Source organism: Thalassophryne amazonica, chromosome 16, assembly GCF_902500255.1.
Source record: "Thalassophryne amazonica chromosome 16, fThaAma1.1, whole genome shotgun sequence".
NCBI lineage: Eukaryota > Metazoa > Chordata > Actinopteri > Batrachoidiformes > Batrachoididae > Thalassophryne > Thalassophryne amazonica.
This window is the reverse complement of record NC_047118.1, coordinates 17,410,028-17,470,975: the sequence shown is the minus strand read 5'-3', so window position 1 is coordinate 17,470,975 and position 60,948 is coordinate 17,410,028. Positions and strand designations below refer to the sequence as shown.

Sequence of the window (60,948 nt, the reverse complement as noted above, 5' to 3'; positions counted from 1 at the left end):
GCTGCGCATGCAGATTCATCAGAGTCTACGCTGTCTGTAAGAGCAGCGCTGCGCTGTCACACAACACGGAGCAGTGCACCCTTGTATTGTGGTTTGTCAGCCCTCTACCTCAGGAAATTTTGTTTTAAGTTGTGTTGAGTTTTTTTTTTTTAAACAAAAATGTTGATTGTGATAATAGTTATTTTGTTGTCACAATGTTTGGTGAAATTCTATCCTAGGTCTTTTTGGATCCTTAGGATCTATGAAGCTTAAATATGAAAAAGTATCGTATCGGTATCGATATCGGTGATGCTGGGCCTGTATTTACTTGGTATCGAATCAATACCAAAATTCCCGGTATCGCCCACCTCTAACACACACTCTAAGCAACAGCTGTTTTTGTGCTCTTAGAAAAGAGGAGTGGTACAGCAATTGAATATGTCCTGAGTATAGACTGTTGACAAACCATGCTTCTTTAGGTGTTTTCCCCGTCGTGTTTCTGATATTTTGCAGATTAGTCATGAATTAATCGGAATTTTGACGTGGAGGCAAATCTCATACAGAGGGGCGTTTGATGACTCCGCCTGGATGTGCCGCTGGCCCTTTAAGGCGGGCGGGGAGGCGGAGCGGAGCATCTTGTCTGCGGTGTTTTTGTGTGTGTCAGTGTGCGCGCGCGCTGCTGCCTGGGCCGAGGCGGCTGACATTTCCACGGGGAAGGTAGGAACGGATAATATTCCCAATATATCTGCTTTCTTTTTAAACTGCTCTTTATACTTTTTTCCTTCAAAGTGTTTTTAAAACGCTGAAGGCGAGGCGCCGCCTTGTGACAGCGACTTCTTTTGTGTTCGTTTCCTCCGCTTGTCTTTAGCCCAAATAACGGCTCCTTAAATTTATCGCTCAGTTTGACTCCAGCTGCGATAATATTCATATTCTTGTTAATTATGTTTTCCAGTGTTGTGTGAGCACGTCTGTAGCTTTGTTATAGTGTTTTTACTCAGGCTCAGGCTGTCTTTTTTTATTTATTAATTTATTTATTTGTTCAGAGCATCACTGGCTGTTTGGGGTTTATTTGCGCTCCACGTTAAAAAAAAAAATCTCAATAAATATTCTAATATTCCAATAAAATGAGCCTACGGCACTGATGACCCACTTTACGCTGAACTTGTGGTATTTTCGTGTCTCTCTCTGTTATAATGCTGTTAAAATGACTGTGGTGTTCTTACAATCTTGTAAATTTCAGTTCTGTGTTTTTATCGCTGAGGTTTTTTATCGCTCGGCGATTTTTGTTGCGACTTTAACTTCCAGCAGGCGTTTGCTGGAAGTTTGTGGTTTTTACCACAACATTTCTTTAACAGCAATAATTTATCCGATTTTTTTCCCCCTTCATTATGAAATTGCATAATTGAAACTCCCGGTGCATATTGTGATTTTATTAAAAATATAAAACCCTGAGTGAATGCTCCAGCTCAGGGGAGAGGGTTGGGACCCTGCGTTCTGCAAGTTTTCATTACTTCCAGATGTTCATTTTTGTTGAGGCGCTTTTTGCCCTCCGATTTGCTCTTCTCGCTTCAACTAGCTGGTCAGTGGTCAGTTATATCTCCACCAGACTGATCGGCTTCGACTGACGTGCCTGAAGGAAGTAAACTTGTTTAAAGTCACATTATAAACTAACATTTATCTCAGTTCAGTTTAAATAATGTGCTTATTTAAAAACTACATTAATGAGATGAATGACAGTTTTTAGAGTTGGCCCTAAATGTCTTTATGACACCATAAGGCAGGAGATCAAAGCCAGGAATATGTATAGCTCTCTGTGATGTCATAACGCTGGTTATTGAAATAGGGCAGACCGGGGTAATTCCATAACCAGATTTATTTTCTCCTGGTTATGGGTCTTTAGGATTGGTGGGGAGAAAGTTATATTTCAGATATATTTTATAACAAGGCTTCTGATTGGCTGTTGACCTTTGAACCTGTCTGGCCAAAAATATGGCAGTTGAGCAGACAACAAAAACAATCCATATTTTTAGGGTCCAAAACTACACCATCCAAGCTTTCATTTTGGTAAGTATGTTTTATAAACTCTCAAATAATTGTATAGAATTATATGTTTTCAAAATAAAGGATCTAATAATCCCTCCTGTGGGTTCACCACCTGCAGAGGGGGCCATGGGGGTCGGGTGCAGAGAGGATTGGGTGGTGGTCGAGGGCGGGTGGCCCTGCGGCCTGGTCCATGCTCACAGCCCCTGGCTGTTGGGGTGTGGAATGTCACCTCGCTAGGGGGGGAAGGAGCCTGAGCTTGTGCGGGAGGTTGAGAGATACCGACTAGATAGTCAGGCTCACCTCCACGCACAGCTTGGGCTCTGGTACCCAACTCCTGGAGAGGGGCTGGGGGCTTCATTTTTCTGGCGTCGCCCACGGGGAGAGGCGGAGAGCTGGGGTCGCATTGCTTATTGCTCCCCAACTCAGTCGCCAAGTGTTGGAGTTCACTCTGGTGAACGAGAGGGTTGCGTCCCTACGCCTTCGGGTCAGGGACAGGTCTCTCACCGTTGTCTCGGCCTACGGGCCGAGCAGCAGTGCAGAGTACCCGACCTTCCTGGAGTCCCTGGGAGGGGTACTAGATAGCACTCCGACTGGAGACTCCATTGTTCTCCTGGGGGATTTCAACGCCCATGTGGGCGGCGACAGTGAGACCTGGAGGGGGGTGATCGGGAAACACGGCCTCCCCGATCTGAACCCGAGTGGTGTTCAGTTGTGGCCCACTGGACCAGCTCTACACGCTCCATCAGGTGCTCGAGGGTTCATGGGAGTTCACCCAACCAGTCCACATGTGTTTTGTGGATCTGGAGAAGGTGTTCGACCATGTCCCTCGGGGCACCCTGTGGGGAGTGCTCCGGGAGTACGGGGTCCGGGGTCCTTTGCTAAGGGCTATCCGGTCCCTGTACGACCGCAGCAGGAGCTTGGTTCGCATTGCCAGTAGTAAGTCAAACCTGTTTCCAGTGCACGTTGGCCTCCGCCAGGGCTGCCCTTTGTCACCGGTTCTGTTCATTATTTTTATGGACAGAATTTCTAGGCGCAGCCAGGGTGTAGAGGGGGTCTGGTTTGGGAACCACAGAATCTCGTCTCTGCTGTTCGCGGACGATGTGGTTCTGTTGGCTTCATCAAATCAGGACCTTCAGCGTGCACTGGGGCGGTTTGCAGCTGAGTGTGAAGCGTCCGGGATGAAAATCAGCACCTCCAAATCTGAGGCCATGGTTCTCGACTGGAAAAAAGGTGCTTTGCCCTCTTCGGGTCGGTGGAGTGTCCTTGCCTCAAGTGGAGGAGTTTAAGTATCTCGGGGTCTTGTTCACGAGTGAGGGATGGATGGAGCGTGAGATCGATAGACGGATCGCTGCAGCATCTGCAGTGATGCGGTCGCTGTATCGGACCGTCGTGGTGAAGAGAGAGCTGAGTAGGGGGACAAAGCTCTCGATTTACCGATCGATCTACGTTCCGATCCTCACCTATGGTCATGAGATTTGGCTCATGACCGAAATAACGAGATCGCGAGTACAAGCGGCCGAGATGACTTTCCTCCGCAGGGTGGCTGGGCGCTCCCTTAGAGATAGGGTGAGGAGCTCAGTCACTCGGGAGGAGCTCGGAGTCGAGCCGCTGCTCCTCCATATCGAAAGGAGTCAGTTGAGGTGGCTCGGCATCTTTTCCGGATGCCCCCTGGATGCCTCGCTGGAGAGGTGTTCCGGGCACGTCCCACTGGGAGGAGGCACCGGGGAAGACCCAGGACACGCTGGAGGGACTACATCTCTCGGCTGGCTTGGGAACACCTTGGGGTTCCCCCGGAGGAGCTGAGGGAGGTGTGTGTGGATCGGGAGGTCTGGGCGGCTTTGCTTGAGCTGCTGCCCCCGCGACCCGACTCCGGATAAAGCGGAAGAAAATGGATGGATGGATGGATGGATCTAATAATGTAAAAAATAGATGTATCTTGACCTGCAGACTCAGTTGTAAAATGATTTGACATATTCTCAACACTTACCCCTGGGTGTGGAATTACCCCAGAGGTAAACAATGGGTTGTTAGGAAATACTTAATTTTTTAGGAATACATTAATTGATATGGGATTACTCACACATATATTTAATGATTAAAAAAATGTTAATTTTGTCTTTTTAAATTACTATTTTTTTCTATCTTTCCAGCAAAAATGGCACATTTTGATATTCTATTGGAATGTGAAACTAAAATGGGTTTAGCAAGTTGTTGTTTCCTTAAAGTTTAAATTTCAAGATTGACTAAAAGATATAGGACTGAATTTCTGACATTGTTGAATGTTTTATTGTTAACGTTAATGGGATATGGAATTGCCCCCTTCCAAATTTTATTGAGATTTTTTTAAATTTTAATTAATAAATATTATGTGCATGTGCAAAGGTGTAGTTCATTTATGTTTTTGTTTAGTAGGTATTGATTGTTAGAATGAGTTTGAATTGATTCTGCTTCTACATGTTTAAAATATTCAAATTTATTAAAGTAGGGTATGGAATTACCCCGGTCTGCCCTACCTGGAAAGAGAGATCAGAATTTAAATAACCATTTAATGAACTTTTCCCAGATCCAAGGACAATCTAGTCACAGAATTATATTGAAATGGATACTTGTTTATTTATTTATAATCATCATCATCATAAAAATAACGTTCAGACTGGAAAATAGCATAACAAAATAATTACAAAAATGTCTTTTTAAATAGCAAAGGACAGGTATTCAGCCTTGTTTTTCTTCATTATTTTTTTCATGTGTTATGTCATGTTGGTTCTTGATTAATGATCAACTTTATGCCATATTTAGGCCGATGAAGTTCATTCAATTAACTTTAAGGGCCTTTATAAAGAAAACTGATCCTTCTAGCAAAGTGTAGTTGAAATTTCACACACTTTTAACATTCCTTCCCTTTGCCACTTCACCATGAAGCTGTGTAACTTGTGATGCAACAGACAAAAGTTGCTTTGTATGCACAGTTTCTTCAGTCACAGCCACATAACATCAGAGTTGTCATGTGTCTTGGTGGCTTCCCTCTATTTTGGACACTCAAGTTTTTGAGAACAGATTTACCATACACTACCATGCTGTTTCTATTTCTTAATGACTGATGTAAATGAAGTCAAACACACATTCAGTGACTCTATCCTCCAACTTGTTTAAAGAAATGTCCAAGAAAAGTCCAAGATATACAGTGAGTTGGAAATGTTCATATATCAATCATGCCTAGAAATCCTGTAAATAAATAAGTAACCCTGGCTGTAAAGTCATAATTTGTATTAATAGTCCTCATATGTAGTTTGTGTTATTTTTTGTTGTTGTTAATCCCCTCGAGTTAAAGCTGAAAGTCTTAACTACAAGCACATCTTGAATGTTTCATTTAAACTCCACTGTGATGATGTAAGGAGTCAAAATGTATAAAACTGGTTGTTATCCCAATATTAATGGACCTGACTGTATATTCCGTTTACAGTGATGCAAAAGCAAGAAAGAGGAAATTCTCATATTTGATGCACTGCAACTAGGAAATGCTTGACTTTTTTTAATATATTTAATTCTTTCTGATACATTTTTGATTAACTAATCAGTTAATCAAATGATCATGTCACCTGTTGACATGATAGTGAATCACGTTGTCCATCCACCTGTCTGTCCACAAGTCTTGTAAGTGCAGCTCCTCCTAAACCGGTTGATTGATTTCAATAAAGCTTAACACAGTGGCTTCATACCATATGAAGATGTGCATGAAGGAAAATAATTCCACTCCAACATCTTCACAGGGACTCTTGTTGATGTTTTCTTTAAATACATGTACTTGTCAGTTGCATGTGTAAACAGATCAGTTTGTTTTCTTTAGGTTGGTTGCTTTGTTAATTTGGATATTTCATAACAAAAGATTTACTACTACTAATTATGTAGCGACTAACTATGGCAGAGCAGGGGGTATCTTTTTATGAACTTGTTCACAGATCTCTAATTTGTTTTTCCTGCAAGACACGAAGAAACGCTTTTCATCTGTGAGAACTGAAGTGTCTGACTTCAAATGTGTGCATGAGACGAAGAGACCAAAGCGACGTTCAATTTCCAATCTTAAAATAAGAGGCAAGCAAATATTTACACTGCAGAATAATGAAACAAAGTTTATTATGAAGTTTTTGTTCCATGAGTGTCTCGATCGATTACCACCCTAGAATTAATTTTCTGTTTGTCTTAAAGTTTTTTTTTTTTTGTCCAGTTGCAAACATGTCTTGTGATGTGGGAGGCATACTGTCGAAATCAAGAACCCATCGTATTTTAATGAAAGGCGTGCGGTACTTGGCAGGAGGGTGTGGGGCTGCAGTCATACGCTACATCATACAATACACTCACTGTACTGTTGTGTAATGGATTGCTGCTGTATTAAATAACCAGGAAATACACAAAGACTGAAGCAGCTGCATATACAGCCCTCACATGAATTTTTTATACATGTTTAAACATCTCAAACTGTTAATGCCATAGATTCCTAAATGTGTAAAGTTTAGACTACAGAGTAAACTGCATCTTAAAAACGTATTTTTGTCGTTGTTGTTCGGATTTGCTGCTTCATTGCAGTTGAAGGAACAACATCAGTAAAAAGAAATTAAAACAGTTACTTTTATGTACTGTCTCACTGAATGGAATTAAAGTGAAAATTAGCTCTCCTTTGTCTGCCTTGTGGATTCCATGGAATCCTATCTAGAACCCCTGGGAGTCCCCCAGACTGCAGTTGAGGAATCTGCGTTCAGGTTTGTCAGTGGCTGGAGTTTCCCTCAGCAAATCTCTTCTATCCAGCTGGTATGTGATTGTCTCATTACAGCATTTGGACCCAGGGGTACTGCGGTGGAATGCACAGTTATAACCCCCATTTGGGGCCATACACTGGGCATTTAAATGATTTGGCACGGCTAATGAAATTACACCCATAACCTGCATGAGACTGTCTGTCACTACCTTCCACTAATGATCATGTGTTTTTTGTTTTGGTCAGTTTTACTGCATGATGTAATATCTAAGATCTATTAAAACACTCCACAGCATCAATCCAGACACCCCCCCCCCCCCCCCCAAATAAATAAATAAATAAATGAAATTAAAAATAATGGGATCTGTAACATTGCATACTGGATGTTTCAGTATGCAGTCAAGCTTTCTGCAATTTACATAATTTAGGTCAAACATTTAAGCACCAATCATTCAATGTCATTCTTGTTTTCTGTGCTCGTGAACAGCCTATAATAACTATCATAGGATGAAACGTAATTTTTTTTCAAACTTTTTTTTTTACAATTTTTTTTTAACTGTTTAATGGTAATTAAAGGATCGGTATGGTATTGGCCTTGCTTGTGTATAGCACCTTGAGATCACTTGTGTTTGCTCTGTACAAATGCATTGAATTGAGAATGTTCTTGTATTTGAGATTTGTTCATGATGTAGGGATAAATATCTAGTCTGCCATCGCTGTGCAGCCTGCGTTAATACTTCTGTTTGCTGATATTGGTTGTGCTACCCGTTGCAGTGATGTTTTTAGTGAGCATATGGCTTAATCTGGCTTTTGAGATACAATGGATTGTAATTCATTATTGGTTCCAATAATCTGACTTGATCTCCTTTAAGACATTAATTATGCAGAAAACCAGGATGCACTGCTCTCTTCAGCAAAGCCCATAAACATGTTAAGAACACTTGCTGTTGTGGATGTTTATCTGTTCACAGGGCCTTTTGAGCAACAACTCTTGTTAAATCCTGAAGTAATTGATCTGCTCCATCAGGAGGAACCACTTAACGACATCGCCACTGCTGGTACGATTACTTCCTGTACTGTGCTTGGTGCAACAACACATGATGACCTGAGCTTTTAACCTCGGCGGGGCTCTGACCGCTGCTCCACCACACGTCTACGTCTGGTCTTTGTCTGCATCCTTTCCAGACTAGAAAGCCTCTGCTTCAGCAAATCAGTGCAGCCTCTACTTCTTTCTGGTCGACATCATTTCTAATCCCCACCTCTTAAACTGCACAGGAATTTGCTCTGAAATTTTTTTTTTTTTTTTCCAGCGCCGTTTGTTGCTGCTCAGCACCACCCTAGCTTAGTTTCCTGTTGGAGGTCAGCACAATGACCAATTGCAGACTGACGGGTGTTCACTCTACTCCTGTTCCAGGAGTAATGTGAGCCTCCTGACCCCTCCCTTGGCCGTAGTCTATCCAGCCCCAGACGGCTCCAACCCATCACCGTCTGTTCCTCCATACCACCAGTCCTTAATGTAAAAAACAGGGATTTTCCTAAAGACCAGTGACTCGTGGAAGAAACATCCCACTGGATTATGATTTCAGTGTCCGCAGCTTCAATTAAGTTTGGGGGGGGAACGTGCCCACCAACATCAGTGCAAACAATGTTGGCACTGTTGTTGTTGCTGGACTTTTTGACCTTTCCTAGCAGCTAAAAATCTTGTCTAACAACAAGTGTTGAATTAATGGTTAGTATACAAATAAGGAATGTTTGAGTACAATGGTAATAATATTTCATGAGGTGAAAGAATGTTCCGTTGAACAAGGTGCAGCTGAGTTGAATGGAACATTTCATCTTTCACCAAATGAAATATACTTTCCATTGCCCATATGAAAAAAAACAAAACATTATTTGTTTTATATAACGCCTAAAATGGATCCTTGTCTTGTGATATTCATTTATAAACAAAAAAAACAGACTTACATTTTGGTGTGCGTCACTGGTCCTTTGACATAAAAGGTTCCAGACAGTCTAACACGAATGTTAAATGGCAGTTCAATCCAAAATTGTTCTCAGTCAACTTGCAAAAACAGTCACATTGTTCAAAAACAATCCCGATGATATAGTCCGTACCTGATGCCATGCAAAGACAAACCCTATCATGTTTTTAAGCTAAGCACTGTCGCTGCTAGTGTGTGCACGTTGTGGTTGTGGCGTGCAATAGCACAAATCATATAGCGCCAAAATTGCACGGTAAATGGAATACAATGGCAAATGGTACAAAGTATCCATATCACGTGACATCCAACCCACCAATCAAATGACAAGGATCTGTTTAGGTGTTATATGTCTATCTCAGCAGTCATAGGGCATGAGTGGGGTACACTCTAGACAGGGCGGCAGTCTACTGCAGGGCCACATGTAGACAAACACATTCACACTGGCACACACACACCAGTCGGATTAGAGTTCCCAGTTCACTTAACCTGTATGTCTGTGTGGAAGTGGGAGGAAGTAGGAGCACCCGGAGAGAAACCACACAAACATGAGAACATGCAAACATCACACAGAAAAGACCAGGTGGGAAGTGATCCCACGGCCTTCTTGCTGTGAGGCAACAGTGCTAACCACTAAGCCAGGGGTGGCCAAGTTCGGTCCTCGAGAGCCTCCTTCCTGACACTCTTAGTTGTCTCCCTGCTCCAACACACCTGAATCCAATGAAAGACTCGTTAGCAGACTTTTAATGAGCCTTTCATTGGATTCAGGTGTGTTGGAGCAGGGAGACAACTAAGAGTGTCAGGAGAGTGGCTCTCGAAGACCGAACTTGGCCACCCCTGCACTAAGCCACCATGCCGCCCAGATGGCGTATAGAAGGATTTTTCAGTGGCCTTTAACAGGCAGATTTATTTATCTTAAATAAGTGAAATTTCAGCCAGCGGATAGAAATCACATGTGTAACACGCGAGAACACAACTATGCCAAGGCCACACAAAAATAGTGGCTTTTTGCACACAGTTTACATGACTTAATTTAGCCAGGTATCAGAATTTAGCTAATGCCAGCTAGCCAGGCTCCAGTCCATATCTTGATTTGATTTAGTTGTCATTCAAGATAGAAACTATACAATATCACTTACTAAAACAAACTATTGATATGTTAAATAAATGCAGATGATAAAACAAGAAAGTTAAGACTGATTTTAGATTGATTATAATGTGGTTTAAAAAAATAAACCTTATATAAATGTACAGTCCCTCCCTCCTCACTCAAAGCAACTCTAGTACAGTGATGAAATATGTCTGAAATGTAGAAACACTGTACAAACATCTCTCTGAAGTAGATTCTCACTTGAGTAAAGGCTTCTGGTTATTTTGAAAAACTCAACATCAAGCTAGTTACCAGGTTTTCGTGCGTGCACAGACCTAATGTTGATCTCGTCTTTTTCGTTGAACTGAATTTAGTGAAGGCTACTGTTAAGTCGGTTAACATTTTGTTGAATAAAGTTTAACAGTCAAAAACATTTGTTTACACACTAATCCAATAAGCAAAACTGACACATCACGTGTGGCTGTGATAGGAGAAATTGTGCACAGCCATAAAAGCCTATAACTTCTTCTGGGTTGTCTTGGTGACTTTCCTCACTCTTCTCCTTCTTGCACAGTCAGTTTTTCAGAACTGTCTACTCTGCATAGATTTACCATAGAGTGCCATACTGTTTGTATTTCTTCATAACTGATGTAAGTAAAGTCCAAGACATATTCAGTGACTTGGAAATGTTCATGTATCCATCCCCTGACTTGTCTGGGAAAAAAAAAAAACTGGCAATAAAACTGATTATTTACAGGTATTATACCAAAGGGGCCCATTACTTATGCAACTCATCATCTTGGCTTTTCTATTTTTAATTTATTTATGCCAGAGATTTACTTTCAGGTTGAGTTTAAGGAAGATAATTTTAGAAATTTTTATATTGAGAAGTCTGGTTTACTTTTTGTATTTGAAATTTGTATTTGACAGTAATTCCTTCAAAATGTATTGAAGCTTGTCCAGAGATTTTCTTTTTGTAGCAAGCAACCACTCATCCTAATAGATTTTGCAATGTGTACTGTTTAGATGTTTGCTTGTGTTTGCATATCACTTGTTGGTCAATTCTTTATTAATCTGATAACTAAATATCTATGGTAGAGTTGGGTGGAGACATTATAACCAGACCAATGCAACACCAGCACTTTTTCAGCCTACAGAAATCCATAATTCACTGGTGTGCTGGGTTGTTCGAGAAATCCAGTCGTGACGGGATGAAAGTTACAGGACTGCAATAGTCAAAAATCATTCATGTCCATGTCTTAGTATTCCCACTGGCCCAATTTCCAAGAAGTACAGTTTTTATTTATTTTTATTGATTTAATATTTTTAAATGTTTTTATTTATTTATTTTTAGTAATTTCCGAAGCTACAAGCAAAATCTAATATATTTTACAATACAGGCATAAGAAAGTTTTAGGATTTTTATTTATTTATTTGAGTGAACATGTGATTTGCCACCTGCTCACAAGGTTCAATGACAAAAAGCAATGACTGTTCACACACACCTCTTACTGGCCTTTTTTTTGTGTGTGTGTGTGTCTGAGGAAAGACTTTAGCTGGGACCATTTACATCACCAGCAATTTCACCATCACTGGCCATTACATGGATCCTAAAGTGCTGACTGGCTTCTTTTTGTCATGACAAATCTTTTGAGTGGGTATATTGTACCAAGTATAATTTGTGTAAAGAAGTTTGGAAATGAGCTGAGTGCTATTTGTGCTGAAAGAGGATTACAGTGTTGCATCTTAACAATCTACTCTCTTTGATAAGAAGAGTCGTGTCCACAATTGCATTCATATCAATGCTTTATATATTACTGTGCAACACATCCAAGTGCACAAAATAAACAATGGAGTGCATGTGATGAAAGCAGAGATCATGTGTAACTGTTGTGCATTGCACAATTTTAATGGTGAAAAAACATGATAGTGAAACTTTTGAAAAAGATGTGTAAGCGTCATCACCTATGACATAAACACAAAAGGCAAGAGTGATCAAACATAACATTCACCATTCTGTCATATTATACAGGCAAGTACACAAGTAGTTAGACAGAGATACAATTTTTGTATTTTCTACTCAAACAATATTAAACTATTATTTTAATTAAACAGTAAAGATGCGCTTGCAGTTTAGGCTCTCAGCTTTAATTCAAGTGGTTTAACAAAAATATCACAGTGACCATTTTGGAATAAGTCCCAGTTTTATACACAGTCCCTCCATCATTTTCAGTGTCCTTAAGAAATTGGACAAAATATCATTATTGTTTTAATACAAATCATCACCTTTATGGCCACTTTTCTTTAAACAAGTCATGAGATGGATCCATGAACATTTCCAAGTCACTGAATACGTATGCCTTGGACATTGTTTACATCAGTCATTACATAGTACATACAGAATGGTACTGTATCATAAATCTGTCTAGGGTAGGCAATTCTCAAAAAAATGTTCAAGGAGGCTAGTGATGGAAGTCACCCGAATAACTCTGACTGTGTTGTAGGCCCTTACGGGAGGGACTGTGTAAAAAAAAAATACTGCTAATTCCTAAACTGTTGATGTGATATTTTTGTTAAACCCCTTGCTGTGATTGAAGTTTGTGTCATTGAAGTCTACGCTTCAATCACAGCTTGTTTGGTTCATTTCAACTCCGTTGTGGTGGTGTACAGAAATTAAAATCATAAAAAAACCTGAACTGTCCAAATCCTTATGCATCTGGATACATACACTTTGCTGGCTGGTAAATCTTGAAAAAAAGAGATGGTTACATATTACACTTAAAAGGAAGTGGAACTAAATGCATATAATTTTTTGTGCATAAGCACTGTTAATGTTGGCTAACTAACATAGACAGAAATAGATGTTGGTCAGATGTTTTTTTTTTCAGGCAGACAAGATTTTTTGTGCAACAGTCCTCCCAAAAACAGTATTACTATAATTTTAAGGTGGTGTGTATGCTGTTCATATTTCATTACTTGATTGCTTTTTGTGACATTACCTCATCTTGTTTTTCCTGTTCTACTCTTTCTTCCTTGGACACGTGAGACTATTGCAGTTTGTGTTTTTGGCATGTTTAATGGAATAACTTATGCTCTTCTTTCGTTTACTGGTTCTTCCCTTATACGGTTTTTAAAATATTTCTTGTTTAGAAAATGCTTGCTCTCACTGAGCATTTTGCAAAAATGATTCTTGGAGTTTTTGCAGGTTTTGAGGAAAGGTTGTTTAAAACGGAGCGTTTAAACTTTGTGATGATGTCAGCAGCGGGAGTCACACTGAGTCATACTGGCGGAGTCCTAATATGAGAACAGTCATGGCCTCCTCATTTGAGAAGTTTCCATCTGAAACTGTCAGCAGCAGATCTTTTTTGTTTCTTTTTTTGCTTCCCCCTCTTCTATAAGTTGTTTTCACTTCTTTTCCCTTATTCCTACTCTTTCTCTCCTACCCTTCCTTAGGTCAGTGTACCACTCCTAATTTGCTCCGGCTTTGCTCTTTTACTTTTGGACTCTTTCTCTCTCTCCTTGTTGCTCCTTGTTTTGGGCTGGGAGGAAGTAGCTCTTTCTGGATCCACAGGGAATAGAAAGACGGAGCTCCCTTTCCTGTAACCCTTCCTTTGTCAGACATCTGACTCTTGCATCTTATCAACTCAGTTCTTCCATGTCAATTAGATGAGTGGGATTAGAGTTGTGCGTCCACTTTCAAAGGAATGCAAAGCGCTTTTTTTTTTTTTCTTTGCCAAAGACATATCAGGTAATAGATTAGGATTCGTCATCACAGAATGAGGTTGACAGACAAATTAAAAACTGCTTTTTGTTGGCACTTTCTCCTGGATTAATCATCTGGTGCAGCTGTATTTGTTTATCTGTGGAGGTTGTAAAACCCCAACCATAATGTGTTGGGGGATTTGTGCTGTGTGAGAGTGTATCACACTTCCTGCTAAGTCACCTCATCTAATGTGCAGCATATTTCTTTTGACTTCTTGCAGGGTTAGAACCAAACCTGCCACACAGTCCACTTTTCAGGCTTCCTTTGAGGGCGTGTTTTGACACTAATATTTCAACTTCTTGTGATCAGTTAGTTACAATGGACAACGGGGTGACCAAAACACTTCTAAATCAAGACAACGCTAGCAAATGCAGAAAACATTTACAGAAAAATACACTTGCATCTACTCAAGAACAGGTAGTTGCATCAAAAATGGCTTTCAAATTGAAATGCTTGCAATAGAGAAGACAAACATAGGGAACATGCAACAATTTCATTTAATGTCTGCTGCAAATTCAGAGAACACACATTCACAGAAATGCTTTGCAAAGCGTCACAACATAATGGAGGTATGTGTAACACAAACAGAAGTTTCTCCCCAGAGGAGATGTGTGTGTGTGTGTGTGTATATATAACCAGGTGGAGATAAAGACAAGAGCACGGTCCATCAGGTAACGTCCTTCACTGTTGGGAGTACTTCATTGTGTTGTGAAGCCTTGCAAAGTGTGGCTTTGTTTGGGTGTGTTCTGTGAATTTTTTTTTTGTTCTCTGTGTTTGCAAGCATTTTATTTTTCAAATTGCAAGGTAGTTGTTTGATACAACGCCCTTTTGTTGAATTGATGCAGATGGTTTTTGCAACTGTGTTTTCTATTTTCTCTGGTGTTGGCTTAATTTGGGAGTGTTATAGCCTCTATCAGCCACCGTAGTGGAGTGTTCATGTTGAGTAGGCATATCGGGCATTTCTGCAGGTAGATGTTGATCTTTGCGGAAATTCTTTTTGCCTATTTTCAGTTTCTGCCAGTGTGTGGATCCATACCATCACTTGATCTGTATGACTTATTCACACAAATACACACAGTCAGTCTCTCTCTCTCTCTTTTTGCCCCTCCTCACTTTATATTAGAACCAGCTGTGGAACTCGTGGCGAAATGAAAGGCTCTTTTGTGATCTGGCTTGTCATTTCAGTGTAAAAGGTCTCTCCCACCCCACAGTCCTCTGCAGTTTTGGTATGACAACAGTATGAAACAATGGACTGTACACCATCAAGTCTTATGATGCTATGTAAAGGCCAGCTATCAGCAATGTTTCTGCACTGGGAGGCCTTCAGAGAAAATGTCAACCACACTTACATTGCGGCCTTACGGCATGCTTGACAGCTCCAGCCACAGTTTGAGAGTCAGCAGACACACTCGTGTAGCTTATCGCGTGGACATGTATGTCCATATGTCTGCAGCTCAAGCTGGGAAAATGTTATAAAGCTTGTGAAATCAGCCTTAAGGTGATCTGTGCAGATGATGGCTGCTCCCACGGAACTTAGAGGGCGTGTGTGTGCGTGTCATGCCACTGGATTTCGGAGTGAGAGCCACAGGGATGAGGAAACAGAAAATATTACCCAATAAAATGGCATGGAGGTTCCAAACCTTGAGTTGATTAGCCGTACAGTGTGTTGTAGAAGTGGAAAGAGAGGAATAAGGGTGAAAATAGTTTCCGAGGAGCTGCAGTGTGGTGTTATTTTGCAACCAATAATCTTCTTTTGTAACCTGTTGCAGATTTGTGTTTATGCCCTTATCAGCAAGGTATTAAATCTTTAAAATAACATAACATTATTGCCGATACTTAACAACTATTTACTGTCTAATTTCTAATTACCCAGGGTTGTTTGCAAACAGGGTACTCAAAACCTTTAGTTTGGATCAATTTTTATGAAACTTGGTGTAGAGGTTGAGCATGATCCAAGAAAGAATCTATTGATCTGGATCTAGAGTAGCATCCAGGAACATCCCCCAGCCCCATTTTTATTTTATTTTTTTCAGATTTTGCCATTATTGAAAGATGAGGCTCTTATTAAGCAAAATAATGCATGTCTTGGAAGTCAGTTGTTTAAATCACATGTTAAATTTAATGTCTATACACCTTTAGTTTGTCTGAATCACAAAAAGTGTGAAACCATTGATCACCACTTTTAAGTGGTTATGGGTGGTTTCCTGATTTGGAGGTTGGAGCACTAGAATATGGCTTTAGGTAATGTTTAGACTGGATTTTTAATTTTGTGCTGCCAAGCACCATTTTTTGGTTGACAAATGGTCAGATGGATCACCACAAAGGGGCACTATACATACTCAAATAACATTATCTCGCTCCCAGAGGCAATGTATTGTTTCTTATTTAAAAGAAAGCAATTACAGTCTTATATGGATTTTCTGTGTGCTAAAATTCTCAATGTTTGATGTAACTTGGAGGTTGTTCATCTGTTATTATTTTTGGTGCAATTCAGCCCATCACCTAATGGTGGTAGTAAATTCAGTCAGCTTGTTTTGGCAGGTAGAAGACACAACAGTGTTGAGAGTTGGCTGCACATTAGCATTAAAAATAAAAATCAGTCATTTTTATTACCCATAATTCTCATCTCGGCATCAACTGCAGGTAACTGTTAAAAAAGCATGCCTTTGGCACAGGTATCCAATCTACAGAATGCTCCTCTAGTATCTATATGAATTAAAAGTATCTTGGTGAAAAAGTAAAAATAGTAGCTAAAAACAGTGACTGCCAAAGTTCAAACTCTTGCGTTCTTGTTTTCTATACACAGGTGCTGCCTGTAAGAGAAAAGGAAAGGAGACAGCAAAGAGACTGGGGAGGTGAGATCCCGTCCCGGCGAGCCCAGTCTCCTTTTTTTTTTTTTTTTTTTTTTTTTTTTTGTCCTCCCGTCACAAAATTATTCAGATTATCGTGACAGGGTTTTTTTTTAACTCACTATTACTAACCCTACTCCTACCCCCAACTCTAACGTTAACTATAACCTAACCCTACTCCTTCCCCTAACCCTAACCACCCCGACCCCCGCTGCACTTTTAGTTATGTGCACCCTTCATAGAATGAATTACAATAACTCTGTTCTCCAATGATGAGAAGTTTGCACTTTTTGTGACAATATGGTGAACCAGTAGATTAATGTACATTTTGTGCTGCTGAATCACGACATGCCGTGAGACTGGGTTGGTCCCGGCAGCACAGTGCAGTTGGTATGAAGCAGAAAATGAAATCCCTCATTTTCTAATTCGCAAACCATTCCCAAACCACGTGCAGATTGGCAGTCAGTAAGGCAGTGGAAAACTCCATGAAGATCATGTATGGAAGGAGCAGAAAGCGGCATTTCTAACGCAGCAACACTGCGCTCTAATCCTTTGTAATTGCAATGTAATTATGGCAGAAACGAATTGGATAAACTTTGAGGTGACCTCCAGATGATGTTTACTGTGTTAACATGTTCTTCAGGGTGGTCTGATTCCTCAGATACGCCTGAGACACAAGAGCACCTATACGTACCGTAAATCAAAACCTTTTTTTTTTTACTCTCCAAATGCATGAGTTTGGTAATAAATAAGTGACCCCAAAGTTGCAGGGTTTTGTTTAGTTTTTTCTTGCACTTGTTGCTGGGTATCAGTTCATCTCCAGAATAACGCTGTTGTTCTTGACATCCTGTAGGGAAAAAAGATGTGCAATTCATTGGGAATGACCTGCATTTTACCCCTAGAGTTTTGTTTTAATCTGTGTGACAGGGAATGAGGAGTGTACACCAGACAGTGTTAACTTTGCTTGTATGGTATGCAGCTGAATGGGTGGGGGGGGGGTGAAGCATTTGTCCTGGTGGAGCCTTGCCAGGGAAAGTCATCTGAAGAAATACAGGCTTTTAGTGGGGAAGGGCAGCACACTGGTTTCTTTTAGGATAACATCTCAACCAACCGAAGAGCCAAGAAAAGGAGGAACGTCACCCCAATCGTGCACACATTTACATCTGAAACACTCATCGAGGTGCCGTTGGTGAAACAGATGTGAAGGGGTGGTGACGTGGGCGTTTTGAGGGAGATGATGTGGGAGGAAGACTTATGAAACAATAGCGCTGAGACAACACTTAATGTTTGTCTGCAAGATGTTCTGCAAAGGGAATAGAAATCTTAACGTCAGCTACTGTGTCTGCTGGGCTGGGATGTTTGCATGTTAAACTGTACACTCTAATTATATCTCATCAAGTGTCCCCTGTCAGCGCTGTCCTCCACCCTGCGCGCTCACAGCCGCTCCCTTTCTCTCCGGCCTGCCACTTTCTCACACATTTTGTCATGGCCACAACACAAAGTGCATGACCAATCTGGCATTTTCGTTCCATGCCAAAGATAAACACAACAGTTTCTGCGAAGGTACAATCAAGCCCATAAATATTTGGAGATTATCTCTCTGGCACAGCACATTAGACTTGAAAGCAAATAATGTGTGGGCTGAAAGCACAAAATGTCATTGTTTATTTGAAGGTATTTATCGATTGCAGCGCAAGGATGCCGGGGCCCCATTTGGAATGTGAAAATTGTCTGGGGCCCAACTAAACCTTTAAGTACAATGTTGATCAATGAATGAGACTAAGATGAAGTATTTCCATATGTAGGTTTTATTAAACTAGGTCACATAAATGAAGACAAACACAGAATTTGCTTTGTATTATTACATCTGCCAAGGATGTAATAAAATCATCAGCGTTAATTTGTCTGTTTTAGCAGGATTACGTCAAAACTACAGCACGGATTTTGACAAAATTTTCACCATGGATAGATATTAGGCCATGGAAGACTCCATTTCATTTTTGAGGTGATCCGGATTCTGGATCAAGATTCACTTTATATAGGCTTTGAAGGATTACATCAACACTACGGATTCCACTGCGCATGCGTTATTTCAGAGCTCAGCCGTTCGTCTGAGACAGAGTCTCTTCACCCAAAGCGATCAAATGGATTAATGGGATTATTAACCATCAGATGACAAGATGAAACCTCTTAAATCATTCTAAAGTCGGTTTTAAGCAGAAACGAGGCAGTACTCAGTGACACTTCGAAATGACCGATGCACAGTGAACGCATCGTGTACCTGCGGTGCTCTGATCGATTCCTCAATCCTTTATGATGAAATAATACTGAATTTATGTGGAAATAATTGTTGTACAAAAGCTTCATATATCTGTCACTCAGATAGATAAAGACTGGAGTGCAGAAACAAGGTGGTAATCTGTGAACCGCGGCTAATGACGCATGCACAGTGAAGGCAGGGCGGACCGATTTCTAGGGGGGACCATTCGGTCAGCGACACAGGATTGGTGGATGTCAGAAATGTTGTATTGTGCTTGTTGTTGTTGTTATTATTCTAGTAGTAGTAGTATTGTTGTTGTTTTGATTTTGGGTCATTATAAACTTGAGATGAAAAACAAAGGTTTATTTTTAGTGGCCTCTCATAGCCCACCTGTATTGCCTTTGTGACCCACCAGGGAGACACCACTCATACTTCGGGAATCACATATTTATATTTAAATCCGGTTACCAGTGTGAGAATTAAAAAGTTTTATTAAGTGCCATCCTACTTTTTAAAAAAGGACCATAACAAATAGAGGAAGCACGGTGGTGTTGTGGTTAGCACTGTTGCCACATAGCAAGAAGGTCCTGGGATCACATCCCATCTGGTCCTTTCTCTGTGGAGTCTGCATGTTCTTCCTGTGTTCATGTGGGTTCTCCCTAGGTCCGCCGGCATCCTCCTACTTCCAAGGACATGCATGTTATGTGAACTGGTGACTCTAAATTAACCATAGGTGCGCATATGAATGTGCTTGTCTGTCTGTATGTGTCCATGCGATAGACTGGCCTCCTGTTCAGGGTGTACACCACCTCTTGACTGCTGTGATAGGCTCCAAATAATAATAATAATCTCTTGTTTTTACCACATTTTGGAAGAAATTCTTCATGCATCACATGGTCAGTTGGTTCACCTCACTTCTGTAATTTGATTTGTCGTTTTTCATCAGACCCACGACTGTCATGTCATCAGCAAATGTTATGGTGGTTGGTGCTGTATGTTGATGCACTGTCATGGATCAGCAAGGTGAACAGCAGGGGACTGAGCATGTGTCCTTGGGGGATCCCTGTGCTCATTGTGATGGTGCTCCAATGCCTTGTGGCTGATTCTTAACTGAGTGTAGCTTCTCAGAGAGAAAGTCCAACAGCCACTTACAGAGTGAGGTATTATTTTATTCTTGAGAAAACTGAAATATCAAACGTAAGTATTGAAATGTATTTTTACTGTGAGGACCAGCAGCACTCTCTAGTTTTCTTGTGTTCCACAAATCCCTGTGTTTCTCATCCATTTGACTGAGTCGCATAGTTTGCGTCTGAGTCTTCATATATTCCCCAGCTGTGTACACAACAGTCAGACTTGAAATTAAGTGACTATGCTGGACAGAATAAAACTGAGCATTTTAGGTGCTCTTCTGATCACTCACTGTGTGAAATGCAGGATTTCTGACTGTGTGTGGGGTGATGTTGGTTTGAGAGGGTGATGAAGGCATGCAGATAAGATAAATCATGTGGGACATTAAGCTGACTGCAGGACTTCAAAAATACCAGCTCAGTTAGTCAGTGTTTCCAAGTGCCCTACTTTTCACAAACAAGCAATCACGGAGTTCGGTCACAAAATGGCAAAAGAGAACAACTGAGTGGGCCTTAAAAGAGAGAGAGAGAGAGCGAGACTGTTTGCTTGCTGGAGTGCAAACCTGCCTTGAACTGAGCCCAATTGATTATGTCATTAAAAAAAAGTCCAGATCTTGGCTCTTTCAAATCTCAAGTAATGATGTTCAAATAGCTGATGCTGGGGAGGGTTTAAACATTACATCCCAAGTTCCCACAAACGGATGACCTAGAAAGTTAATCTTTTGCAAGCAAACACATTGTGGGTTGTGCATTTTTGAACAGAGGCCATCTTTTATGTATAAAAAGTCAAATGTGTCTCCTGCTGTGGAAAAAAAACCATATTGAAGTGTTGCGATTCATTGTGTTGTCTGTGTTAAACTAATGAGCAGTGACTGTGGGAGGAATGAGAAGCAGCTGATTCCTCCTGCTTGTCACCTGACCCAAAGACTGGGAGGAAAACACCAGAGAGCACAGAGTGAGGACAAAGAGTGTGGAACTCCAGTCGAGAAGATGTAGAGAAAGTGAGGGAGGGAAAGTGGGGAGAGCGTGCGTAAGCCTTAAATTCAGACTTGATGTTAGTGTGCGCATATGAGTCCTAATAAGGTTGTAACTGGCAACACGAAACGTCTGTCCTGAAATTGGTTGCCAGGAAACTTTCTCCAGTAACTCCACTGAATGCTAAGAACAGAAACAAACACATCACTAACTATGACCTAGTATGCTCAGAAAAATGGATTGACAACATAAAAGAGCAGTGAAAGAGGGGAAATTGAGGAAAAAAGGGATTATGAAGCTATTTTCTGACCAGACAAAAATAACAGTGCAGACACACAAAAAACATTCAACAGGGCTGAAATAAAGTATGTTCCATATTAAGTGCAATATGTTTTTTGTTTTTTAAAATGACTTTTTTTAAAAAGAGGTTTACGCCACTCAAGAAGGCCATAGAAGGGATTCATGCATTAAATCCCTGTTTCCTTTTACACTTGTCTATTCTCAGTTAGAAATCCATATTTTTGCTTTTCTCCTCAGCTGAGACTTGGTGGTGACTTTGAATAGCAGCCACAGGCTCATCATGGCTCAGGTGCTGCACATGGACCCTGGCTTCCCAGGTGGGGCCTGTATTTATTTATTCTGTTATTTTATATTAAAAAAGTTGTATTTTAAGAAGAATATGCTAAAAAAAAAATCCCCTTTGTTTGTCTTGTTTTTATTTTAAAAGTTGTGATGACTTCACACATGTAGGATCAAGTTATAGTGTGCATCCTTTTATAGTTTTATACACAAATGTGCACATAACTGGTGCTCATGCATGCTTAAAATAAATGATGTGCAGCAGACTATGGAACGAAGCACTTCTCAGGAGGAAAGTGATGTAGGCAGATTGTATGAAAAGCATTTCCCTTCATGTTTCCTACTATGCATCATTTATTTGTAGTATAAATGACCACTAGTTACGTGCACGTCTGTTTATACATCATTTACTTATTTCAGAGCATGTACATAAATACACACTAGTCCAGAGTTAATGCTCTTTCCTAAAGTTTGAACCCACGATTTCCATTTGTTTAAAATGAATTTTCTTCTTCTTCAGGGAAGCTCAACACACCTGCTCCACCTTCCCTCCATAGCAAAGAGCAGGAGGCACCCTACTCAGTGGAGACCCCCTATGGTTACCGTTTGGACTTAGACTTCCTCAAATATGTTAACGACATAGAGAAGGGAAATACTATCAAGAAAGTGTCTATGCAACGCCGGCCACGCTATGGCTCTCTACCCCGTGGCTACGGTTACGCTGGGTCCTGGTGGACCTCCACAGAATCTCTGTGCTCCAATGCCAGCATGGACAGCCGACACTCCTCTTTCTCCTACTGTGCCCCAGGCTACCACTCCTCACAGAGGCCCCACTTCAGCACTGCCCGAGTGGAGAAGACCCTGTTAGATGCACGTAGGAAGCTGGAAGAGGAAAAAGAAGGCCGGAGATTTTCCAACCTAGGCAGCATGCACAGCAGCATGGCTGGATCCAACACCTCCATCAGCAGTGCACACAGTTTTAACCGAGCCCAGGGTGGAGGTGGATCCTTTACACCTATGAGTTCTGGCCTGTCAACCCCAGTAACGCCAACACCAGCCCACTTACAGCATGTCAGGGAACAGATGGCAGCAGCTCTCAGGAAGATAAGGGAGCTGGAGGAACAGGTGAAGACCATCCCAGTGCTCCAGGTGAAAATGTCTGTGCTGCAGGAGGAGAAAAGGCAACTCAGTGTGCAGCTGAAAAGTCAAAAGTTTTTAGGCCACACTCTTGGTTTCAATCGAGGCCGACCACGAGGGGAGCTATACATTGACATCCCTGAAGAAGAAGTGGGCACTGGAGCCAAAAGCACCACCACCAAGCCAACACTGCCATTGTCTCCCACCACACCCGAGACCTCCAAACAAGACTCAGGGTGTGAGATAGAGGACACCGTGATTGTAGGAGGTGCACGGCCAGGTGTAAAACGAGAAGTGCGCACCATTGGAGTGGGACCTGAGAATGTAAGCGGAAGTTGTCAGGTGGGAGTTGGGGTTTGTGAGGAGGATCTGGGTCTTCTGCCAGAAACAGCAGCTCTTAGGAATCAAGTGGGTCAGTTGGAAGGCCAACTCAAAAGGACAATGCTGGAACTGCAGGCTGCACAGCAGCAGATAACAGCAGTACAGAAACAAAGGCATGTTCAGGTCCCTCAGGCGGAACATCCGGTCATAGCTACCATCATGGGCTGGCAGAAGCCAGAGGACAGCAACCTGCAGACACTGGTCAGCTTCACGCAACAGCCCCAACAGAGGGAACAGAGGACTGTGGGAATCCAGGTATACACACTGGAGCAGCCTACTGTAGTAGAGGTGGGAACACTGCTACGGGCAGAGAGCTGCAGCTCCGCCACCCTTCAGGCAGCTGGTCAAAGCCACCCCAGAGGACAAGCTGAAGGTCTGTGTTACTGTTACTGCTGGGACTGTCAAAGAAGTGTTGACTCCACTCATGCATTCCATCACTCATCTACGTATGTGCTCTGCAACAAAACCTAGCAGTTAAAGGCACTACAGGATCTATTGTAAGAACAGTTGGTTTAAATTAGACTGTAACTCAAAATACCTGTTCCTGTTAACAACTTCTGGAATTCATCAGATATGTAATATTTAGGGAATAACCCTGTTGTGTCTGATTTGCGGATGTTCATGCTGGTTATATGGTCGCAAATTGAGCTTTACCGGTGACGTGTAGTGGAGCTGGTAAAATGGATATTTGCGACCAAGACGGTTAGTCCCATTCTAATCCAGTTTTAGCCATTTGCACAATTTATTTTTCTGTAGGTAATTCGGTCTATTTTTCTGTAGGTTATTTGGTCAGCGAGGCTTAGGACCCCTTCACATATAGTGCGAATAAGTAAAACCCAGGGTGGCAGGGTGGTGTGAACCACATGCACAGATGTGTTGTGGGGGGAGCCGACACTCTGGCACGCCACATGTGCACTCGGCAACTTCACAGTCTTGGGGCACTTAGACAAATTTCACTGCCAGCTCAACAATGATTGTCTGCTGACTGTTTTTCGTGATGATAGTACGAATGGTCACACATTTTCTAAGTGCCAAACAAGCAGTGTTAGATGTTCGTGTGTGTCACCTGGACTTTGGCCGACATCTGTCACAAGAGGGTTAGATGGGCTCGCACAGTGCACACTTTGTTTTTCACCCACTGGTGTGCGCAAATAGTTGTAGCAACAGGTGTATGAGGCAGCTATGATTTTACACGTTTTACACACAATTCCTGCTTCATGCACACTTCATGCGCAAATCGACCAAATTCGCACTATGTATGAAGGGGCCCTTACCGTTAGCAACAGCGTCTTCACCGTCGCTCCAGCAGCGGTCAAGGCACCGAGTAATCCATTAAATATGAAATGTTAATTCTGTATCAGAATCCACATCAATACTTTCATATGGTAGCTTAAATTCACCCATTTTAGCATCATTGTCGCTACGCCACATCTCTCGCTCTGAGCTGACGCCGCCATTATTGACATCTGCGTAGCAGCGCGCACCGTCAGGGCATGGAGTAATACATCCAAATGTAAAATGGTCAAATATTTTGCCACCCTACACCTAATATTATACGGTTTGAAATCTCACATGACTAACCAATCAGATTTGCGGAAAAGATGTAATTGGATTAGAATTTCTCATAGAAAGTTCTAAAATAAGTGTGAATGTCTCCTTTCTGTGTTTCAGATGTTCCAGTTGAGTTTCCAATTGCAGTCAGTTCCAAGCAGGTACGCGATGTCCTAAAGAGTGAGTTGTCCACATCAGTACCAGTAGCCAAGACTGCCATCGCTGTGAGCACAACTGGTAATCAGACTGGTTCCTTACATTTTAAAGAAGGAGATACACACCTGCATATAAATATAGACGCCATCCAATCACAGACGAGCTCATCTAAATCAAGTAATTGAACGGGTCATTTGAAACGTTCTTTTTATCACATGACATGTTAGTGCCATTGCACTGTGTGACTGTCTGTACTGGTTCCAGCCTCAGTGTCTTCCCAGTCATCTCTGAGGTCCATTATGAAGCGGAAAGCAGAGTGTGAACCCGGTTCTCCGACCACCAAGAAAAACCTCCAGTTCATCGGAGTCAATGGAGGGTATGTATCATACACATTAAAAATTAAAAAAGATTTAGCTGCAGAAGCACTGTTCACAATAATCAAAGTCCTCCAATGATGATGACAGTTCACACTATGCTTCAGCTAGTCTGGCTAGTCCTGGACAAACATTGATAAGCTTATCATTGTCAAGTGATGCTTTTCTGAAGGCTTTTACAAATCAGCTTCATTAATTTGACCTTTTGAACCCAAAATCAATAGGCTTCTTGGTGTCAGCACGCCAAATGCACATACCAGTTTTGATGGTAATTAGGCAGTTAAATAAGATTTTTTTTTTTTAAGTTGCACTCTAGTAACCTTATCTTTTGACCTGTTGATCCCAAAATTGATATACTTCTTGGGTGTTACTGTGTGTAATGCATATACCAGGTTTGGCGACAGTTGGGTCAGTGCAGCTGAAGTAATCACAAATGAAATGTACTGTCTTCACATAGTGTGCTGATGTTCTCAAAAAGAAAAACATTTTATATACAATAACATTTTAGACATATTTAATGTCTTTAAATATCGCGCCTCCGCTCCTCTTTCCATGACAAAAACTCCTGTAACAGTGGAATGTGCCGTTCATTTCCAAACTGGACGCTGTATTTTATCCGGGACGTCGTCTGACTAGCACAGAAATTGTGAAAAGACGTGGACATCAGCACTTTTTCGGCACATTGAGACAGACGTGCAGAGGAATTCCGCACGTCGCGGCAGTGCCGCATGGCGCACAGCAACGCCGTGATGAAGCCTCACAGGACATGTTCTGGCATGTCCAGGCACATCCACAATTTCTCGGATAATCACTCGACTGAAAAACCACCGACAGCTGTCTGAACACCATCTCAAAGCCGTCCTGTGAGACCAAAACGGAGGTGGTTTTGTCTCGCTCCAGTAGCGAATCCATCGTGACGTGCGAAGCCTCCGCTCGGCTTTCCATGACAAAATCTCTTGTTAAAAGTGAAATCTGCCAGAAAATGGTTGATGTCCAGCTCTTGTGATAACCAGAGAAATGGCACACGATGGTCACGGATCCAGACAGCCATCCGTTTAGAAATGAAATGGTCGTTCAGCCTGTCGATGGCCGCTCCAGAGCGCAGCGCACCCCACAGTCGCTGGGGGCCGTCCTTAAAGCGACAGTAACACTCCTTATTCTCTACCAAGCCCGTAACATTTTCACCGAAAGCCAGATCAATTTTTCTAATGGTTTCCAGCTGCCAGTCTCTAACAGTTTCTGAAAAAATTCTGATGGAAAAAAAGCCCAAATCATTCTGCCATTTCCTGGCAATGAAACAACGACGAGGGGGCTGGACCACTCCTCACTCAAAGCCTGCTCACAGGCGAATGACGCAACCGACAGGCGTGGAAAAACTCACGCATGCGCACGAGGGTTCAAGCTTGTCTGATGCAATCACATGATTCAGATCCATATGGTTTTTGAAAAAAATAATAAGGTCGGATAATTTTCTAATAGACCTCGTGTGTGTGTGTGTGTGTGTGTACATATTCTATTTCTACCTCAATTTCTTATTTTATTGTATTGTTACAAGTATTATTATTATTGCTTATCCTTGCACACGCTGTTTGATGCACATTTTCCTCTACTCGCACCCATCTTGTGTTTTTTTTTTTTTTTTTTTAAGAGCTGGTGTAACATGTGAATTTCTCCACTGTGAGATCAATAAAGTCTTATATCACTGCAATGCTCTGGCATGCTGTACACAGCAGGTACATTTTAATTGAAAAAAAAAACATGCGCCTTAACTCTCACAACTCGCACACCAGTGACTTTCCTCTTGGTGCCTCCAGTCACCATAGCAACTTTGGTGTGGATTGCTTAATTACTGTGGCTGTGCATAGTGAACACACACGGCCAGCTTTATATATTAGATTATTTGCTGTGTCTTTTGGAAAACGTGTTCTTGTCTTGCAGCTATGAGTCTACATCATCAGACGACAGCAGCAGTGACAGCTCAGATGAGGGAAGTGATTCAAGTGAATATCATGAAGCCAGAGAAAAACTACCAGAATCTGCCACCCAGATTCAACATAGAACACCCACCCACGATGAAGCTACTCAGCCCCAAGAACCGAGCACCAGCAGACCCCAGCAGGCTGACTTTAAACTACCAGCCATCGTTCCTGACCTCCAGCAGAGTTGCAGCCAGCCTTCAGACAAAACACCACAAGACAAAGACAGCCAGTCACCAGCAAAGGACGCTGTGTTGCAAAAATGTGCCTCCCACTTTAGTCTGCCTTCATCATGTCCAGCGAATGATACTGCCACTGACTCATCCCAGGAGAGCTCGTCCACATCGTCAGGCACTGAATCCACTCTTGAAGAATGCACCATAAAGTCGACTGTTACTTCTTCTCCACTGTGCGTGATTAAAACCACTGAGATTACCAGGCAGCAGAGTAACATCAAATCAGAAACAACTGCCGCTTCCAGCCAGACGGATTCAAAGCCAGCAGCTGACAACATCTCAAATGACGCTGCCACCACAGCATCAGTCCAAAAAGTCAGGTAAACCTACACAGGGTTGTCAGACTGTCTGAAGTGGAGACATGATGTCATTATTTCATGTATCAAACCTGTAAACAAGCATCAGACTGATGTGTGGACTTGTGTGTCTCAGAGTGGAGATGAATGACAACCTCATGTCAGCTCTTTACGCGCTACAGAAAGCCCTGGGAGAACCCAATGCCTTCAGCCAGCAAGCAGCGGTACGTTTTCAGATCAGTTTACTCCACATGGCGACACATATAGTGAACACCTCAATATTTAAATAATATAAAGAATCAAATAACAGAGGTGCATTCCTGACCTCTGCTGTTTCCAGCAGTGTTAGTTTGTTGAATGATAAGCAAGATACTCAAAAATTCATGAATCAGTTTTTACCAAATTTGGTGAAAACATTGGGCCTCTCATTGGATAAGATTGAAAAGAAAAAACATGTTGGCCAAAACTTTTCTCTTAAAAGCACATCTTAAAACTATGGTTACCTGATAATCACAAACTAGACTGTTGTTTTTTAGCCATCCAGAACAGTAGGTGGCACCAAACACCCATGAAAGGCCCGTACCTCTTTTAGCAACAGGTGAATATCATGATCTTGGACACAGTTTGCACTTACAGTGCCAAATGGCACTTGTCTGCATTTTAACATGACAATTATTTATCTACACATCTTTAACAAAATTACAAAAAGAACAAGCATATATTTACAAATTACATCACAATAATTTACATTTCTCTGAGAAGTCCTTATTGTTCCTGTGTCTATTCCTAATCACTGTGCTGGCCAGTTTGACACTAACCTGTTACTGTTCTGTTCTTCATAATTTTATTTCAACAATGGAGCCGCTTGTTTTTGCTGCTCAAACTGTATCAGGAGAGATTTAGAAACTCATCGCACCACGTCATGCCACACTTACTTCCATTTTTTCCTCCATGTAACAAGTGTTTCACAATCTCCATAGCTGCTTTTCTTGTGCTGTTGTGGGAATCTCTGAGGACCTTGTGGGAATTCATCCGTCTGAAAAATCCTCTGAGTATATTGTTGATCTTACACCAATAGAATATGAAAATATAATATAAAATATGTTTTGAAAATGGTGGGGGATAGGGCCATTAATCAAGGGCACCTCATGCAGGCCAATACAGTAATTGCAGTGGAGGTGAAAATGGAAATGACACCTTAAATAAATACATAGATAGATAGATAGATAGATAGATAGAACATTTTACTAATGAGGTTTACAACACCTGGTGAATATGGAGGCTGATCTGAAATACATACCACAACATGTGGAATTAAATTGTTTTTCAGATGTGGTTTTGTAAAGGTGGATATGTTTAAAGATGATCTCACTGAAACGGACAAGTAAGAAGACTATATACGAGGTCTATTAGAAAAGTATCCGACCTTATTATTTTTTTCAAAAACCATATGGATTTGAATCACGTGTGATTACATCAGACATGCTTGAACCCTCGTGGGCACGCAAGAGTTTTTTCACGCCTGTCGGTTACGTCATTCGCCTGTGGGCAGTCTTTGAGTGAGGAGTCGCCCACCCTCTCGTCGATTTTTTTCATTGTTTAGGAATGGCTCAGAGACTGCTGCTTTGTTTGATAAAAATTTTTTCAAAGCTGTAAGGCACAACTGAGTGGACACCATTCGATAAATTCAGCTGGTTTTTGGTAAAAATTTTAACGGCTGATGAGAGATTTTGGTCTGGTAGTGTCGCTTTAAGGATGGCCCACGGCCCCTGACGGCGATCTGCGCTTCGAGGTGGCAGCGTCTCGCCGTTTCAAGTTGAAAACTTCCACATTTCAGGCTCTGTTGACCCAGGAAGTCGTCAGAGAACAGAGAACTTTCAGAAGAAGTCGGCATGAGGAGTTTATTCGGACATTCCATTGTTAACGGACATTTTGTAATGAAAGAACGTGCGGGCAGAGTCGCATGTCGGGCCGGACCCGACCGCGGGGGTCGCGACAGGAAAAACACCTCCGTGTTGGAAACCTTAACGGACAAGTTGGAACATGCCCAAGGTGTTAAACAATTTCTCAGTTACTCACTTGTTGAAAGCCAACAAAAGCCGCCTGAATTTTACAAATGGTTTTCAACACGGAGGTGTTTTTCCTGTTGCGGCGCACACAGATTCGACGAGTCGTCACAGAAACGACTCGGCGAATTTGCGCGCACGTCTTTCGTTAAAAAATGTCCTTAAACAGTGGAATGTCCGCATAAAGTCCTCATGCCGGCCTCTTCTGAATCTTCTCTGTTCTCTCACGACGTCCTGGGTGAATTAAGCCTTAAATTAGGATGTTTTCAGGTCGAAACAGGCCGACGACGGCGCCTGGAAGCGCTGCAGGGCGTCCCGCTCTGTGGGAAGTCCTTACACTGACAGAAACACCCCATAATCTCTCATCAGCCATTAAACTTTTCACCGAAAACCAGCTTAATTTCTCGAATAGTATCCACTCGGATATTCCTCACAGGTCCAGAAAAAATTTTGATAAAGCAATGCGCACCGTCTCGAGCAGCGTGTGAAACAAAGGAATTCAGCCGAGAGGGCGGGACCACATCTCACTCAAGGCCTGCCCACAGGGAAATGACGTCACCGACACGCGTGAAAAAACTTACGCATGCGCACGAGGGTTCAAGCATGATTGGTGGAATCGCACGTCATTCAAATCCATATAGTTAAAAAAAAAATAAAAGGGTCGGTTTATTGTCTAATAGACCTCGTATTTACTTCTTGTGTGAATGGTTTTAATATTTAATAATAACTTATACAAGAAGGAAAACAATATTTATTTTAAAAATAGCTGATATTTTCAGTCCCTCGTGTCATTTTTCAAATTTGAAATTGTTTCTATAAAAAAACATAAAAAAATCCATACTTCCTCAGCATTTTTTCTAATTTCACATATAGTAAAACTATTTTTTTATCAGTTGATTGCGACCAAAGAGCTGACAGAAAAACCAAACTGTTTTTTGTTCATTTGTTTGTTGCACTCCACCCATGCCGAAATTGCCTGTATTATTTATTTTATTTTTTATAATCACCAGTTATGTGTTCTGAACTCTGCCAGTGTCGTCACTGTTGTCAAACTGAAGGTTTTCCTCCAAAGTCTGTCATCTAAATAAGGCTCTAAACCATAAATGCTGTATCCCCACAGCTGCTTCAGAAACACCTTTAGACTGGACTTTAAAAACAAAACAAATCATCTTCCAAACTGGACTTTAAAAAAAAATAAAAGCTCCACACTATTAAAAAAAAAAACAGCTCGACCTCCGCTGTGTTTACAGTTGATTTGGGCTTGAACAGCAGGTGTTGTTCTCCTGATGACATAGCAACAACATGGCCGCGGCTGAGGGCTGAATGGGGCTGAAATAGAGCGCAGGCTTCAGACAGCTGCAGTTTATCCTTCAGCTGCGCACTTATCAACTTTTATTGTTCAGGATTTTTTAAATATCAACATTTCATCATTTTTAGTGATTTGTGCACATTTTTTGGTGTTAAGACCAATAAATTTGCGCGTGTAACCTGGGTGACGAAAGCAACTGGATATAAAGGCACCCAGCAGCCGTCTCCTTTTCATCTTCTGGTCTAAGTGCACAGGCTGTGTATGTTGTTAGCATTAGCTAGCATCAGGTCTCTTAAACACATATGACAGGGAGGTGAAATGTGGTTGAATTATTGACGCAAATATTTACTTTATCCTTTTGTAAATGGGCTATATTTCTACAGCTGTTTACAACAATGCCTCAACTACACACACACACACACACACACACACACACACACACACACACACACACACACCAAAGTCAGGGGCTGCCACGTCATTAAGCAGCTAGTTCAGGGGCACCATAGTGGGGGGCAATCACCTTCCCCTGTTAATCCATCTGATGGGGATCTTAAACCTCCATGCACACTTCAGGTCACTCTGTTATTTTAAGAGGGAAGAGAAAAGTATTTCCATTTTAATGGTCCTGATCGTGTCTGATTGCAGAGAGCAGCCTACACCACCGTGCTGCAGGAGTGGCTGCGTGTGTCCTGTCACAAAGCAGCAGACACAGCCGTTGTCAAGGCCTACATGGACACATTTGCCTTAATTTCCCCTCAGCTGCTGGAGTTTGTGATCAACATGGCAGATGGCAACGGCAACACAGCATTGCACTATACAGTTTCCCACTCCAACTTCCCCGTGGTGAAACTGCTGCTGGACACTGGTGAGCAAACGAACATAAACAAGCTGAAGGGTTAGATTCATTCAAGAGCTTAAGAACAGGTGGAGGAGATATGAGCAAAGTCATTGTTTTAATAATTATCACAGCATTATCTTCAGAATTTAATTTTAAAAATGAACTTTATGACATTGAGTTAAACAGTTAAACACACACAAAACAGAACCTTGTCATGTTCATAATATGTTCTTTTGCAGTTATATGCAGACATAATACATATTTGTTAATTTTTATGAAGTCCATTCAAATTTCAGATTTTTTTTTTTTTGAGAAACTTTATAGGTGATGTTCTTTAATTCCAAAGTGAAAAGAAATCTCTGTAATGCTGCATTTACACATAACGACGACAAGTCACAAATGCCACGAAGTACACATTCTTGGCCGCTGATCCCGAATGTTATGATTCGGGGCAGAGGCGTCAGGTGTCCTCAGGAACTGCTGCAACCTGTTACCACATGTTACGATTAATGGCACGTGTTGCTGGAGAATTATCAGGAACCATTACACACGGTCAAGAATAGTGTTCCGCGTTGTTGCGCACTATTGCGCGTAACAGCGCATCAAGTTCTGTCATGTTGTGAACGAGGTGAATTGTCTCCACACACACACACCCACATTCATCCAACCGAATTCAGATCGCTCCAGTTTTTCAGAAGAACTTTGTGACTGCATGCGTAGTTGGGCTCTGTGCCATGGAGTGGCGCAGAGAGGAGGAGGACAGAGCCAGATGTGTGGCTTCATGTGGCTCTCGTCTGGCGCATTTTCCCAAACATCAGGCGCATGCAGCAGGTGGAACACCTGCAGGAGCGCATCGAAATGAGACTTTTAGCCGACTTGGTGTCAGCAATCAAACTGAATGTGGTGCAGCAGGGTTTAATTGTGCGCACGCTTCTTCCTCCGCCGGACTGGAGGAGGTGCAGAGTTGTCTGGCTGCACGTGAGTCTCCTCTCGCTCCTCTGGTTCAGACTCATTCTCCCACTCATCGGTTACAACAGCAGGTGTAACACCTGCAGGAGCGTCCTAAGGAGCTTCAGCAGGAACTGTGGAACGACACTTGGAGCTGAGCTTAATTGTGCGCACGTGACAGAAAACTGATTCGTTCACAGTGAAATGTGACGCCGCGTTACAAGTCGTGTCAAAACTTGACAGTTTCCGTGTCACTTCGTAATAACGCGTGACAGTTTGGGCTCCAAGAACCATCACAGGAACCACTACAAGCGTTGTCACGTTCTATTAAGGATCACTACTCATCAAGACGGATCAACGCGCTCAGTTGCGACCTCCACGACATGAGACGAAATGAGGGTGGTGCGTGACATTCGTGTAAGATTTTTTGACGGGAAAAAACATGCTCCACGAATATCAAGAATATCACGCACCAACACGCACTATTAAGAAACCTATTCAGATGCGTTAAGTCACATTAAGAATGTCAGGAATGTGTCACGAATGACAGAAAAATGACATTCGTAACGCGTCTTGGTTATGTGTAAACGCACCTTAACATGATCAAAACAAAAAATTGAATTACTGTGTCACACCCTTCCTGCTTCTTATCAAAGGGACATTCATCCCCTTTAAACTGTTCTTGTATCCACCACCTGATGTGCATATCTATGATGTCCATTCTTCTCTATTTTATTTTTTTAATTAACCTTGAGATTATAAAGCATCATTTTTCTTTTTTTCTTTTTTTTGTATGAGTTATTGTTGTAAAAATACTCCAGCTTCCTCCCACTTCCAAAGACGTGCAGGTTAGGTGAATTGGTGACTTGAAAATTTAACTCTAGGTGTGAGTGTGAATGAGTGTGTCTGTCTATATGTGTTTTGGCTCATGTATTTTTCATGATCCCATCACTAAAAGCACCCCATTTTTGTGTCATAGTTTTTTATTTTGCTATTTATAATACTCATCTTCTCCTAACTCTAATCATAACCATAGCGTAAATGTCTACCCAGCCCTAACCATAACCCCCCCTCCCTAGACTCCCCCATCACCCCACATTTCGTGCCCCGTCACGAAAAGCACCCCATTTTCGTGTCACTGTTTTTTATTTTGCTCTTTATAATACTCCCCTTGTCCTAACTCTAACCATAGCATAAGTGTCTACCCTGCCCTAACCAAAGCCCCCCTCCCCAGACCCCCCCATCACCCCACATTTCGTGCCCCCATCACAAAATTAAATCGTGCCCCCGTCCCGAAAAGCACCCCATTTTTATGCCCACGTCACGAACCCATAGATTAATGTACTTTTTGTAATGCCGCCACTACTGCCATGATAAACTGGCTTGTGATAAACTGGTGGTCTGTGCAGGGTGCACCCCGCCTCCACTGGGATTGGCTCCAGTTCTCCCGTGAACCTTCACTAAAAATTTATATGAATGAATGATATAAGCTGAAACATTTAATTTGCTCAGGTGGTACACAAACCTATGCATGCAACCTTAATTAACTGTGTGTGTGTGTGTGTGTGTGTGTGTGTGTGTGTGTGTGTGTGTGTGTGTGTGTGTGTGTGTGTGTGTGTGTGTGTGTGTGTGTGTGTGTGTGTGTGTGAGATGCTTCTAGTTGTCTTGTGTCATAATCAGTCATTTGAGTTTCACGGCCTTTAAACCTTTCCTTCCTGCTGCCATCACTGATTGTCCTGTTTGACTGACAGGTCTTTGTAACGCTGACAAGCAGAACAAAGCGGGCTACACAGCCATCATGCTGACAGCTTTGGCCGCCTTCCACTCTGACAGTGACCTTCAAACCGTCCTGCAGCTGTTGCGCACAGGGGACGTTAATGCCAAGGCCAGCCAGGTTCGCCCTCTACTGCTCTGTAGACTTTACTGCACTCTCCAAATGTATGTGTTTGAAGCCAGCAAGCATGCTATGCTAGCACATTCTTATGATAACATATATGAGTATTATTTTTAAAATGTAGGATTGTCATACTGGTCAAAGTCCACAACCTGCTCGGTAAAAGTTTGTTTGCTCTTTCTGTGTGCAACATCTGAGTCCTGATGTTTGAGGTTCTGCATCAGTGAGGAAGTGATGCTTCTACCAGCTGTAGAAAAACATTATTTACACATTTCACGTGTGTGTATGTGTGTTTTAGATTTTTAGTTTATTAAAGGTCATGTCTTTGTTTGTTCACAATGTCAATCATTTTTACCCAATGCCAAAATATGGCCATCAAGTATTGCGAAGACTTGGTGCCCGTCCATCTGTCTGTGCCATAACTCCAGTTCTGTAACTGCCAGAGTATTCAAATTCACAGGGTGCGTTCTTGGGACACAGACCTTGGAAAAGTTCAAGGATGGCTAACCTTGACATGTTTTAAGCGGTCAAAAGGTCACATTCTTTCTACACATTCTTTCATTCTTTCTCTCATAAGCACCTTGGGGCAACTGTTTGTTGTGATTTGGCGCTATATAAATAAAATTGATTTTGATTTGATTCATTGATTACATGCTCATATGGCCGAGGGCACTTTCGCATTGTGTTCTATATTTAATCTTGTAAATACACCAGGTTTTAGAGACAAACTTTGTCTTTGTGCCTCAAAGATAATTCTGCCAGATGCACATTTTTTAAAAGGGAGACATGATGCAAAACACATTTTGCTTTGTCACCTGTTTGGGCCCGTATCCATATAAAGTGTGTTTTGTTTTGTTTTTCTCCTGCTCTGGTATGGTGCTGGGAACACTTCATTCCAACATTTTCATAAAAAACAGCCCTGTGTGTGTATTTTGTTTCCATGGCAACAATACGCCACTAAAATTAGAGCATTCACAAGCAAGATTTAGAGTCCAGCATATCTGCTCTCATAGATAAGATTTTTCTGTCTCTATTGTCTTTGTGTGACATTGTACCGTCAAAATAAGTTTCTCCTCCATTTTCTTGGTTGTCAGGGTGAGGAGTCTCGTCCCATCTGATTGGTTGGCAAAAAAAAACAAAAACTCAGTGACGTCCTGAGAAGTCCAGAGATTCTCACTCAGCAAAAATAAATAAATAGAAAAAAAAAATGCCGAGTAGTTTTTAAAAAGAGGCTGGGTGTGGTGCTATTCTCTAGCCAGCTCCATGTAGCTACATACACACTGTTCTCATTTGGAACAATAGATAAAAGATGCTGGTGCTCACAAAAAAAGCTATATGCACATATGGGCCCCAGCAGAAACCTACTAGAACTTGGAACTTAAATGTTATTTTAAAATACTTACACATCATTTGAGGGGCAATTGAGAAGTTTTGAGCCTGACCCATGAGGAGTGGGGTGTGGTTCTCCATCTTCTGCATCCTGAGAAACCAGTATTTCTTGACTATGTGTGAAGTATTGACTCCCTGGGTGCAAGCTGTTCTGAAAATCTCCCAGAAATGGAAGAAGAATAAGAAAATCCAGTGTCTTTTCTATCTGCTGCCAGTTATCAACTTTTGAGAGACTTCTCTGTGAAAGCCAACCTGAAATCTTCACAAACAAACAAGTCCCGGGTCTGCATTAAAGAAGAACTAAGGTTTACTTGACTAAGGTGCTGACTTCAGCTAAAATCATATTTGGTATATAAAGTGCTACAGATGAATAACCTGCTGTTTACACTGTATTTAAAATAAAATAATTTAAAAAAATCTGTATTAATGAAACAAACTTATTTTAGTATCAAAAACACAAATAATGTATATTTGTGCTCTTTATTTTTAAAGACATTCTTTACATCAGTTTATTTTAGCTGTACTCTTTCATTTGTGTTGTTTCTGTTGTAACTCCTCCCCTCTGCTGTGCTTAGTAAAAACATGGTCTTAACAAAAACATAGTCTACACTCACACTTTCCATGTGAGCAAAAGTTCATCTGTTCATCTTCCCGTGTGAGCAGTTTAATGATTACTTAAACGGTTTAGTAGATATAATTACTTTAGCAATTCAATGATTAACTAAGAGAGTAATATTAAATGAAACACATGTACACTGAACAAAAATATAAACGCAACACTTTTGGTTTTGCTCCCATTTTGTATGAGACGAACTCAAAGATCTAAAACTTTTTCCACATACACAATATCACCATTTCCCTCAAATATTGTTCACAAACCAGTCTAAATCTGTGATAGTGAGCACTTCTCCTTTGCTGAGATAATCCATCCCACCTCACAGGTGTGCCATACCAAGATGCTGATTAGACACCATGATTAGTGCACAGGTGTGCCTTAGACTGCCCACAATAAAATGCCACTCTGAAAGGTGCAGTTTTGTTTTACTGGGGGGGATACCAGTCAGTATCTGGTGTGACCACCATTTGCCTCATGCAGTGCAACACATCTCCTTCGCATAGAGTTGATCAGGTTGTCAATTGTGGCCTGTGGAATGTTGGTCCACTCCTCTTCAATGGCTGTGTGAAGTTGCTGGATATTGGCAGGAACTGGTACACGCTGTCGTATACGCCGGTCCAGAGCATCCCAAACATGCTCAATGGGTGACATGTCCGGTGAGTATGCCGGCCATGCAAGAACTGGGACATTTTCAGCTTCCAAGAATTGTGTACAGATCCTTGCAACATGGGGCCGTGCATTATCCTGCTGCAACATGAGCTGATGTTCTTGGATGTATGGCACAACAATGGGCCTCAGGATCTTGTCACGGTATCTCTGTGCATTCAAAATGCAATCAATAAAATGCACCTGTGTTCTTCGTCCGTAACAGACGCCTGCCCATACCATAACCCCACCGCCACCATGGGCCACTCGATCCACAACATTAACATCAGAAAACCGCTCACCCACACGACGCCACACACGCTGTCTGCCATCTGCCCTGGACAGTGTGAACCGGGATTCATCCGTGAAGAGAACACCTCTCCAACGTGCCAAATGCCAGCAAATGTGAGCATTTGCCCACTCAAGTCGGTTATGACGACGAACTGGAGTCAGGTCGAGACCCCAGTGAGGACGATGAGCATGCAGATGAGCTTCCCTGAGACGGTTTCTGACAGTTTGTGCAGAAATTCTTTGGTTATGCAAACCGATTGTTTCAGCAGCTGTCCAAGTGGCTGGTCTCAGACGATCTTGGAGGTGAACATGCTGGATGTGGAGGTCCTGGGCTGGTGTGGTTACACATGGTCTGCGGTTGTGAGGCTGGTTGGATGTACTGCCAAATTCTCTGAAAGGCCTTTGGAGACGGCTTATGGTAGAGAAATGAACATTCAGTACACGAGCAACAGCTCTGGTTGACATTCCTGCTGTCAGCATGCCAATTGCACGCTCCCTCAAATCTTGCGACATCTGTGGCATTGTGCTGTGTGATAAAACTGCACCTTTCAGAGTGGCCTTTTATTGTGGGCAGTCTAAGGCACACCTGTGCACTAATCATGGTGTCTAATCAGCATCTTGATATGGCACACCTGTGAGGTGGGATGGATTATCTCAGCAAAGGAGAAGTGCTCACTATCACAGACTTAGACTGGTTTGTGAACAATATTTGAGGGAAATGGTGATATTGTGTATGTGGAAAAAGTGTTAGATCTTTGAGTTCATCTCATACAAAATGGGAGCAAAACCAAAAGTGTTGCGTTTATATTTTTGTTGAGTGTATATAAATGAAACACATGTATATACGAGGTCTGTTAGAAAGGAGCTGCATGGCGTAAAGCAACGCCATGATGAAGCCTCACAGGACATGTTGGGGCATGTCCAGCTCATGCTCAATTTCTCGGATATTCACATGACTGAAAAGCAACCGGAAGCCGTCTGAAAGCCGTCCTGAGAGACCAACACGGAGGTGGTTTTGTCCCGCACCATGAGCGGCACGGTGGCGCATTCATCCGCTTCTTTTTCCATGAAAAACACTCCTGTAACAGTGGAATGTGCCGAAAAAGTGCTGATGTCCACGCCTTCTGCCTTTTTGTGAAAGTCAGATGACGTCCCAGATCAACAAAGCCTTCACGTTGGAAATGATCTGGTTGTTTCAGCGGGGTGTCTGCCTGTCGATCGGCGCTCGGAGCGCGCTGCGCTCTCAGACGCTGTAGATGGTCTTTAAACCTGCTGGAGCACTCCTTAATCTGTTTAATCCCCATAAAATCGTCCCTGAAAGCCATATTAATTTTCCGAATGGTGTCCACCTGGAGGTCTCTCACAGTTTCAGGAAAAAACTGATGCAGCAAAGCTCCAAATCATTCCGCCATTTCCTTAACGACGAGAGAGGTGGACCAGTGCTCACAGGCGAATGACGCAACCGACAGGCGTGAAAAAACTCACGCATGCGCACGAAGGTTTTCGTATCGTGCACCCACCCTGTGGAACAGTCTTCCTGCGACCGTGAGGCAGTCTGAGTCTGTGGACATTTTTAAGTCAAGACTCAAAACCTATTTTTATTCTTTCTTATGGATAGTTTTTATTTGTTTTATTCTTTTACTTCTGTTTTTGTTTATGTATTTGAATTTTTTATTAGTTTTTAATTATTTATTCAATTTTATGTTGACTTGTTTTATGTGAGGCACCTTGAGGCGGCTTTTGCTGTGATTTGGCGTATTATAAGCTAATTAAATTAATTAAATTATGAAGAATGGGATCAAAGACAAAATCAAAGACATTAATAATTGATAAGTACCTTGAAAATTCCCCATCAGGATGCAAACCTGTGATTTCCAGAATGGGAGGTGTCTGTTAGGAGTTGATTGGCTGTGCACCTGAATTAGCAAATCAGCTTGTGGCAGAGCAGGGAGAGAGATGGAAAATGTGCATGTTCAGAGGCCCTCAAGGACCTGATTGAGAACCCCTGCTTTAAAGCCAGTATTAAATTGATTTGACTTCTGTGCACTTTAACTTTACTTTTTTTCTGATCTGTGTAGTACTCCTCACTCTTAGATTTAGTGAAAGTTTTGAACAATGTGTGTTTGCAGGCTGGCCAGACAGCGCTGATGCTCGCCGTTAGTCATGGCCGAGCAGACATGGTGCGAGCGCTGCTGTCCTGTGGGGCGCAGGTCAACATCCGTGATGACGACGGTTCCACGGCGCTCATGTGCGCCTGTGAACACGGACACGTGGACATTGTACGCCAGCTGCTGTCCGTGCCGGGCTGTGACGCTACGCTTACTGACAACGTAAGCAAACTCATTCTTTGCTTGTTTGTCTGAACGCTGATTTACATTGAATGCTACATGAAAATGGTCCTCACGCCGTCATTCTTTGTGTCTGTTAGGACGGCAGCACTGCACTGTCCATTGCGCTGGAGGCCAGCCAGAATGACATAGCTGTGCTTCTGTATGCTCACCTCAACTTTGCAAAGCCTCCCTCCCCTGTGAGTGCTCTCACATACTGCAAACTCATGTCTCACTCTTAGCCTCATGTCTCACTCTTAGCCTCAGGATAACGTTTTCATGACATCTCCATCAGCACTCAGATTCACTCGCCAGGCATCTTACTTTTAAAAAAAAAAAAAATTGTAGCTTGAATGGAAACATTTTACTGATTATATACCAAGGATTAAAGTGTGCATAATCCACATTTGAACCAAACCAGATTATCTGTCATGTCAAAATTTATGTTTAATTGTTCAAATTTAGAAAGGGAAATTTCTGTTTTCCATAATTTTGACCAATATTCGGCAGGCATACAACAAGAAAACTGATCACTTGAACAAATACATGCCTTAATATTTTGTTGAATGACCAGCCTGACAAGGACAGAATCCAATTATTTGTGGCAGTTGCTCTCCATACGTAGCTGTATCGTATAGTAAAATTTTATTTGTACATAGTGTCTCTCTCATTGGTCAGTATGGGTCACGTGATCATGAACAGCAAACAGATATGAATAGGAAATACATGTACAAGTACTATACAGTATACATGTATTTCTTATTCATATGTAGATTCCTGAACTGCGTTAATCACAACTACTAATTGTAACCCTAACCATAACTTTAACCATAACAAGGCTGTGCTATGTATGAATAGCCACTTCCATTATAAGATAAGATCAACTTTATTTATCCCGAAGGGTACAAAAACAGTGAACAATGTTTGTTTGTTTGTTTGTTTGTTTGTTTTACAGTAAGTACAACAAATTTATGCGAAAAGACTGGAAGACATTTGTACAAGAATATTTATTTATTAAGTTACATGGTTATGCAACAACATGTTAACACAAATAACATCTGCTTAATATTGAACATCACCTTTTTAAAAGTTAAATGCATACCATTGTGCCAATCCAGTATCACACATGCTCAAAATACTGTACATGATGTTCCAAACTTCTGTGTGACCTGTGTTCTGACCCAACGTTCAAACATAACATAAAATGATGACGTTCTGCTCATGCATGGATCTGAGAAACTGCTGATTTTACAGTCTTACATCTTGGTGTCAAATTATTTGCAAATGTCAAAATTCTCACTCTGAGTATTTTGTTAGAAATTAAAGAGATACAATGATGAGAGCAAAATAACATCATTCGCTAAAGCTAGAGGGCAGATTATGGTTCTAAATTACTCAGAGACCCTGCGTTTCTATTTACTCCAAGGGGGAAAAAGAATTCTTTATTCCCCCGACTGGATAAGAACTGCATTAAATGGTTGAAATAATTTGACACCAAAATTAGGATTACAAAACCAGCCCAAAGGTTATGCAGTGAAGGAAAAGGAATGATTAGTAACAGATTGTTGTTTAACTTCTTGGGTCTAGGTTTCACCCAAGTCTCCTCTCTTGGGTTCATCGCCTCCTGCTGGTGAAACAAAGTGAAACTTCTGAGGCTTCCACAACACTTCACTCCGTTTTTTTTTCTTTTCTTTTTTCTTATTATTTTTTTCATTCAGATAATTACCAAAACAGTGAGTTTGTGTGTGTTTGCTTTCACCGTCTGTATGTTAAATACAGTGTAAAGTGCAGATGACACTATGTTAGCGCACACCCTTGTGTGTGTTTGCTTTCACCGTCTGTATGTTAAATACAGTGTAAAGTGCAGATGACACTATGTTAGCGCACACCCTTGCTACCCTTTTTGTTTTATTGGTTTGTGAAGTATAGTCTGAAACCATTTAGAATGTCTGTGTAAACATTCCGTCCAGCAATAATCCAGCTATCACACTTTCTAGTGGCACTAACACTAAGTGACATTTGCCCTAAATTTTGTGATACATTTCACGATTATACACTTGTTTTATATTGTATCAGTCTTGTACAAGGTTTTTTATATAGAACAGTATGATTGTCATTGTAATGTGTACAATAGCTGTTACAGTAACATTAATTTATATGTGACATCACAATCATTTTGGAATGACAAAAGCCACCCGTCTCATGCAAAAGTGTCCTTGATCAACTACATCAACCAGCTCACTGGTGCTACAAACATGTAAAACAGAAAGCACCAGTTCAATAGTATATCAATATTTATACGCAAGATTTATTTACTCCAGAGTATTTTTGATAGGATTTTTGTGTTCTGTTTTTGTCTGAATTTGGGATCATTTTAATTTCCCAGGCACTTCCTTTATAAACGACACCTTTTTAACCAGAGGAATCATTTTATTTCCCACCTTGTGCACATGTCCAGAAAACCTCAGACATACAGCTCATATTAATTGCGTGACACTGTATTTTGTGGTGATTATATGTATCACTGAGTGGGTGTACTATATATATATATATATATATATATATATATATATATATATATATATATATATATATATATATGGGATTTTGAGCGGTTGTAAGAAACATTTTTGAGCGTATCTTTGTAATGTTATGTGACTCTGTGGAGAGACGGTTGAAAGCTCTGGTGAAGCCTCTGCCACCATGACCATGCTGGTAAGATTTATCTGGGAACCAGGAAGTGACTGATGGGCTTGTTTTAATGGATGTGCTATGTAAGATATGACTATAAAAATAATATATGTCAATATAAACTAGTTCCACCTAAAGTTTAAATCCCCCAACAGAAATGCATAGGCAATGTCAAAATTTCTATTACTTTTTAAAGATTTTTACATGATTTTCATATTCACTTTTAAGCAACTGAATTTTTATAAACTTTTTTGAGTTTTTATTTAAGAGTGTATCTTTTCATACATTTAAAAATTTAAGCTCATGCTTACATTGTGTAATCACACAGCTCTTTAGTTTGTTTTATGAAGGATTATGTAAAATTGTTTTGCTCCTTTTCTAATTTGTGCATTTCCAGGGGAAATTAATTAATAAATGTGGAACATGTTGTTTGTACTGCACTTCTGTGATTTTACTTTTGTGTATCCATGCAAGTATCCACCAGTGGTGTAATTTTAAAAGAACATAAATTTATTAGGCAATGTGCTACATCATAGTTGTAAGATGGTCATTATCTAGTTACACTGTTATTGAAAGAGAGGTGTGTGTGTTTTTATATATATATATATATATATATATATATATGTTTGTGTGTGTGTACATGCTAGTTGAGTTGCCATTCTACGTACAGGGTAATAGAGAAGAATTTTAGCCATGTCATTATATATTTCATGCCACTTTAGTTAAGTTGTAGTAATTTGCATTGTGTGTATGTTGTCGTCATTAATTTCATAGAGCAATTTGTGATATTCATGAGACTCAAGTAAATGGTGATAAAAGATGATAGCATGTCATATCACTGCAATGCTCTGGCATGCTGTACACATTTAATTGAAGAAAAAAACATGCACCATAACATACACGTAGCGTACGTTGGTCTGTTTGTAATTAAAGTGTACCCTAGCCAGCTGCTACTACATAGTAAAGTGTGATGCTTGCTTCTACTGGCAGTCCAGTGGACATCACAGATTTATCATCGTAAAGTGTTGGTGTGCAGTGCAGTGGCTCTGTGTCAGCTATTAGTAGTACTGGGACAGGTTCTTCCAGGAGTTGGCGAGACCTGATTTATGACACTCTTTTGGCGATTAGGGATGTGGCAAGGAAAGGAGTTGCAATGACGTTGATTTGGGTTCCAGTGCATATAGGTATTCCAACAAATGAGAAGGTGGATAGGTTGGCCAAAAAAGCTGTGACAAATGAAAACATAGACATCAGTATCAATCTTTCCAAAGCAGAGGGCAAGTTTATTGTATGGAGGAAAAATAATTTACAATGGCAAAAAAGGGGTAGGCACTTAATTTCAATAGCTCGTAGAGTGATTCAGTAAATAGTCTAAAGAAGAAAACGGTTGAAAAGAAAGGATGAAGTCACTATTGATAGACTCACTAACTGGTCATACTTTCTTGAACAATACTCTCTTCCTCCTAGGAAAACATCAGGATGGACTGTGTTTGGAGTGTCCACAGCCAGAGACAATGCACCGTGTTCTCATGTATTGTAATAAATATCCCAGAGAAAGAAAAACAAGAGGTTCTCTCAGAATTTAAAAGGATAAGCCTGAAAGAAGCTTCTGTAGGAAGTATTTTAGACATAAGATGAAGTGGGAAGGGGAAGTGATAACTTTTTAAATACTTGAAAGACACTGGACTCAAGAAGATTTAGTACTGCTATAATGGACTGATGCAGACGTTAGCAGCAATGCGAAGCAGGAGCTGTCAGATTTGGTGGAGAGAGCGGATGAGATTTGCCTGCCAGCGAGAGAGGACGAAGATCAGGAACGGGAATACCAACGACGTAGAACTGTTGTTCTCAATGGTGAGTTGTTCGTACTGCTTGCATTATCGGCTGTTCCAGCGTGGTCCGAATCTTTGAATGACTATCCTGATCCAACAACAGCAGATGTATTTGTTCATCTAATGATGAAGTGTGGCTGGGATGGCAAAAAGATTCAGGCCTACAAGTTATCCCGTGGTGTCCAACGGCCACGGTCACCTCATCCAGCACACCAAAATCCACACCCCACTGCCGGCAGAGTACCACTACTTGAGGGCTCAATGTGTGCGTGAGATTTCCCTGAATGAAGACCCCTACACGTTCTGGGTAATAATGGGACACGATGGCTGTATCCACGCCACAAGTTGTGAGTGCACAGGGTAAGTATAAGAAAATATGAAAAAATACACCACTAAAAACAAAAATCAATTTCAGACCATAGTATAATAATATATATATATTATATATATATATATATATATATTAGTACAGAGCGTTGTATATTAAGGAAGATGCCAAATGTGAGTGTACATGTACTCTTTTGCCAGAGAAGATCTCTTGTGTTTGACACTATAGCCATTATGGTAACCCAGCATGAGACCTTTAGATGAGGTAATCATTCCCATTTTTTTCATGTTGTGTTTACAACATTCAAGATCAGTCTGTACAGATTTATATGTAACATAATGATACAAAATGTAAAATTTCTAATCTGTGAAATTTTCCCATTCCTGTGATACATATAGTTTATATACACTCAACAAAAATATAAACGCAACGCTTTTGGTTTTGCTCCCATTTTGTATGAGATGAACTCAAAGATCTAAAACTTTTTCCACATACACAATATCACCATTTCCCTCAAATATTGTTCACAAACCAGTCTAAATCTGTGATAGTGAGCACTCCTCCTTTGCTGAGATAATCCATCCCACCTCACAGGTGTGCCATATCAAGATGCTGATTAGACACCATGATTAGGGCACAGGTGTGCCTTAGACTGCCCACAATAAAAGGCCACTCTGAAAGGTGCAGTTTTGTTTTATTGGGGGGGATACCAGTCAGTATCTGGTGTGACCACCATTTGCCTCATGCAGTGCAACACATCTCCTTCGCATAGAGTTGATCAGGTTGTCAATTGTGGCCTGTGGAATGTTGGTCCACTCCTCTTCAATGGCTGTGCGAAGTTGCTGGATATTGGCAGGAACTGGTACACGCTGTCGTATACGCCGGTCCAGAGCATCCCAAACATGCTCAATGGGTGACATGTCCGGTGAGTATGCCGGCCATGCAAGAACTGGGACATTTTCAGCTTCCAAGAATTGTGTACAGATTCTTGCAACATGGGGCCGTGCATTATCCTGCTGCAACATGAGCTGATGTTCTTGGATGTGTATGGCACAACAATGGGCCTCAGGATCTCGTCACGGTATCTCTGTGCATTCAAAATGCCATCAATAAAATGCACCTGTGTTCTCGTCCATAACAGACGCCTGCCCATACCATAACCCCACCGCCACCATGGGCCACTCGATCCACAACATTGACATCAGAAAACTGCTCACTCACACGACGCCACACACACTGTCTGCCATCTGCCCTGAATAGTGTGAACAGGGATTCATCCGTGAAGAGAACACCTCTCAAGTCGGTTACGACGATGAACTGGAGCATGCAGATGAGCTTCCCTGAGACGGTTTCTGACAGTTTGTGCAGACATTCTTTGGTTATGCAAACCGATTGTTTCAGCAGCTGTCCAAGTGGCTGGTCTCAGATGATCTTGGAGGTGAACATGCTGGATGTGGAGGTCCTGGGCTGGGGTGGTTACACGTGGTCTGCGGTTGTGAGGCTGGTTGGATGTACTGCCAAATTCTCTGAAACGCCTTTGGAGACGGCTTATGGTAGAGAAATGAACATTCAATACACGAGCAACAGCTCTGGTTGACATTCCTGGTGTCAGTATGCCAATTGCACGCTCCCTCAAATCTTGCGACATCTGTGGCATTGTGCTGTGTGATAAAACTGCACCTTTCAGAGTGGCCTTTTATTGTGGGCAGTCTAAGGCACACCTGTGCACTAATCATGGTGTCTAATCAGTATCTTGATGCTGATTAGACACCAGATAAGATGAAGATGATTAGATAATCCATCCCACCTCACAGGCACACCTGTGAGGTGGGATGGATTATCTCAGCAAAGGAGAAGTGCTCACTATCACAGATTTAGACTGGTTTGTGAACAATATTTGAGGGAAATGGTGATATTGTGTATGTGGAAAAAGTTTTAGATCTTTGAGTTCATCTCATACAAAATGGGAGCAAAACCAAAAGTGTTGCGCTTATATTTTTGTTGAGTGTATATATTTATTGATTTTTGGCTTGGACCATGGTGGGTAGAGCCACACTACCAGCCTGGCCCAGTGACTGTCTGGTTATAAGGGCCATGCTAAAATATGAAATGGGGAATGATAATTATGAAATGGGGGTAAATAATCACAAAATGGGGACAATAAACGTTTATTTCATGAAATATGTGACGATCTGTGATAACATGCAAAATGGCATGTGCTGCCACCTACTGACAATTACCAATAATTGGCGAAATGGAATGAAATGCTGTTGGATTCTGGATTGTGGCATCAGTTTTGCGTTAAGCATATTATATGAGAGTAATCTATGATATAAAGTTTGTTTTGTCATAATTTAGTGCATGCAACGAAATGTGCTGTAATTTTAGGCCCCATTTTGCTCCCCCATTTCCCCCATTTTGTGATTATTTACCCCCATTTCGTGGTTATCAATCTCCATTTCACCCATTTTGTATTTTAGTATAGCCGGTCTGATAAAGGCCATTAAAAGCCACTAAATCAGGTTTACCCCCACCCTGGTGCGTATTATACAAATAATGAATGTTTATGAGTTCAGTGGTATGAATATTTCATGAGGTGAAAGCTGGAACATTCAACGAGGCGAAATAATGTAAAAACATTCATTATTTGTTTTATATAACGGTTACAATAGATCCTTGTCATTTGATATTTTATTAATTTATAGACAACAGAAAAGGGACTTACATTTAGGTGTTCCACTCCTGCTAAAGTCCAACACGAACTTTGAATAGGAGTCCAAATTGTGAAGTGTAGTCCGGTGATGCTGTGCACTGACTTCGTACTTACATTAAAAAAAGACTTTGTGTAGTTCCTCAGTCCAGCCAAAATCATGTCAGCTTTTCATCTGAACAGCTCTTCATGCATCCAGACAGCTTAGCGGAGTGGATTTTGTTTATGTGGGTGTGTGTGTTTTACAAGAACTAGCACCGTCAGTTAGCTGAAACAAATCGGTGTCCTGCTTGTGTCGCTGTCCTGCATGCGCATGTGCTCACACAACCGGGACAGCAGTTGTGCACACATGTACTACAAAAAATAAATGTGTACTTCTTCATTGCAGCAAAAAAGAGCACATCAGAAATTAGTCCAGCTTTTCATTCTAACGTCCTGCTAACAGCCTCCAGATCTTACAGTGCAATGAATTTGGTGTGTGTGTGTGTGTGTGTGTGTGTAGAGTGCAATGGTACCAAACGTATGGAATTAAATTTGCACTCTAAATGGAACCAAATTGCTCTTTAAATGCAATGCAACACAAATGGGAAAAATAATCCATGTCACATGACATACAAAGCACCAGTCAAATGACAAGGATCCACTCAGCCATTGTATAATATACAAATAATGAATGTTTGAGTGCATTTTTTCATGAGGTGAAAAATGCCTCATGAAATATTCTTACCTTTGCAGGAATGAAAAAACATTCACTATTTGTTTTATATAAAGCCTAGCAATCATGATGACGCCCATACCTGCTGCCATGTATTGACTTATTTGGGTACAGACTGCCGTCTGCTTTCCTCAGTCCAGCGAAAAATTGTGACAGAAATTTGTCAAGCTCTTAATCTGACAGCGCTTCTACTTAAGGTAGAGATGTCCCAGCGAATACTGCAAATGCCTCCAGGTTTATGAGTTCCAGAATTCCTGCTGGTTGGTTGGTTATTAAATACTTATTTCATGCAATAAAATGCAAATGAATGATTTAAAAATCATATAATGTGATTTTATGATTTTTTTTGTTGTTGTTCTGTCTCTCACAGTTGAAGTGTACCTATGATACTCTATCGATCTATCGATCTATCTATCTATCGATCTATCTATCTATCGATCTATCGATCCATCTATATGAAGGGCAGAAAAAATTCTAATCCTCATCACTAAAGAATATGGTGATGGAGATTTATGCTCCCTTGACTTCCTTTGTGATAATCAGTGATAATCAAAGGTTCTCAAACTTGTTAGCCTGCACTAGACATTTAGTGTATAATGGGGAAGCAAACACTGGTTTCTCTTCTTTTTCCTTCAGTCTTTTGTTTGTGCTTCAAAATGCAGATGAATTATGTCCCTTTTGGGTGAATGTTGGTGCAACCTGCTGGTCTCTGTGAGTCAGCACCCATTCCCATGAACATATGAAGAAATCATTCTAACCTTATCATTGTTGCACATGATGAATTATACACTAATAATAATGTTCTATTCCAGTTCTGCTAATCAACATTCTTAAATCCTACACACCGTAGCTTTAAAAATTAGAACAACAAAAAAAAAGTCTGCTGATAACACATCATAGATGTGTAACAGCTCTTTTTCTGCTTATAACATGTAAATGAGTTTACTTCACAGTGCACATTGCCAGATTGTGAACCAATGCACATACTGTGTTGTGTAGTTTTGTTTGTGTGTTTGTTTTATATCCCTTCTAGTTGTTTTTGCCCAAACCTACACTTGTACAACATGTCGACGGCTTTGATCAGATGAGGTTATCAATCGTTTCAGAAAGTGGATGTTGAAGATCATTAAATCTTTACATTTTTACATTTGTTTATAAGTGGTCAAAAAAATCTTGCTCCAGGTTTTCCTGGCAGGTTTACATAAGTATGATTGGTACTTTATATATATATATATAGATATATATATATATATACTAAATATAATATATATATATATATATATATATATATATATATATACATATATATATATATATAAAATAGTTGAACATCAGCTGGTTCACCACAGATAGCTGGTTGTCTTTGGGAGGAGTTGGTAAGATAACGAATCCGTTTCTATCTTCCTTGTCCACAGAGCCGCTGCTGCTGTCATGCACACCACACGCTGTCCACAGGGCACCAAGTGCTGGAGGATCAGCATCATCATCATAGTCATTAATCAGTAACACTACAATCTAGCAAGTGTGATTATATAATCATGAAAAACTGCAATTTAAATAAACAATGTTAACACTGTGCATGGTCTGCGTGCATCGCGCCCTGCATTTAAAATGCCATTTCCCTGCCTTCCGACGCTCTAAATTTCTGTGTTTCTTGAAAAACATGAAGGATGTGGAATTTCTGTGAAGGATCAAGCAGCTCCGCTTTGTTGAGCTGCACATATGCGTTAACACTTAGTTCTTAACATGTAAAACTATGTAAATCCATTCTTTAGAACACTTCACTCAGATCGTAGAGTTTCTTATAATAGTGAGTAAAAAGTTATCTGAGCTATGACTGAAGTGATATTTGGATCCATAAGTAGAATCAGGATGGGTTAATGCAGGGGCGTACACAGAGAGGATCAAAGTCACAGGGGCCCCACAGTCATCCACCAAAATGTTGTGGAGAACACAAACACAAGGACTATACAATATAAAACAAAATAATAAATACTAGCAACTAATAACATGGCAAGATTTGCTAACAATAATAATAGTTGTTGTATGTTGAAACACTTTCAGGCAAAATATTTAGAAGTGATCTTCATTGTAGTAACACATCAAACACAACAATAAAAATATCAAATTTAAGCATCCATAAAGTTAAATTAAACTCCAGATGCAGTGGGTGTCGGACTGTATGTATACTGTATGTAGAATGACAATAAAGACTCCATTCTTTTCTATTCAAACCAACAAATGGTGCTATAATGAAGTAAAACATCAAACTGTCTATAAGCACCAAATAAATGTTTTAAGATGAGCCCAAAGAGTCAACAGAATGACAGCAGGTTCAGTGCATAACAGGACCCGAACAGAGGAAGGAAGGAAGGAAGGAAGGACAGAAAAATAAAGAAGGAAGGAAGAAGGAAAGGAAACAAGAAAGGAAAAAAGGAAGCGGGAAAGGAAGGAAAGACAGAAAAATAAAGAAGGAAGGAAGAAGGAAATGAAGGAAGAAAGGAAAAAAGGAAGAAGGAAGGATGGAAAAGAGTGGGGAAAAAAGAGGAAAAGGGAAGGAGGGAAAAGAGTGGAAAAATGAAGGAAAAGGGAAGGAGGGAAATAAAGGAATGAAAAAAGGAGGAAAAGAAGGAAGGAAGGAAAAATTGAAGGAGGTGATGGTCTAGTGGTTAAGGTGTTGGGCTTGAGACCAGAAGATCCTCAGTTCAAATCCTGGCCTGACTGGAAAATCACTAAGGGCCCTTGGGCAAGGTCTTTACTCCCCTATTGCTCCCGGTGTGAGCGCCTTGTATGGTAGCACCTTGACATCTGGGTGAATGTGAAGCATTATTGTAAAGCGCTTTGAGCGTCTGATGCAGATGGAAAAGCGCTATATAAATGCAGTCCATTTACCATTCAAAAAGAGGGGAAATTAAAGAAAAAGGAGGAAAGGAAGGAAAAAATAAAGAAGGAAGGAAGGAAAAAAGAGAGGAGAAAGAAAGGAGGAAAGAAAGGAAAAAAGAAGGAAAAGAAGACTGACATTCAAATCCAGATTAGGACTCATCTGTTCCCTCTGAACAACCCAGATTTGACTGTATTGAATCACTTACTGATATTTACATTCTTCCTGGTGGAGTTGGACTCAGTCTCACCACATCCGGGTGATTCTTTAACTACGGGCACTATTGGCCTTGTAAATGTAATTTCCACCACACCATTGCCTTACAATATAAAGCGCCTTGGGGCAACTGTTTGTTGTGATTTGGTGTTATATACATGTGCTCTGATGTAACTGTTTATCTCCATAGAAACTACCCACACAATCTTTCATACAAACTTTTTAAAGGGACATTATTGTTGTGGTGGAAATTACGGCAATAGTGTGGGACAACTACATTTCGTTTAAAAAAATCACAACAGTTGTATGACATTGAATACCCCAATTATGTTTTGATTATTTTACTGATATTTTATTCAGAGATATTTTAAAACATTAGAAAAAACATTTGTTTACTATTCATTTTTATCATTGAAGATCATAAGTCTGGGTGTGGGACAAGCACAAAACGGCAATATTTGCATATAATGATGCTGAAAAAAGGTGGAAAAAGTCATCATAGACTACTAGGACAAATTTCTTAAAACACTTTCATTGTAAAGATAACTATAGAAGTGTGAAATTTTCCCTTTTTTCTTTTTTTCATAAAATATGATCAAGGGACATAAAAGTGCCCGTAGTCTAAGAATCACCCATCCACATTGTGGGGGAATGTTAATGTGTAGTTAAGTTTAGTTATGGTTAGTTTAGTTTATCCCACTTCCTTATGACCTCCAGTGCGCATACAACTGAATACATAAAATTAATGTAACAGCAAGACATGAAAATAGCTAAAACCCACAGAATAAAATAAACACAATGTTAAAGTAAAAGAGTTAAAATATCACAAAAAGCTGAACATTTCATGTAACTGATACTAAAAACACTTAAAAATATTTAAAAATAATTTAAGCATGCCGGTGAATGCATGGGATAAGACTGGTGCACAGCATCTCTGCAAGAACACAAAGTTCTAAAAGAAGAAATTAAATTATTACTTAATTATGGTGAGCAATGTTATTAGTATTTAATCAGAAAATGCTACCACTCACTCATCATTCATGGTATCTAAACCTAAAAAACAAAACAAAAAAAAACCTAACATATCTTTGGAATATGTTGCCGGCGATGATGTTATCATTTTGCTGTTGTGATATAGTGTTGTTGTCCACATGCACATATTGTGTTATGCATTTTTTGTTTGTTTGTTTCTTACATTCCTACTAGTTGGATTCTGTCAACAATGTCAGATTTTCACCAAATGAGGTTATCAAACCGATGATTCCACAACCTGATGTTGAAGATCATTAAATCTTGACATTTTTACCCCTTCAGTTATTAACCGTTCATCCACTGATTGTTTAGAAATGGTCAAACATGTTCCTGTCAGGTTTACATAAGCCTATTTGGTACCACTGAATTACAAATAAATTTGGAATGAATTTCATAATCCATATGGTCACTTTTTGTTTGGCTCATAGGCCAATCAGACAAGATGATTCTGTGACAGAATCAAACAATATGCTCCTTTAGAATGTATAGATTGAATGTGAAGGCGTTCAGAAGAGCAGCTGGTTTCCACAGATAGCTTCTTGTCTTTGGGAGGAGTGGGTCAGATAACATGTTGATGTGTATCATCCCAGCGCCGTTAACTGAGCAGTCTGAGTTGGTGTTTAGTGGCTCTGCAAGTTTATCTGATACTATTTGTTTGATCTGAACCCAGATCACTTTGCTAAAGGTTAATTTGTCATGGATGTTAATTTGTTTTGGTGGCAGCATCATGCTGTGGGAATGTTTTTCAGTGGCAGGAACTGAGAGACTAGTCAGGATTGAGGGAAAGATGAATGCAGTAATGTACAGAGACATCCTGGATGAAAACCTGCTCCAGAGTGCTCTTGACCTCAGACTGGGGTGATGGTTCATCTTTCAGCAGGACAATGACCCTAAGCACACAGCCAAGATATCATAGGAGTGGCTTCAGGACAACTCTGTGAATGTCCTTGAGTGGCCCAGCCAGATCACAAGACCTGAATCAGATTGAACATCTTTGGAGAGATCTGAAAATGTCTGTGCACCAACGCTCCCCATCCAACCTGATGGAGCTTGAGAGGTGCTGCAAAACTGCCCAAAGATAGGTGCACCAAGCTTGTGGCATCATATTCAACACTTGAGGCTGTAATTGATGCCAAAGGTGCATCAAAAAAGTATTGAACAAAGGGTGTGAATACTTATGTACATGTGATTTCTTAGGTTTTTTAATTATTATTATTATTATTATTATTATTATTCAATTTGCAAAAAAAAAAAAATACAAGGGTAGGCTGAAAAGTTCTAAGGCTCACCAAGAAGGAGAAATGCCATTTCAATCAAACTTGGCATGCATTAAGTTCAACTCTTCTGATGACTAACTGTGTTTTATTCTTCCAGGTTGTGAGGTAGTTTGTGGTTCATAGCCAAGTTTGAAAGTTCGTGGTAGAGGGAAATGGCAAAAATGGACAAAATCTGGCATTGCGGTGTGATTAAGTACCTGCATAAGAAGGGGTTAAAGCCCAAGGACATTCATGCGGATATGGTTGCTACATTAGGGGATGAAGCTCCCTCCATATCTACAGTGCAGAAGTGGGCAGCTGAATTTAAGAGGGGCAGAGAGAGCCTTGAAGATGACCCAAGGTCTGGGCGGCCTGCAACAGCCACAACCCAGAAAAACATTGACCTTGTTCATGAAATGGTGATGGACGACAGACGATCGACGAGTAATCAGCTAGCAGATGCTGTGGGAATATCCCGTGAGAGAATTGAACACATTCTGCATGAAAAACCTGGAATGTCAAAGGTGTCACCTCGGTGGGTGCCACGTCTTCTGACGCTTGATCAGAAATGCACCAAGCTAGTCATGTCGAAGGCAAACTTGGCGCAATTTGAAGAGGATCCAGCCAATTACATGGAACATTTTCTTACCCAGGATGAGTGTTGGGTTCACCACTTTGAACCAGAGACAAAAAAACAATCAATGCAGTGGAAACACCCAAGCTCACCACCTCCAAAGAAGGCCAAGGTCGTTTCGTCTGCGGGGAAGGTCATGGTTTCAGTTTTCTGGGATGCCAAGGGCATTGTGTTTGTGGACTATCTTGAAAAGGGACAAACCATAAATGGACAGTACTATTCTAACCTACTGAGACAGTTACGCAAGGCTAACAAAAAGAAGCAACCAGGAAAGCTGACAAAAGGGGTGCTGTTCCATCAAGACAATGCCCCAGCTCACAAGTCAACAGTGGGCATGGCCACTATCCACGAGTGTGGATTCGAACTGGTAGATCACTCACCATACTCCCCTGACTTGGCACCCTCGGACTTTCATCTGTTCCCAAACCTGAAAAAACTTGGCTGGGAAGCACTATTGGAGCAATGATGAGGTGATGGCTGCCGTTGAGGACTATTTTGTCTCTCAAGATGAAAGCTTCTACGCCAAGGGAATCGAAGCACTCAAGCACCACTGGAAGAAGTGTGTGGAGTTACAGGGAGACTATGTAGAAAAATAACCCTGAATTTGTTCAGTTCGACAACTGCATCATAGTCAGCCGTAGAACTTTTCAGCCTACCCTTGTATATCTATATTCATGTTATTATTATGGGGTGTTGTGAGTAGAATTTTTTTGAGGAAAAATTTTTTTTATTCCATTGTGGAATAAGGCTGTAACATCACAAAATGTGGAAAAAGTGAAGCGCCGTGTTTGTGGTGGCTACCCTCCTGTCCTGTGCACCAACAGCAATTCTTGTATATTCATCCGTGAATTGTTCTGTGAACTATTTCTGTAATTTATGTTTGTAGCATGGCCCAAGCAGAGGGTCATATATATGTATATACACTCAACAAAAATATAAATGCAACATTTTTGGTTTTGCTCCCATTTTATATGAGATGAACTCAAAGACCTAAAACTTTTCCCACATACACAATATCACCATTTCCCTCAAATATTGTTCACAAACCAGTCTAAGTCTGTGGTAGTGAGCACTTCTCCTTTGCTGAGATAATCCATCCCACCTCACAGGTGTGCCATATCAAGATGCTGATTAGACACCATGATTAGTGCACAGGTGTGCCTTAGACTGCCCACAATAAAAGGCCACTCTGAAAGGTGCAGTTTTATCACACAGCACAATGCCACAGATGTCGCAATATTTGAGGGAGCCTGCAATTGGCATGCTGACAGCAGGAATGTCAACCAGAGCTGTTGCTCGTGTATTGAATGTTCATTTCTCTACCATAAGCCGTCTCCAAAGGCCTTTCAGAGAATTTGGCAGTACATCCAACCAGCCTCACAACCGCAGACCACGTGTAACCACACCAGCCCAGGACCTCCACATCCAGCATGTTCACCTCCAAGATCGTCTGAGACCAGCCACTCGGACAGCTGCTGAAACAATCGGTTTGCATAACCAAAGAATTTCTGCACAAACTGTCAGAAACCGTCTCAGGGAAGCTCATCTGCATGCTCATCGTCCTTATCGGGGTCTCGACCTGACTCCAGTTCGTCGTCATAACCGACTTGAGTGGGCAAATGCTCACATTCACTGGCGTTTGGCATGTTGGAGAGGTGTTCTCTTCACGGATGAATCCCGGTTCACACTGTCCAGGGCAGATGGCAGACAGCGTGTGTGGCGTTGTGTGGGTGAGCAGTTTTCTGATGTCAATGTTGTGGATCGAGTGGCCCATGGTGGCGGTGGGGTTATGGTATGGGCAGGTGTCTGTTATGGACGAAGAACAAAGGTGCATTTTATTGATGGCATTTTGAATGCACAGAGATACCGTGACGAGATCCTGAGGCCCATTGTTGTGCCATACATCCAAGAACATCACCTCATGTTGCAGCAGGATAATGCACAGCCCCATGTTGCAAGGATCTGTACACAGTTCTTGGAAGCTGAAAATGTCCCAGTTCTTGCATGGCCGGCATACTCACCGGACATGTCACCCATTGAGCATGTTTGGGATGCTCTGGACCGGCGTATACGACAGCGTGTACCAGTTCCTGCCAATATCCAGCAACTTCGCACAGCCATTGAAGAGGAGTGGACCAACATTCCACAGGCCACAATTGACAACCTGATCAACTCTATGCGAAGATGTGTTGCACTGCATGAGGCAAATGGTGGTCACACCAGATACTGACTGGTATCCCCCCCAATAAAACAAAACTGCACCTTTCAGAGTGGCCTTTTATTGTGGGCAGTCTAAGGCACACCTGTGCACTAATCATGGTGTCTAATCAGCATCTCTGTATGGCACACCTGTGAGGTGGGATGGATTATCTCAGCAAAGGAGAAGTGCTCACTATCACAGATTTAGACTGGTTTGTGAACAATATTGAGGGAAATGGTGATATTGTGTATGTGGAAAAAGTTTTAGATCTTTGAGTTCATCTCATACAAAATGGGAGCAACACCAAAAGTGTTGCATTTATATTTTTGTTGAGTGTATATATGTATGTATGTATGTATGTATATGTATGTATGTGTGTGTGTGTGTGTGTGTGTATACTGGAATTTTATAAGAAAATGCATCTGTACTTATTCTGGTTTTCCAATCACTTTACTACTGCTGTTAGGTTCCAGACAGTACACATTCTAAAAAAGCATCTTTATTTTTGAAAATGAGGTTTGTAAGTTCTTAAGTGATTAATTTCTGTATGTGTAAATTAACAAAAGGAAAATGTCACATTTGTTTTTTGTTAAAATACATTTTCTGTTCATTTAACGTAAAAGGAACAACAACAACAAAAAAGCAGATGCTACTGCACACTATCAAATTTCTAAGGTGCCTAAAACATTTGCATTAATGAGATTAGTAATCCCGTGACCCTTAATTGGAGTAAGTGCTTGATTATAAATTGAGTGTGGTTGTGGGTATAGAAAATGGATGGATGGATTCAACTGGAAGACAAATTTCTCTCTCAGAATTATGGGTTAATTATGTATTAATAATAACATCATTTAGAATACAAACAAATATTTGCTTCATTTTGACATAGAATAGGCTTTTGTGGTCTTGGTGCTTAATTACTCTGTTTTAATAATAACGATACTAATAAGAATAATATGAATATGAATATTCAGATCATACTGTTTCTTTCTTAATGACTGATGTAAGTGAAGTCCAAGACATATTCAGTGACTTATAAATGTTCATGCATCCACCACCTTGACTTGTACCATCACTGGCTGTTTCACTGGTCCTTTGACCACAGCTGAAGAACAACTGATTTCAAATATACCACATTCTTTTGTTTGTTTGTTTCTTTCTTTCTTTCATGATGACCACTTTGGAACTGTGTATACAATATAGGAATAAAAATAAAATACCCAACAGTACCAGAAGTGTACCAAAATAAGAGAGAAACACACAGACAACAACACATTTTGTTTTAATCTGATCATTTATTCTTCATATTGAAGGTGACAGGGAGCGTTCCTGTTATTGGTTCTCACTGGGTATTGTTTATCTGTATTTCTCAGACAGGGCAAGACCCACAGCAGCCATGAACTTGTCAAAAGACACATGGACCTCTGGAGTGAAGTCCCCAGGGAACATGGAGTTGAAGACCACCAGGATGCATTGACCAAGAATCTAAGATAGACAGAGAACAGAAAAAGAATGCTGGTAAATCCGCACAACGGAATCTTGGTTTGTTGCAAATGCTCTAGCAATAGATGCTTTGGACAAATCCATGATTTACATTTGTTTATACACTTAACGTATCTTTTAAAAATGGTACAAAAACAATCAAGGTTGCAGGTTTACGTTGTTAACCGTCACTCATTTGTCACACTGACCTTGAAGTTAGCAGGATCCACTCGAAGTTTGAAGGCATGCAGCTCACTGAGGGCAAGAAGACTGCAAGTCAGATTATCAATGTTGTTCACTGCCTTTGCAACTCCATTCATAACGATCTTTCCGTGCTTCTTCACGGCCTCAGAGCCGGGGCTCGGGTCCTTCCAGTGGGCAAAGTAGGTTTTGGTCTGTGGGTAGACCGTCAGCATCCTGGGTAATAAATATAATTTGAACACATCAGTATGAAATTCAACGTCACGAGAAGATGAACATCAGATACTTAGAGGTTATAGTCACCTGCCCAGAGCTTCGGCACCGATTTCATCCGCCCTGGTAGACGCCTTCTTCCAGAAGTTGTTGATCACCTCTTTGTCCTTAGCATTGAGACTCATGTTGCCTGTAGTTGGTTGTTGCTGAATGCAGTGATCAGCTCCAGCTGGTCAGGGTTTTTATACACAAACGGATGCAAGGGAACACCCACAACCTCACAGATATGGTTGTATGACCATCAGAGGCTCTACAAGCCACATGAGATAAAAAAAAACCCCACCCCTGTGACCTCTGTGGAAGTGATAACTTAACTTGCAACAACAAACCAATATATCATGCATTCTTTAATCTGTTAAAGTACTACACAAAATTACACAAAAACAAGATCTCCACCTGACAACTACACATTTATATTTGTTGTGTGTGGATAGCATTGAAGAAGGTTAAATTCCACTTCTGAATCTCAAAAAGCATTTTTTTTTTTTAGCTATTTATATCATACTGAGATGTTCGTGTAAAAAGCTTGTAGAAAGTGATTTTTTTTTCCTGTTATGATGCAATAATGTATTTTGCTAATAAAATAATACTTAATTTAATTAATTATAATTTCATATATTATCATATTATTATTTTAAAATCTGCTACTCGTGCTTTTATAATACATGTTGGAACAAAGCAGGAAAATAGATTTTTTTAAAATCTACTAATTTTTAGTAAAAGCTCGAGTTCATATCTTAATGAGCCTAAAGATCATTTTTTAATATTTTCTGTCCACCCTTTGGTTTATCTCTTAATGAAGCCTGCACAGGGTGGATCCTCTCAGAAGGCAAGATACATTTTTTTTACTGACATGTCAACCTCTGATTACATATGTCATTCAAAAATAGAATGAAAAAAGCATTTAATGCTCGTTTTTCCCCACATATATTAGAAGAAGGTCTATAAAAGACGATGACTCCTTAATATGTAACTTACATTTACATTATTCAGTTTCAGTTTGGATCATTAATGTTTTACACAGTCTACATTTTTGCTGTCGTTTATGACTCAATAAACTGAATAAAATTATGTTCAACAGTTCGAAGGTATATACAGTGGGGGAAATAAGTATTTGATCCACTGTCACTTTTGCAGGTTTTCCCACCTACAAAGAATGGAGAGGTCTGTCATTTTTATCGTAGGTTCACTTCAACTGTGAGAGACAGAATCTAAAAAAAAAAAAAATCCAGAAAATCACACTGTATGATTTTTAATAATTGATGATTTTAAATAATTAATTTGCATTTTATTGCATGAAATAAGTATTTGACCCCCTACCAACCAGCAAGAATTCTGGCTCACACAGAACTGTTAATTTTTCTTTAAGAAGCCCTCTTATTCTGCACTCTTTACCTGTATTAATTGCACCTGTTTGAACTTGTTACCTGGATAAAAGACACCTGTCCACACACTCAGTCAATCACACTCCAACCTGTCCACCATAGCCAAGACCAAAGAGCTGTCTAAGGACATCAAGGACAAAACTGTAGACCTGCACAAGGCTGAGATGGACTACAGGACAACAGGCAAGCAGCTTGGTAGAAGACAACAACTGTTATGATTATTAGAAAGTGGAAGAAACACAAGATGACTGTCAGTTTCCCTCGGTCTGGGATTCCATGCAAGATCTCACTTGGTGGGGTAAGGATGATACTGAGAAAGCTCAGAAATACACAGGAGGACCTGGTCAATGACCTGAAGAGAGCTGGGACCACAGTCACAAAGGTTACATTAGTAACACATGATGTTGTCATGGTTTAAAATCCTGCAGGGCAGCAAGGTCCCCCTGCTCAAGCCAGCACATGTCCAGGCCCGTTTGAAGTTCACCAGTGACCATCTGGATGATCCAGAGGAGGCATGGGAGAAGGTCACGTGGTCAGATGAGACGAAAATAGAGCTTTTTGGTATCAACTCCACTCGCTGTGTTTGGAGGATGAGAACAACCCCAAGAAAACCATCCCAACCGTGAAGCATGGGGGTGGAAACATCATACTCTGGGGGTGCTCTTCTGCAAAGGGGACAGGACAACTGCACCGTATTGAAGGGAGGATGGCTGGGGTCATGTATTGTGAGATTTTGGCAAACAACCTCCTTCCCTCAGTAAGAGCATTGAAGATGGGTCATGGCTGGGTCTTCCAGCATAACAATGACCCCAAACACACAGCCAGGGCAACTAAGGAGGGGCTCCGTAAGAAGCATTTTAAGGTCCTGGAGTGGCCTGGCCAGTTTCCAGACCTGAACACAATAAAAAATCTTTGGAGGGAGCTGAAATTCTCAACCTGAAAGATTTGGAGAAGATCTGTATGGAGGAGTGGACCAAAATCCCTGCTGCAGTGTGTGAAAACCTGGTGAAAAAGTACAGGAAACATTTGACCTCTGTAATTGCAAACAAAGGCTACTGTACCAAATATTAACATTGATTTTCACAGGTGTTCAAATACTTATTTGCAGCAGTAACATACAAATAAATTATTAAAAAATCATACATTGTGATTTCCGGACTTTTTTTTTTTAGATTATTTCTCTCACAGTGGACATGCACCTAAGATGAAAATTTCAGACCCCTCCATGATTTCTAAGTGGGAAAACGTGCAAAATCGCAGGGTGTTCAAATACTTATTTTCC

At 40.9% G+C, this 60,948-nt stretch overlaps 3 protein-coding genes across 4 annotated transcripts in view; 1 reads left to right on the top strand and 2 right to left on the bottom strand.

The window, feature by feature from the left end:
- Positions 1-675: 675 nt before the first annotated feature.
- Positions 676-41,547, top strand: kank2 (KN motif and ankyrin repeat domains 2). 2 transcript variants are annotated; one of them, XM_034189861.1, is made up of 13 exons: positions 676-696; positions 16,414-16,462; positions 21,356-21,435; positions 21,918-23,288; positions 24,587-24,703; positions 24,887-24,998; positions 26,935-27,528; positions 27,641-27,728; positions 31,528-31,747; positions 34,420-34,562; positions 39,633-39,833; positions 39,932-40,030; positions 41,418-41,547. In XM_034189861.1, the coding sequence occupies exons 3-13, from the start codon at positions 21,399-21,401 to the stop codon at positions 41,472-41,474; spliced, it is 3,039 nt and encodes a 1,012-aa protein (XP_034045752.1). In that variant the 5' UTR covers positions 676-696; positions 16,414-16,462; positions 21,356-21,398; the 3' UTR covers positions 41,475-41,547. The 2 variants fall into 2 exon arrangements, with proteins under 2 accessions (XP_034045752.1, XP_034045751.1); XM_034189860.1 differs by lacking the exon at positions 676-696 and adding an exon at positions 16,824-16,846 and having other exon boundaries at positions 16,423-16,472; positions 24,587-24,799.
- Positions 41,548-57,599: 16,052 nt separating this feature from the next.
- Positions 57,600-58,472, bottom strand: LOC117527906 (hemoglobin embryonic subunit alpha-like). Its single transcript, XM_034190413.1, has 3 exons — positions 58,312-58,472; positions 58,017-58,224; positions 57,600-57,810 (listed from the first exon to the last, which is right to left on the bottom strand). The coding sequence occupies exons 1-3, from the start codon at positions 58,404-58,406 to the stop codon at positions 57,682-57,684; spliced, it is 432 nt and encodes a 143-aa protein (XP_034046304.1). The 5' UTR covers positions 58,407-58,472; the 3' UTR covers positions 57,600-57,681.
- The window catches only part of LOC117527905 (hemoglobin subunit alpha-1-like), a 15,340-nt gene continuing 12,005 nt past the window's right edge, over positions 57,614-60,948 (bottom strand). Inside the window, exon 4 of the mRNA XM_034190412.1 lies at positions 57,614-57,654. The gene's annotated coding sequence lies outside the window, so the exon portion shown is untranslated. The remainder of the gene's footprint in view (positions 57,655-60,948) is intronic.

What these genes read in the sequence shown, in the direction of transcription:
- kank2 (XM_034189860.1), top strand. Translation starts at nt 21,399, where the DNA reads ATGGCTCAGGTGCTGCACATGGACCCTGGCTTCCCAG. An exon ending in CCTTCAGCCAGCAAGCAGCG is followed by an intron (nt 27,729 to 31,527) that starts GTACGTTTTCAG and finishes GTCTGATTGCAG; the next exon opens with AGAGCAGCCTACACCACCGT. An exon ending in TTGCAAAGCCTCCCTCCCCT is followed by an intron (nt 40,031 to 41,417) that starts GTGAGTGCTCTC and finishes TCTTGGGTCTAG; the next exon opens with GTTTCACCCAAGTCTCCTCT.
- LOC117527906 (XM_034190413.1), bottom strand. Translation starts at nt 58,406, where the DNA reads ATGAGTCTCAATGCTAAGGACAAAGAGGTGATCAACAACTTCTGGAAG. An exon ending in GGTGCCGAAGCTCTGGGCAG is followed by an intron (nt 58,225 to 58,311) that starts GTGACTATAACC and finishes TTTATTACCCAG; the next exon opens with GATGCTGACGGTCTACCCAC. An exon ending in TGGATCCTGCTAACTTCAAG is followed by an intron (nt 57,811 to 58,016) that starts GTCAGTGTGACA and finishes TGTCTATCTTAG; the next exon opens with ATTCTTGGTCAATGCATCCT.